Source organism: Eucalyptus grandis, chromosome 7, assembly GCF_016545825.1.
Source record: "Eucalyptus grandis isolate ANBG69807.140 chromosome 7, ASM1654582v1, whole genome shotgun sequence".
NCBI lineage: Eukaryota > Viridiplantae > Streptophyta > Magnoliopsida > Myrtales > Myrtaceae > Eucalyptus > Eucalyptus grandis.
In genome coordinates this window covers 21,285,069-21,341,191 of record NC_052618.1, presented here as the reverse complement: position 1 = coordinate 21,341,191, position 56,123 = coordinate 21,285,069, and the positions used below count along the sequence as shown (strand labels likewise).

The window sequence follows — 56,123 nt, the reverse complement described above, 5'->3', positions numbered from 1 at the left end:
TTAATAATTAATCAATTTCCTTAAAAAATAACAATAATAACATAATCCTTATATGTACAAATGGAATCCCTAGTATATACATATCACATAGCAGCTTTAGGGCATATATCTAACAATTTCGGAGTTGATAATGGCCTTTTATGAAAAAGTCGTTGAATTTTTCATCAACGGTTCTACAAGTCAACCCCATATTTATGTTTGCAAATTTTAATTAGTGTCTTTCCCAACAGAAGTTAAAACCATCATGTAAAGTCAAAAGTTTTTAAACAAATCGACATGCCAATATTCATATATTCTGCAAGGTTTTAGTAATTTGAGTTAAACAAAAGTCAAAAGTACATATATCGCGATGGTTTTTAAAAAAGTAAAAGGAAGATGTATACTTTAGATGACTGCAAAATAAGTGTCATTAGCATTAGAGCATTCATGAGGGAACTTATCTAGTGATTTAGTCAATTGATCCTGGCAATTGATCGATCCTCCAACTTGAATTGTAATTTACAGTCGCTTCATACCTACACTGATGAGAATTTGGGAGGTCAATCATGCTCACACACGAGAAGTCGAGAGTCCTCTCCACAATCTATTGCCGATTGTCTATGAAGTTCGGCTCCAGATAAATGTAACGTCAAAAAACGACATATTCTTCTTGAAGCATTTTCATAGCTTTCATTGAACTCGCGAGATGTGCTACCTTAGCTTATTCATGGTCTAGACTCTAGAATGCGCAATGTGCTACCTCAGTTCTTCGATTATACAACTTTAGTTAAGGATTTAAACGAGACACAAAACTATTTTATTACATGATCTCTTTAGGGTTTTCTCAAGGAGCACATGAATTTGATTGGCAATGATAGATCCATTAGCAGCAACTTGGATTTTTTGGAAAGGCTTTTGGTGTCAAACCCCAAATCCTACAGAAAAAAGGGTAATGACACAACCATAATTCTTTTAACCTAAAGGACAAGGACGTAGTCTCAAAATTTAAACAACATATCAGAGTTTTTATTATCCATCAAAGAATATATATATATATTTCCAAAAGAAGAAGCTAACCTCAGTGCATAGCAATTCGAACATATCCAACAATCTATATTCATATCCATAATTCAATCACCGAAAGTTTCTCGTAGATATTGTTCTCGTACTACTCATTACTAATTGAAAAACTTGAAAGAGTTTGAGACGAATGATGCGAGCAACTACAATATGATTAAACATTCACTATGCACTTTAACAAAATAATATCAAAGCTCACTTATCTCAAATCTAGTATATACTACTTGGACAAGATAATAATGAGTTACATCGCTTTGCTCGACTTCACTTGAACCATTTAAAGAAGGAAAGAAAGAGGATGGGCTAAGTTTTGAGAACTCGGGCTGGGCTTGCATTAACTGGGCCTATGATTACATTTGGGGAAAGCTCTGAACCTTCTTTCAAGTTCATTTTTAACTTGGGACAATCGCTAGGGGCAGGAAGATTGGATGCTTTGATCTGACCAATCTTGCTCCGTATGAGTTTCCATCTGCACGTCTGGATCGTTCATCAGCCATCCCCTGCAGATTCTTTTGGACCTTATGCTTTGATTCGGATGTTCCTTTTGTCGGCATGACGGTCATGCTTACACTAAAATTAAGTGCACATAAAAGAATCGAATCCAAAAGAATCGAATCCTTGATGCCGCTTGGACTGCAAGAGAAGGGGAAAATATATAAATATTGATAGCGAGCACCAGCATGGGACCATTTTACCGAATCAGGAGAAAGACTTATCAAAGATTAGGTAAGATCTACATTGAGTCTGACTAAAAGGATGAACTTCTACGTCATTCCGGCATTTGATTGGTTTTATTTTATTGGCTATATCACCGAGCTGTTCTAATGTGGCATGTTGAAAAAGGCTGCTCAATGTTAAACCAGACATGACTTTGCTCTCCGGTGATCTTTGTTGGCTTTGATGCCACCTCACCGGTGGAAGGTAATAGGAATTGAAATGTGCCACGGAGTGAAATCTTAATAATGCATGAAGTGCAAGGTAAAGAAAAACTCAGTTTTATCTATATATATTTAACAGGCAAGCTTCCTTACATCTAGCAAAAAAGTCGTAACCTAGAAAACTCAAAAGTTGGCATGATAATTAAGTGCAAAATAATATCATCTATAATACTAAATAATATATAAAATCCTACGGATAAAGAAGTAAATCAAGTAAAACAAAACCGAGTCGTATACAAAACTAAAAAAGGCATAAAAAAAAAGCAACAATATATTCCATATCAAATTCCAATGATGTCTTGATTACAACCCACACCAGAATTTCAGATATAGAATTCTTTATCATAACTTCCTTAACTAAATAGATGCAAAGGGAAAATCATAAATACAAAGAAATCCCTATGTTATGTCTTCTTTTAATCTGCACCCACATGGAGGTCGACGAACTTCGAGATCTGGAGTCTTGGTCGCGAGCTCGCTGCTCAGCATTTCAAAATCTACTGCTCAGCCACCAGAATGAGATAGTGGGTGGACGCAGAGGTTGGCCAACGCGTCTTCCGCTCGTTTCTTTTTCCCTCAAGCCTTTTAAGGACTGCTCAAATCCAATGTCAGTATGTAATAGTACAAAAGAAATTGTTAAAACAACAACTAGTTTTTTTTTTTTTGGCTAAAAACATTGACTAGTCAAACACCGACTAGTACTATGAATCAATATGACAAATGACGGCTGAACATACGGACTGCGACTATTAACATCTTCTGGTTGAGCTTTTGAATAAGACCCCATAAGTAAGCTAGAAAGAGCATTATCAACAACGGCAAATACAAGAGAAAAAAGGAGAGACCTTGGAACAACTGTAACGTGAGGAAAGCTACAGAGAGAAAGGAAAAGACCTTGAGAAAGAAAAAGATGCAGGCGCCACAAGCAATACTCAAGACTGGCAGACAAAAAATAAGTGGAAGGGACAAAAAAAAAATAAAGAAGAAGCGTGAAAATAATAAGAAAGATAGTGAAGGAGTGGGTATCAAATAGAGAATCCAGTGTCCCTATGTTTCAGGACAACAGAGTTGACTAGAATTGGAACAATGAATGTGACAATGGCGTCGATATTGTATCGCTGATTTGGCAAGAAATTTGGCATTTTTGAATGCGGGGACAGATGAGGGAGAAACAAAGGAAGAGAGACAAAGCTGCAAGAGCAGGACGAATGTGCAAAAGAGACTGGGGAAGTGTATCGAATGATTCTTATAGGACGAATGTGCAAAAGAGACTGGGGGAGTGTATCGAATGATGGTCGGTTGTGAGGATGCCTGAAGGATGGAGGGGGTTTATATATGCTTAGACCCCTAATGTTCCAATTTCATTGGTGAAGATTTAAATGCCAATCATGGGATAAGAAAGTCTTCATCAGAAAGTGTACATTTCCACTGTTCTATGTCCCTCTCGGTCTCTGCACAGTCACTGCACGGTCTCCGCACGATAGACTTGGCGACTCCGTTGGGGATCGAACCCATAATCTCTGGTTCAACTAAGCAAAGTCTCACTATCCTTCATATACTTTCATGGAAAAAGCAAACAAGCCGCAAAAAAGAGAGGGGATCTTAGAGAACAACCCAACGTACGATTTTGAGATCTTCTGCATTGAGCAATGCTGTGAACGGACATTCTGTGATCTGTATACACATTTCTCCCCAGCCTATGACCACAGTATATTTGTGCTTCTTGGGTCATCAGAATTCTACTTTCACCTACATCTTTACCACCCATCGGCAACAATTCTCAAGGGACAGCTTGGTCACTTCTTGTCCCAGTGCTCCGTAATTCTTGCTTGAAGGATGGAGGGATCAAACGGCTATAGGAGGTGGAGAAGTAAACTCCATGTGCAAATATTGAACTTTATCTGATAGAGACATGTATATTCGTCGGTGGAGAAGTAAACTGGCAGAGACTTTACACAGAAGCAATGAACTTTTTCTGATAGAGACATACTTTGTCTGATTCTACATGTCTCTATCAGACGAAGTTACATGTCTCCATCAGATAAAGTTCAGCACAGACCTTATCTGATTATAATTAAAGATCAGATACTCAAGTCAAGATTCCGAACAGAGACTTAAAAGTCCAATGTGAACAACAAAAACCTCAGGATTCGGAACAGAGACTTTAATGTCCCGTGTGTACAACAAAAACCACACTTCTTCGTATCTTCCGAAAGTTCCATTTTCCTTTGTTCTTCGTTTGAAGCCCGGACGAATACGGATGGTCAGCGGTCCTAACACGCGTAGAATAATGCAATTATTATTTTTTTCTTTCTATCGGAATGCACTATGCTAATTTCCTTAACGAATACGGATAGTCGAGCACTGTTTTATTTGTTTAAAAATTAATAATTTTTAAAATATTTTTAAAAAAATCCTCTGTAGGGTTACATTTTCTTTAGAGAGCAGGAGTTTTGTCCTCGAGCTTCGGTTTCATTCTTTTAATTGTTCTATTCGACTTCAAATAAATTTGACTGGAGGTATATTTGAAATAGACACATAACAATCAAAATTTCAGGAAGTTCACGTCACTTCCAGCTCCATCATGGGGTTTATACCTAGCATCCAATTAAATAGACACTTAAAGATGGTATTGCGTATGTTCATCAACTTGTAGAACACTCTGTACCAATTTGAGTTGCTGTATTCTCAAAAGTTGGGCATGTTGGTGAATATTCTTCGACATTGTTAAACATTGAAGTGGGACAATCGGGGGAAACTCCTTGTTCAATGCATCAGCATGCGATATAAATTCACCTGTGCAGCTATGACAAATAACATAGGGACTGCTCAGCAATTCATTTCGGTAGTATATTTCGATGTCACATTTGATGTTGACCCGGATCAAATTCTCGTGCTCTCGCACGCAGTATATTTTAGGAACCATTCTACTTTTTTTTTATACTCGCATGGCTGGGGTAAATTGCAAAAAGTTGAAAACTCGAGGGGAATTTTGCAACAACATGAAAAACTTGGGGAGCAAAACGTGCAATTTGCCTAATTATTACCCCCAACAGCCTTTCCCACCATATCTGCAAATTTCGAGAAAATATCTGCAAATTTCTCTCTCTCCTCACTTGAATGGGCGGGTTCTCTCTCCTCTGAAAGAACCAAGAATGCTCAGAGCCTTCCTTTCCTTCTCCGAGCATCCCACCTCTCTCCGCCTCCGCCTCCGCCTCGGTTCCGTTCCTTCTCCGTGCATCCCACCTCTCTCCGCCTCCGCCTCCGGACCTCCGCCTCTGCCTCGGTCGCTGGTCCTCTGCCTCTGGCATCTCGGTCTCGTTCCCGAGCGGCACCAGGCTCCCCGCCGCTGACCGGGCGCTGTCCTGTCGCTGGCCGCTCGGTCGCGAGGGAGATCTCGGCGGATTTGGGCGGGGTCGACGGCGCGGCGAAGAAGGAGAGGCCTGCTGCATTTTCTCTCTCTTTCTCGGTGATTTCAGGCTCGACGTCGAAGCAGAGAAGGAGGAAGAACAAGAAGGAGAAGATGGGTCCTTGCTTTTCTGCTTCTGGGTTTATCTCTTGAAGTCCGCCACTTTCCCTTTTTCCATCTTTTTTTCGTCCCTTTTTGGTTCGTTGGTTTTTGATGGGAGGGACGGTGTTCGTTTCTCAATTCTGTGACTTTTTTTTTTTTTTTTTTTTTTTATGTTCGGAGAGGTTGGGTGTTATGAGTTGCTTGTTTGGCGGTTGTTTTAGCGATTGATCACTCACCGGTTGTTGGATTTTGTGATTTGGAGGGATGCTTTGCGTTGGTTTGGATCGATCACCGTTGCTCGGCTCTCGGGTTGTGTCTGTCCGTCTGATTACGATGAGTTTGAATCATTGTGGAATTTTCCCAAGAGTGTCTTTTCACGTTCACTGAAGTCTATTGCTGTGTTGTTCCCGTTAGATGGTATACTGAGTGTCAATGCCTGTTGGTGGAACCAAAGCTTATTGATTTTTGTGGATTTGTCTGGGATCACTCCTTTGTAATGCGTCAAGTTTTGTTTTTTTTTTATATTTTTTTCCGTCCCCTATGGCGATCTATCTTGGTTTGTGACGCAAGGGACTAGTCGAAAATGGTGATTAAGGGATGATGTATACCATAATCACAATTAGTGTTGCCTGTCACTTCTCTTTTCAGCTCAAAGTTGTATGGTTAATGGGGTTAAAAATATTCTTTCACACAGGTGAACTCAGATGTCAAGGGTGGTTTTCCAATTCTCGTTTTGAATGGAGATAAGAGACTCACGCTTCTGCCATCGCTTCCTCCACAAAAAGAATCTCCTATCCCGAGCCCTCTCACTCACCCCAAGCGCCCCCCCTCTCTCTGTATCCAGCCCTCTCACTCACCCTAAGCCTTCCCTCCTCGCCTCTGTCCTCGTCACCGTCATCGACTTTCCAGCCGTGGCTACAGAAATCGCCGGCTGCCGACTGGCCTCTCGACCTTCTTTGTCTTCTACTCCTTATTCGGTCCCGATTTCAGGCTCGAGTACGTAGCCAAGGATTTTGAAGCATAAGAGGTTTGCGAGGCTATATTGGTGGCGGTGCTAAGTTTTGGGGTTTCGGCGACGCCGTGACGGCCGCGAGGGATATTGTGGTGGAGGAGAGAGAGGCGTATGGGTACTATGAGACCTCTCTTTCTCCTTTGGCTTTTTTTTCTTTTCTATTGCCTCTGTTTCAAGAAGCATGGAGGCTTGGTGATAGTGGCTGCTTTGGCTTCTAGGTCGAGGCAGAGTTGGATAGCTTATCAGGAGGCTGAGGGGGAGAGTTCTTCATGGGCCCTTTTGACTCCTGAAGCGAGTCGCGTCCCGCCATTCCCACCGGAGTATGTTCTACCGTCATCTTTCTTATCATTAATCTAAGTGGAAAGTTCTAGTGTGGAGGGTTAAGCTTCTTATACTGCTATCTCTTCAATAGTTTGTGAGTTTATTAATTCTGTCCAATAATTTTCATCTGGATGATCGTCTCCGGATGGAAGACGGTAAATACAGGTTATGTTTGATCAAAACTTGATGGCTAAGGGTTGAAATTCTCCTTTTCGTTTTGTTTTACATGGGTAGACTCTCAACTCAGTTAGATTGAAAGGCACGCTAGCTGTGTAATTCCTTTTGTTTTTTTTTAAGCTTTTGCTTGGAAACTTGAATAAGGTCATTATTTCGGTGGTGGTACTGAAGCTATGAATATGAGAAGTCCAAGATATTTGAGTGTTGTGACAGACCACTATTATTATTATAGCTTCTTATTGCATATTCCTTCCATGTGCATAAGTTATTAACACTTACGTAGTTTTTCAATCCTGTGACATCCTGTTTAGAAGTAAGTTGAAGCTATAAATTTGAATCAAACTTGGTCGCTTCACCCATAAGTTGGGAATTATGGTCGAATCTTCAAATTTGTTATATCATTAGTTGTCTAGGAAACCTGTACTAAACTGGCCATTCTTTTGATAGCCTGCCCAGGTATCTCCCTCTGCATATCTTAAGTTAGTTTTAGACTTGGTTCTCGCTAGAAGTGAAAACGAAAATTGTGCATCATGGTTGCTTGACATGCTGTGTTTTGATACTGCTAAAAACCAATTTTATGTATGTAAAATCAAGTAGCTGGAAGGTGTTGACCATGTTCTGATGGCATCCAAATTCTTCCTCTTCATAATCCTGCAATGTCACATAGGATATAGCTACTCAAGATCATTTGTTTATAGCACGGGTTATCCAAAACTTTTGGCTGGAGTAGTCCACGTGGATGCATGCAAACAGCCATGTCCATGTGCATGAGGGTACATAGACTTTTATTACATTGGCATGGATGAGAACTACTTTTGCTGGAGGAATTAAGAGAGTTGTGATTATATAACCATGGGCAATATGGTGTTCCTTTGCACGATTTTAAGGCAACAGAATCATTGAAGTTAACTATTAGTTTGGTCACAGGACCATCCAGAATCGTAGACATAAAATGCACTTAACAAAAGCAGATGGACACATAGCAGAAACGTTTCTTGTTTCTTCTCTCTCTCTCTCTCTCTCTCAATCTGAATGCCCCAAGCGTCACTCACACATTTCTCTACTGGAGCGTCTGACCACCATGCCATAATTAGGATATTTTTCAGTTCTTTTGGAAATTGGTCTAGGCAACAGAGAATTCTGTATTTTTCCCCTCTCATAAGTAGGTCTTTCTGTTAGAGGACAAGCTAGGTTGATTTGTCATGGAATAAACTCTCTGCAAAAGTAAGGGGTAAGGATAAGTACATCTAACCATCCCTAGAACCTACAACTTCAGAGCCTTGTGCACGGGGACATCTTAATTTTCCTCTTAAAATAAGTAGGCCTTCTGTTGTGTCGGTCCAATTTTTTTAACGGGTTAACCCTTTAATTTTTCCCGCAGGACTACAATGAAGGTGGGAAGCTCTCATTCTCCGAATTTTCTGACTTGATGAATGCTTTTGGAAATCAATTGGCTGCTGACAAGGTTAGAGTCAGTTGTCGAACTGCATCAATATTGGCAACTTTTTTCTGTGTTTCATTTGTAGGACTCATAACTTAAATTGTTTTCTGTGTCAGAATTATGTTTGGGACGGCAATTGATGTAAGGGTACTTATTGTGCACTAGCATACATACATATGTACTTGCATGCATATTTGTCTGGTTGCATATATAAATGCATATACATGATGTGCACATAAGAGCAAAATGTGTGATGCAGCACACAAGCATGCATACATGAAAGAAATTGATGGACATATGCAGCGACAACAAAAAAGTTACTTGTTTTAGTCTATGCAACCATCCATGAGGATAACAAGGCTCGGCTTCCGTCAAGAAAAAATAATTATCCTAAGTTTAAAACAAGTAACAGGGAATATTCTACATCAATATATGTATATAATTTTCATAGATTTGAGGTGTTTAGTATTAAAAGTCAAATCATGAGCTCCACAAGCAATAACCATTGTAGACACGCCCTATAGAATATCTCTCACATTCTTAATCTAAAACCCATTTAGAACTGATCAGAGGCTGCATATTAGTATCTGATAGCTTGGTCAAATGTAATCAGTGCTTGTGCAGAGATATCTATGTTGGAAATCTGCCTACTAGATGAATCCACACAGAATGATTGTTCTGTAACTATAAGTAAGGAGAAAATATGGGCCTCCATGTTTCAAGATTCTTGCTCTTAATGCTTTTTATGATCACTTGTTTTTTATGATCACTTCTGTGTGGCTGTTTTTTTCCCTCCACCGCTAGCGTTGGGAATTGTGATTTATCGTTTATTGTTTCTAGTTTTAACATAATCTTTGTTAATCAGTTGAAGCATGGACATCTGTAGGATAGCTGGTTTAAGCATTAAAATGGTATGTTTTAAGTTGAGAAGCATGTGTCTCTTTGTTCTCAAGTTTTGAGAGTCTAGAACTGTGCCTGTGGCTTTGTGAAATAATTTTCCCAGTCATGATGATTATAAGTTCTATAGTAGTGTGATTACTAGGGTGTCTGGATGCTAATCATTGTCACGTTAATGCAGATGCTTGGCTTCTTTCAACATTTCAAATTCGCTCTTCATTTCCAATCTCCACACTTTTGGTTGGTAAGCAATTATTTTATTGATCATTTGACGTCGTGGTAAGATCTCGAATTCTTTGTATTTAATTGAAGTGTACTTGACAGTTCTTTGCAATTATAGGCACTGATGAGAGATTTATTGTCAAAGGCTAAGGTGCTCATGTGGTTTTGACAGAGTAGGTTCCATGGCCTTTCTATTGTTGTTGCACATCACCTAAATCCAAAATAAATAAATAAATCCAACACCTTTTTGATTTCTTTTCTGGTTGAGCATTTTCTTTAGGGCAAGCTTCCAGATGTCTTGGGTCAAACTCCATTTTGGTGCATGTATTTTATAATTAGGAGAATCCTGTTTAGTGGCTTTTTAAAGTCATTATTGCTAATGAGGCTTAGTCAATTTGTTAGTCTTGCATGGAAAAGTTATTGCTTGTGATGTTTAACAAAATAACTTGGGAAACTGGATGTCTTCATCTATATGTCACCTTGATGGTGCACTTGGATGAAGTTATGTCAAAATTAATCTTTTCGGTTGTTTGCTTAAGTGTAATTTTGGCACCTTCAATTTTGCAGATATTGCATTGATCACTGTTTTTCCCATCATGAATATAGGGTGTTGCCATAACATAAGAGAACTCGTTGTTGGACAACACTGCGCGGATTGAGGGCTGGTTGGCTAGATTTCCAATGTTTGACTGGGTGGGTGGCATAACATCTGAAATGTCTGCAGTTGGTCTACTTCCAGCAGCCCTTCAAGTTTGTAAGCTTAACTTCCAATCATCGTGGTTATATTCTGATTTGACTCGAAGAGCATATTCATTAGCGACTCCAACTTCAGGGGATCGATATCAGACAAATGCTTGCTGGCGCATCCTTCATGGATGGGGCAACTAGGACGAAAGTGGTAAGATTGCTGTCGACTGATGTTATTTGGTGTTTCTTCGGAATGTTTTGTTGTTACCCAAGTCCAGTAAAGGAATTAGTTTCAGTACCAGTGGGGCAACTTATGGTGTAAAATCTTGCTCAGTGAGTAGTGCTTAGGATTCTGCATGTGCACTTTTATGATGTAAGAAGCTGGGTCGCCCGAATGAACTAAGTATGGTCGAGATATGAGTCTTGATTATAGATAGCTAATCAGCCATTCAAGGATGTCAGCTAACTAGTTGAACGGTTGTCTTTGATAGTATGCACTGTGATGTATGCAAGAGTAACTTGTGAACTTATATGCAGGAGAATTGTCACTTGTTTCCCGTCATTATGCACTGAGAATATTTTGTAGTATATGTGCTAGAGGATGTCATACGGTATAATTCACTGTAAAATAGAATGCAGAGTATCCATTAGATCCATTTAAGCTCAGGACTGGCAATTGCTATTGTTGTCGCTTAGTTGCTTCAAGGCATATTTATTTCTAGTTGCTAATGCACTCTACAGTGAATCAAAGTATAGCCTTTTGGTTTCATGCATTTTGATTTGTGCCTTCTCTTGTTGCCTGCTTGTAGTATCAATTTTGCCGGCAATTCAAATCCTGGTTCAAGATGCAGAGTAAATCTGCAATGCAAGTCGGAGAGATGATCCTATTTCCTTTGTCCAGGATATCCATTACTGTAGGTTGTCTGAAAAAGAACCATAGATACGTTCATTTAAGAACTGATAGCATATCCACACTGTTTGCATTCCTAGATTGTAATTCCTTTCTCTGCTTGCAGTATTAAATCTAGCAGCAAATAAAATTCTCTTTAAGGATACAGTCCCATGTAAATCTGGGAATTAATTATGTTTTCTTGTCCAAGATAGTGCTAACTTGTATGTTGTGTCAGAAGATCCACAGAAACATTGATGTAGGGACTGTAGATTAACTTAGCATATCCACACTGTATGTGCTTCCTAGATTGTAAATCCTTTGGCAAGTAACTTATCATTGTACTACTTTTGTCAAATAATCACAAACATAAATGTCAAGGCCTGTTTCGGGTCGCTGTGAGTTTCAGCTTGCCTTTCTGGTTTTAGCTGTGGGTTTGAGTTTTTGGCTTTAGCTTTAACTTTAAAGAAATGAAGTTGGTAGAAGACATAACTTCTAACTTGAAAGTGACTGGCTCATTTTGAGAATTTAATAGTACTGAACACTGAACCTTAATTCATAGATGTTTGGATTCTTGGATAATTTTACTTCTAAAATGAAGCATATAATAACTTTTAGTGACCAAAAGCCATAATACCTGATGTGCAGTCCCTATCATCCCCCCCTCGGTGCAAAAAACAAAAACGAAAAAAAAAAAAAAAAAAAAACGCACACACAAAAGAAGAAGTCACAACATAAGAACTATCGGTAGTTTGCCGTAGCTGTCTGAGTGGCTTCTCTACTGACACTTATCAAAGGATGGTTCTTGCCTTTTGTAGTCCTGTTTCAGCGGAAATAACTTTTTTCTTTTCCAGGTGAAGAACAACCCTGCTGCATTGCTTGCTTTATGTTGGTATTGGGCTTCTGATGGTGTAGCATCTAAGGTATTTATATTTGAATGAGAGTGTCTTCTGAATTGTTGTTTTTTTCCCTTTCAGTTTGCAGTCATTGACAATTCTTTCACTTTTTAAATTGCTGCTGTCAGGACATGATAATTCTTCCTTACAAAGACAGCCTTCTATTATTCAGTTGTATCTGCAACAATTTGATTTGGATGGCTATCGGGTACGTATTTTTTCGTTAAAATAGGGCGTTCCGTCTCCATCTCTAGTTTCCAAAATGTTAAGTCTCAAATTGTTCATTTCACAGGTCAATCAATGGGTTACTGTTTATGGGAATAAAGGAAGCACAGACCAGCATGCGTAAGTTATGTTTTGATAAAGTAATGCACTATTACTTTTACATGCTGGTGACATGATTATTCCTGATGCATGTTATTGTCTAATTTCCATATAGCTACAAACAACAGCTGAGAGAGGGTGTGCACAACTTCTTCGTAACATTCATTGAAGTGCTTTGTGAGAGACCACCTGGTCATGATTGGGAGCTTGAACCTAGTGTTACCTGTGGTGACTATCTGTTTGGAATGCTTCAAGTTAGTTTACAATAAGAGCTACTAATATTTACCTTTAAGAAGATTCTAGCAATAGTCGAAGTTCTTATGTCTATTGTTTCTGAAGTTTAAGATGTCACACTTCTCTTGGAAAGGAGACATGAGTTTACTTATAGTCGGTTGTTTTCTGCAATTGATCTCTTTTAGATATGGTGAAGCTCTGTAGGGACAGGCTATGCTCTATATGCCAATGATCGTGAGTCTATAACAGTCACTGTTGAAGAAGTGACCCCTATATCAGTGGGGGCTCTTATAGCATTGTATGAGCGAGCAGTTGAGATATATGCCTCATTAGTTAATATTAATGCCTATCATCAACCTGGTAAATAGTTTACCTTATAATTCTTATTTAAATTATATGATTGCTATATGTTTTGGGCTTATTGCTGTTGAGAATATGTGTGGCCTCTCCGAGTCAAGAAATCAAATCAATTCATCCAACTGGCTGTCTTTTTTCGTGGCCCCGATGTGCGACTGAAATTCTTAGGTGTCGAAGCTGGGAAAAAGGCAGCAGCAGAAGTATTTGCTCGTCAGAAACGGGTTCTGGCTTTACTCAATGAGGCCAGGTATCTTACTAGAACAAGCTTGTCTAAGATGGAAACTATCAGCTCTTAAGGAACGGGGAACACTTAAAGAAACTGTCGAGTGGGGTGGTAGGCATTGGAGATGATGGACAGAAAGAGGTCCGCATTGAAAGGACAGATGAATTTGGCCGAATAGTAAGTTTTCAACGAAAAAAGATATTAATCATAAAGCCTTATAATACTAAATGTCCATTATAATTTCTTTTGCATCTGACAAAGAAACGCCAATTCATTACTTTGATGTTTTTATGCCAATCTTCTTGTTTTGAATGTTTTGCAAGAGTTAACCCCAAAGGAAGCTTTCCGATTGCTTTCCCATAAATTTCATGGAAAAGGGCCTGGCAAAATGAAGCAAGAGAAGCGCATGAAGCAATGCCAGGAAGAATTGAAGTTGAAGCAGATGAAGAATTCAGACGCGCCTTCTTTGTCTGCAGAGAGGATGAGGGAAGCTCAAGCTCAAATGAAGACACCTTATCTTGTGCTTAGTGGTCATGTTAAGCCTGGGTATGTTTTCCTGTGTTAAAAAATCAAGTTACTAGTTCTTTATTCATTGGCATTTAAGCACATAGCATTTTAGATTAATCTGACTTTATAAGATGTCAATGTGGAGTGTCTTGTTCCATGACCAAAGCGCTTGACTGTCTTTTCGCTTTGCTGCTTCAAATTTTCTATTTATCCCAAATCCCTCACAGCCTGGGCTCTGCTGAGGAGATGTTTCTGTTTGCTAATGTACAGCTCCATGGATCACTGCCTGGATGACTTTCCAGATTATATTTCCTTTGAGGGGAATCTCCAGTTTCAAGACTCGTGAATTTGTTAACTTAAAAACCATAGCCTATGACTATGCATTATAGATCAACCTATAGATTTCTCCATCTTTATGCTTAGAAAGGCGGCACCTTAATAGAAATTTGAGTGGTCTGACTTGATTGATGATTAAAAATCTATATCTGAGAAGACAATCAGACACCATCTAATAAGTGTAAGCTGGACTTCATGCAATGTCTATTTACCATGGTAATTGAATGATAAAATAATGATTAAATTTTTGTTACTTTGTGCCTGTTTATTTAATTGTTTTTTTTTTCTTTTTTCTTCTGGGGTGTTTCCAGTCAAAACAGTGATCCAAGAAGTGGCTGATTGAAATAATCCACAAAGCAATGAAAAGGGAAAATTAATCTAAGCATTAATTACTATCTTATCACAATATTATGATGTTACTTAATCCAAACATTCATCATCCATTTTACTAACAATCGATCACTCTGCAGATCCCTGCATATGACGATAAGCACGTAGATTTCATTAAAAAATGCACCTTTTGTTTCCTCTCCAACCTTTCCCCCTTCCTACAATTTTTCTTATATTCTCAGGAACACTGTTCATCGACGAGCATTAAGGAAAAGATGAATCCGAACTAAACCAGTTCTCCATCTCACCTAGTTTTGACCACTTTCTTTTCACTGGATTGAACCAGACCAAGCATGCAAAGTGTTCTCAATTGAAGAAGCCACTCTCGTCTAGCTTTTGAAACAATCCTTAAGATGTAAAGCCGAAAAAAAAGTTTCCATTCATTTCTCATATGCATATATCTCACAATCAATGTCCTTGTCCTCAAAAGTTGGAGAGTTCCTAAAAGTAGTCTCAAATCTGTTCATCACTTGAGATATGCCCTTGTTTACTTGTCTTCATGGTATTAGGGTTCATTAAATAGTCTGTAAAGTAATATTTTAACAGTGATGTTTGTTGGGGAGGAAGACAATCCAGGACATGAAGTTGCTAAAGCAGGTAAATAAATTTGTTGTTGCACAATTATGATTAATCAGTGCCCCGTGACACTAAAGCGTTGGATATCTCATTGCAGTGAAGATTAGAGATATCCTTGACATTGAAGCAATTAAGATCTGCAAAGAGGACTTCTGGCCCTGGCCGTTCATAATATCATATCTGATATTCTTATGTCTAAGAAGGAATTGCAACCTTGTTGGGCAATTCAAATGCAGCAGGATCTTGTTCGATGGTACATGAACTTACATGCATGTGTTATGTACAGATGATCAGAAGGGAGAATGAGGTCCACAATCAACGCAGGAAAACGAATGCTTGGAAAGGCCAAGACCATGGAGAAAAAGTTCTGATGGACTACTTACCACAAATGCCATCATTTACTCTCGAAGAAAATATAATGACAGGAACATGTCCTGCATTCCAACAATAAAATTTTCCATTTGGGCATGCTGATGTTCCTGCATTATCGAGTCAGAGAAAGTGAAGTTAAAGTACGTAGCTCTAGTGGTGGACACTACAAGAAATCTGCAGACATACACGAGATGTTCTAAAGAAGGAAACAAAGCCGGGTGAAAGTAACAGTGGCATTTAGAATAGTCTAAACGTCAAAGCAGGTCCAGATATGGACACTACTAGGTGTTTCCACACATACTATGTTCTATAAGAAGAAATAAAACCTAGGATTAGTAACAGTCTTTTTTGGATAAGTAATATCTAAAACCAGTACAAGCCTAACAAAAAGAAACCCATGGTTTGTGATAAGCACAATACAACTGAACTAACATGAGTCCAGCTGAGCTTCTTGATGAACCATCATTACTAATATATGAATGGAGAGCATCGCTCAACTATGCCAGTTTATGGGAGTTGGCCAGACCATCCCATATAAACTGAATACACTTCTTTGCTCTTCAAAAGCATTTATATCAAATAAAGCAATCCGCAGTTTTGCTGATCTATGATGCAAAACCAATTATTCATGACAATTACCAAGGAAAATATTATGTCCTCATGATATACCCGCCAAGTTCATAATATCTGGTGAAATTGCTTAAGGTAACAATTCGTCTGCTTCGTTCGGCAAGAAAGAAAACTGGGAGTTCTGAAAGAGGCACCTCTTCGTTCCAAAGGAAAAGGAAAGTTGAACCAGTAAATGAATTCATATGTGCCCCGTTGTCCAACTCTTCTGTGGCTCATAATTTGGGACAGTGGACTCACCAGGTGCTTCGTAATTGGACACACATGCTCGACCACATGAATGTACAAAAGCGAAATATTACCTTTGATATCAGATAGCTATACTTGTGAACTAGCATGGCTTTCAGATTGTTTTATCTCCTCATACAACATGGCTTTATGTATCATTCTGTCCCCTTCACAAATTTTACATGTTTCCTTTCCACTATCTCACAGTGTAATAGTAACTTAATAGCTAAATGTTGATGTGGCATTTCTGCCACTTAGACTGAGGAGAAATATCAGTTCTCTTGACAGGCAAAGCATCTCACAAAAACTGAGAATCTACTCCATTTTTTTTTTTTTTTTTGCTTAATTCCAAGTATCTACTCCTTAATCAGTACAAACATAGCCACTATCCACTTTTTACTTTTGTTCGACAAAAGTACCCTTCATCATGGAATAAAGAAAGAAAGCTATAGCCTCAATCGTCATTAAATATAGACTGCATGCATCAAAAGCAATCTTTCAAAAATATATAGATGTAACCATCTTTCTAAAAAGGGCTAGTAGCTCACCAGCACATCCAAACACGCTTCCCCTATCATATTAGCAATACCCTGCTCACAATCTCAGGATGGAAACCAGTGTAAAATGATGATCAGCCGTACCTTAAAATCACTACGGATGTTAGAGTTGCATTCGTCATCCAGCTGCTGAAAGGAATAATCAGCCTTTCCCAATCTAACCCTTTTTGATGATGAACTAGGTTTTGCTTCACGTACAGTATTATGCTCGAGTTCTGGCGATTCATATTTGGAAGATAGAGTACACTTAACTGGTAAAATGCCAGATGCCGGCCTCTTCCAAATTATCAGAGATGTTCTAGCATTGCGGTTGCGAGGAATACAGCGGATGGGATTCGAAAAAGCCTCTAGGAAAGGATAATTTCCAGCCTGTGGTATGTTGAACCTCACGTGGAACAACCTGTTATCACACTTGGATGAAAGCTGAAAAAGGAAAAAAAAGAGCCTAAGTTTCAGGGACGAGAAAATTTTCTTTCCATGTAAGCTGTATGATTGTCTTCAATAAAAAACATCATTAAATGAGGCAATTGTCTTCAATATATATATAAAATCATAAAATGAGGCAATGGCAAATCAAAGACTATTATCCTGGTGGTGGCAAACTAGAAAACCAATAAGGCACTAAACTTGCCACGCCGATAATTTAGTAAATGTAGTTCATGCTAATGCAGAGGAGAACACACATACAAGCAGAAATGTCACATATAAAAGTTTGAATCAATAATAGGTCATTACAGCTACTCTTAGGCATGTATTATTATATTCTTTTTTACTAGGAATTGAATTCAAAAAATGTTTTGGAATTGATTCAAGTTGATCAACTATATTAAGTATGAACACCTCATGTATGCCCAAACGTATTTATATGAAAGAGGAAAAATCGGTCCAAGTTCTTGCAGTTCTACTGTAAGTTTTTCTTGAAGAGGTGATCTAACCATTATAGCTAACAATGTTTAAGAAAATATTCAACCAAAGAAAAATTTAATCTACAACCTACACACATGATTACTCTGCCCAGCTAGTGATAATTTTTTTCCTAATTTACTTGGATTAGGCAATCTCCAGAGCATGCTATTACTGCTCAACATATTAATGAGATGCTACTAGCAATTACCCCATGCCATCTACTTTTTGTGTATACAGTCCTACTCAAATATTTGGAAACAATGCAGGCCACTAATGCAATCTTTAATTCAGATGACAAGCTATCATTAGCATAATACAAATCACCCAACCGACATCTACCTGAGATATCTTGAGATTAAAAGAAGCACGGCCATTCAATAATTTGCTAGGTTTCTCATAGGAATCGAATTCGATTCCATCATAGCTTGTCAACAGCGGGGCTTCAGCATCGCTGGTTTTCTCCACCAGTGACCCACTGTTAGCATACAAAAGTGAAGCAACAACCTACCAAAAAAAAAAAAACGCAAAAAAAGTCAATTATTAACAGCACCTTATCTATGATTTTTTCCGTTTTCCTTTTTTTCTCTTATGATAGTTGTTTTTAGGTGGGGTTGGTGAAAAGCGAGAGAGAGAGACAGCCACAGTAAGAAGCAAGAAGAAGCAAACTTCCATTTCCTTATTCACAATCTGGCCAAAGGCATCTAGCAAGACAACATCCAACGCAAAGTTCCTCCGACACGATGCCTGCAATTCAGTAAACCAATTGTCACTGCATATTGGAAGAAGGCCGTAGCTAGAGTGGCACCTGACTTTTAAGGAGCAAATTGAACATTACATATAAGGAGCCTATTGGGTTTCAAAGAAGGAAGAACAGACTCACACAACCACGCTGAATGTAAAGCACCATTGAGTAAGCTTTCTCCGCCCATCTCATTTCCCAGACACACTTGGAAGGAAAGCTATGACCCAGTCGGTCAATCATTAATATAAATTCATTTTGGATAGACAATTACAAGGAATCTCCACGCAATCTTGCTTTGGAAGCACAACGGGAAACAATTGGAAAAGCTGAAATTGCAAATACTTAAGCCATATCAGAAATTGATACTTTTTCCAAAGAGGCAAGCTTTAGAGCCAACTTTTTTCTATTGAAAGAAAAACAACGAAAAAAGTCGGAAGCTATTAACATAGAAATTCGCTTCCTGACGTCACAGAAAAAAGATTCAACTTCGTCAAGGCAGTTCAACGACAATGCTTAACACTGGAGGTGACACTCAATTAGATTTTGTCAAAAAAAAAAATGTAGTGGTGATAGGATTAAAAGGAAGATACAACTACTTACCTATCCACCCACGATACTCCAGATACCATCACTACCTTCTTCTATGTCAGAAGGAGATGACTTGTCAATAGCTAAGTGTACGGGTGAGCCCTGGCATTACAGGAAAATATTCATTAAAGAAAGCATATCCACATGAATAAGGTCAAACAAACTTGACATAAGGTACCTTATAATGATCCTCAATGGATGAAGAAGGGTGCAAGACCTTTGGACTATATAAATAACCTTCTATACCATCATTAGTTCCACGGGTACTAACCAAACTTATTTTCCTTAAAAGGGCTAGATTCTCCATCTTTTGAGGCACTTAGGGGCTTCTCATCCACCGCTTCCCCGTCAATGTGAAGCCGTAAAAGTTGAGACCTGCCATGAAGATAGAACTTTGAGCAATTTACAAAGGGAAAAAGGCCCTAATAGTAAGAAACCTAGGAAATACAATGACATCATAAGATTGACAAGAGACTTTCGGTCGAGCACCATTTATGCAATCTAAAATTCTACTTTATCTCTTTCATCAGACCGACAATGAGACATAGACTTACATGAACTTTTGCAGATAACAATTCTTGTCCAAGATCCTCCAGATAATGCATGCAATTAGTTAATCACAGGCACTCCAATGAATATGAATAGAATCATACTCCATGTATGTACTCTATAAAAACTTGTTCTTTTCAGTCACATTGAAAGTGCAACAGTTCTACGTGCTATATGAGTGTCCATCCAATACGCCTTACTTTTATATATTTGAAGATCATGCACCATTCATACAATTCCAATTACATCTGAAAATGATTGGTTAAAGGTAAAACAGACAGATAAAATGTTCGGTAACAACTTGCTTCAGCTCGACAAAGACGAACCAATAAGTGGTAAACATGACAGCATTAATGTGCTCAGCTATAGCCATAAAAATTTCAGCAGTTATCAACTCAAAAGGAACGAGCAGTTTAAAAACCATGTGTAGAAAGAGTAATTCAGACACTTGATATACATACCCGACAGCCAACATGGACCCATTTTCCAAATGGAAACTCGCTATCTGAAGAAGCCAACATCGACCCATTTTCCCTGCAGGTTTAAGATTAGTTCCACAACTAGCTAATGAGGTTTCATAAAATTCTACATGAACGTACTCTATGAGAAGTGAGAAAATTTGTGGCAACATCAAAAGAGGTTCTCAGAATCTGCATGTTACCACGCATGCTGAGGGGGAGAGCATGGACATATAACAATCGCAAAGTCCTAAGAGAAAGTTCCTCATTTTGAGTAAAACGAGAAGGTATAATCCTTTCGTAGACCCACATGCTATTACATCTATCCAACACAACACAATTAATCATAATGCAATGGATCAAGGCATGGAAAATATAAGGAAAAATATCCATAATCCTTTGGCAAAAAAAGAAGAAAAAAAAAAGGAGATCAAAACCTGCTATCACCACATGTACTGGAAATGTTGCGTTGCTGTACTAGTGGAACAACACTTGAATTAAAATTGCCAATGCCATCACTAATAGAGCTGACACCAATAAACTATATCCGTGCTTTGGGGAAAAAATCCCAGCTACAGAATAAGCACAAAAAATTCTATTCATTAAAAGGCTTCAGAATTTTATAGAATAATAAAATACGGGCTCGTCATACAAGTGCAGAGAGATAGAGATAAATGCATGCAGTTCGAACATATTGGTCAATCTTACTTCATCTCTATATCACACTGGTTTTCAGAATGTTCTTTCTAAACCATCGGACTATGCAGTTCTTATCAGGAAAGGGAAAAAGAAGAAAAAAGAACAATCAGAAGATGTAGGGGCAAGTGACACCATAGATGGAGTCATTTGGCACCTCGATGTTGACTCGTCTCATCCGGGGATAATATAGATCACTTTTTGGGCTCATTATCAACTAAAAGGCCAACCCATTATCCCTCACTGCCTCAGTCTGAATCTAGATTATCAACTGCAATTACAACCTGTCAAGGAAGGCCCTTATCAAAATTAAACCAGCCACCTCGCATCTAGCAATCACTAAACACTATCATAACAATGTTTTCCATGATTTCAATTAACAAGTCAAGGACGGGCCAACGGGCTTAGAGCAAGACATAGCCTGCATATCATGTCCTAGGAGAGATGCCTTATTCAAATTAAAAAGTCTAAGCGACCCTCAGCATGTCCTGGCTGAATAATATTAGAAACAAAGAGAACTCATGAGACATAGTAAAACAAAAAGAAAACAAACCTCTTGTCTAAAGGAGTTTATCAATTCTTCTGAATATTCTTGCATCGAGAATACCTTCACCGCCACATCCTGCAATTGGATTAAATGCAGAGAAAGTTAAAATCCAAAAAAAAAAAAAAAAAAAAAAAAAAAAAAATCATCATCAGGAGATCGCATAGGTCTATACCAAACAGTGAGATAAAGTAAGAAGCCAAATGCATTGCACTAAATCTCCTCTTTCATTTAGCAAAATAAGTAAACATTTCTCCTGCGTTTCATGTCGGCAACACGAGTAAAATTCACTCCACCACTATGCATTACATATTATAAAGAGAACTTGAAGTCCGTAAGTGAATAGCATAAGAGATAGCCAAACGCTATTAGAGGAGTGAGATAAGTAGTACGCATACCATGAAGTGAGGTACGTGCATTTTACATCATGACAGCATGCATCACTCTGTTAAACTAAATTTAACAGAGCGTGATAGACAGTTCCACGAGAACCTGAGAGAGGAGGAACGGCAGACTAAATATCAGAATGAACACTAAGAGAGTAGAGTTTATTACCATAAGCATCGCAAACACACGGAAACAAATATGACCAAATGATCTCAGAAGCACGAACCACTGAATATTTTCTCGCAAATTTCAGTTGAACTCTCCCTCTGTTGCTCTCTCACCATCACAAGAAAAATAAAGAAATGGGCTTTGAAGCTTTGAAGCTGTCATCATCACTCTCATCCTCCACCAGGTCCATCCTCTCCAGCGCCACCACCAGCCCCTTCTCTCTCCTCGCTCCGCGCTCTTTACGCTCCTCCCCTGAAGACCCACCTCGCGTTCCGCCCGATAAAGCCGCCTCCGCCGCCGTCTCGTCCCGTCGCCGCCGCCGCTCCGTGCGGTGGTTTCGGCTCGCCGGGCCGTTCGAGGAGGAGCTTCCGCGGCGGGGTAGTTGCCATGGCCGCGCCCGGGTCGGTCCGGAAGTCGGAGGAGGAGTGGCAAGCGGTCCTGTCGCCCGAGCAGTTCCGTATCCTGAGGCAGAAGGGCACCGAGTCAGTAGTTCCTTGGATTTCTTTTTTTTTTGGGTCTCTGTTTTACTGCTAGCTTATCTTGATTATGGGTTTTGCCATTCTTGGTTTTTGGTTCCTTCCTGGTCTTGTTGATGCGTCGCTTTCCGTACTGGGTTGGGGTTTGTTGAATTCGGTTGGTTTCGTTTGAACGTGATTGCCATGCGGTCTCCTTGAAGCTCGGGAACACCGAGCAGCGAGCTTTGAAACACATTCTGTTGAAAGACGCTGTCTCGGGCCGTCAAATTATGGGATGGAGGAAAATTTTTCACAAGTTTATGCTGCAATGTAATGGGTTGAATCAGAAATGGGGTTTGAGTTTTGATTCGGCACATTGCAACAGATTCCAGTGCATCGAGTGAAGTGTGTTGGAGGTGGATTCTTTGTGAATTGCGTTTTAATAGGAGAATCCATTGAGGTAATGCAGGTTAGGATGTTCTCAGTGTTTTTTAAGCTGCTGGGGAGGGTTATAGTTTTCTGGTTTTTCACGGGAATGAGCAGTTTTAGCTATTACTGAGTTCTCTGGAACCATCCTGTGTTTGGAAAGACTTAGTTTTTATTTGGAAACTTCGGCCCTTTTAGGTTCCTTTTGGGTGCTCAGGATTTGTTACTGCATGAATACCGACATCTTGGTTACTTATGAAGTCTTACGCTTTCACTTTTCATCAAAACAAACGTGGAAAGGTGTTGAAATCATCCTAAAGTGTGAATTGTAGGGTTATCACGTACAGTTGGTGCGAATCTTTGTGCTTTGAGAGCTCTTTTTTCCCCCTAAATTCTTGTTTCTCGAAACAACTTCTATCTGTTGTGAGGGAGTGTGATCTCCATTCTGACTCATCTAATGCTTTTGCATTGTCCTTGTAATGCCCTTTCTTTACACTCTGTATCTTGTTTGTACTCATTTTACTTTGATTGTTCCAAGGGTCTCTTAATCTGTTAAAATATGAAAGTGATGCAGAGCCAGTAGTCAAGCTCCTCAACTACTAGCTCTTAGGCTCAATACATTATACACATGTGCAGGATATAGGAGGGATCAAAGGACTATGTTCCTATCCTTTTTTTGAGAGAATCTCAGAACTAAGAATAATATCCCCTCGTTACTGCTGTGGCATTTTACAAAATGATTCATTTGTCGTTCTCATGATTGTGCTGTTACCATCGATTACCTGCTAAGGCTGATCACGATATCTTAAGCTCTTATCAACCCTCTCTGTGGGGCTTTCCTGCTTTAGTAATCAATCCATCGATGGACCTCATGCACCTGATGGACTGCAGTTTTGGTACTATGCGTTGCTTGGGCAAATATTGACTAGAAAACAAGAAAAGAAACGCATGATATGGATAAATCAAATGACATTGGGAGCACAATGGTTGATTTTTTTGAAATGCTGTGTAAGAAGATACATTCTGATTAGTTATGTTAGTATGTGCTGCGACATAGGTATACACCCACTAGTAAAGAAAGCTGTTAAAATAGGTGGATGATCTCCTCATATCATGCTTTGGGGAAAGAATCCTATTCCTGTGGTCTTGTGTAGTATTAAATTGTTGAGGTGTTATACACACAAACAATCCTCTTCAAATATTTAATGGCTTGGAAGTGATCTGAGAGGACTTAAATGTTGCCGAGCCTGATGCAAGTAGTTGAAGACTCATGTATATTCTTTTTGAATGCAATCTCATCCTTTTTTCTAATTCAAGTATCAAACCAATGGAGAACAAACGAGCATAACTGAATGCTTTTCGATGCCTCCTCTACTATGTTTATGTACAAGAAGCAACTCTTTTCTCTGGTTTGATGTTGGGTATCGTGTGCGGTAAATCCTTGGACATATATATTCATGTATTCTCTTCGAACAAAAAAGTGTCATCTTGATCTGTCTCATCTGTTGCTGTTTCTCTCACATGTAGATATCCAGGCACAGGTGAATACGACAAGTTTTCTGAAGAGGGGGTGTACAATTGTGCAGGATGTGGGACTCCTCTTTACCGGTCTACAACTAAATTTAACTCCGGCTGCGGTTGGCCTGCTTTCTACGAGGGCCTTCCCGGAGCTATAACCAGCACTGTGAGTCTCTCTTTTTATCAAATAAACGTGTGGTCACAGGTAACTAAGACGGTTCTGATTGAAGTCAATTTCTATTAGGGCTTGCTATAGATGACATCTTCCACTTTGTGTTTGTCAAGCTTTCTAAACTGTGAAAACGACGAAAAATACAAAATGAATCGGGCGTGTTCTGCTTCAAATCATTGATGGGTTTGCCTTGCTTTTTTTTCTCAGCCGGATCCAGATGGTATGAGGACGGAAATCACTTGCACCGCATGTGGTGGCCATCTGGGTCACGTGTTCAAGGGCGAAGGGTTCTCGACACCGACCGATGAGCGGCATTGCGTCAATAGTATTTCACTGAAGTTCGTTCCTGCCAACTCTTATCCTTCCCAGTGAACTTCTGCAGCTAGACTGGTCGGTCGATCACCGGACGCGGCCTTCAACTGCTGCTGTTATCTGAGATTATTTGCTTATGATTTCCACGCTATGTACAATAAAACCTTCCCATAAATCTTCCCGATCTGGATCGAACTCAGATATTTGCTGCCGTCTCTTGAGTAAATAAAAATCGAAATCTTTTTTCTTGTCTCTCGAGTAATAAAAACCGAAATCTTTTTTCTTGTTATCCATCTCGCAGATGTTTCTTGCCGAGCTGTTCTGATGTGGCATGTTGAAAAAGGCTGCTCCGGTGATCTTTGTTGGCTTTGATGCCACCTCACTGGTGGAAGGTAATAGGAATTGAAATGTGCCACGGAGTGAAATCTTAATAATGCATGAAGTGCAAGGTAAAGAAAAACTCAGTTTTATCTATATATATTTAACAGGCAAGCTTCATTACATCTATAAGCAAAAAAGTCGTAACCTAGAAAACTCGAAAAGTTGGCATGATAATTAAGTGCAAAATAATATCATCTATAATACTAAATAATATATAAAATCCTATGGATAAATAAGTAAATCAAGTAAAACAAAACTGAATCGTATACAAAACTAAAAAATGCATAAAAAAAAAAAAAGCAACAATATATTTCATATAAAATTCCGATGATGTCTTGATTACAACCCACACCAGAATTTTAGATATAGAATTCTTTATCATAACTTCCCTTAACTAAATAGATGCAAAGGGAAAATCATAAATACAAAGACATCCCTATGTTATGTCTTCTTTTAATCTGCACCCACGCGGAGGTTGACGAGCTTGGAGATCTGGAGTCTTGGCCGCGAGCTCGCTGCTCGGCGTTTCTAAATCTGCAGCTCAGCCGCCGGAATGAGAGAGTGGGTGGACGCAGAGGTTGGCCAACTCGTCTCCCGCTCGTTTCTTCTTCCCTCAAGCCTTTAAGGACTACTCAAATCCAATGTCAGTATGTAATAGGACATAAGAAATTGTTAAGCAACAACTAGTTTTTTTTTTTTTTGGGCTAAAACATTGACTAGTCAAACACCGACTGGTACTATGAATCAATATGGCAGAAGAGCTCCTCCTCGGCAGCCGAACATACGGACCGCGACTACTAACAACTTCTCCTTGAGCTTTTGAATAAGACCCCATAAGTAAGCTCGAAAGAGCATTATCAACAATGGCAAATACAGGAAAAAAAAGGAGAGACCTCGGAACAATAGCAATGTGAGGAAAGCTACGGAGAGAAAGGAAAAGACCTTGAGAAAGAAAAAGATGCGGGCACCACGAGCAGTATTAAAGATCGGTAGAAGAAAAATAAGTGGAAGGGATGATGTTTCAGGATAACGAAGTTAACTAGAATTGGAACAATGAATGTGACAATGGCGTCATTAGTGTCTCGCTGATTCGGCAAGAAATTTGGCATTTTTGAATGCGGGGACAGATGAGGGAGAAATAAAAGGAAGAGAGACAAAGCTGTAAGAGTAGGCCAAATGTGCAATAGATCGAGGAAGTGTATCGAATGTTGGTCGGCTGTGAGGAGTGCCTGAAGGATGGAGGGGGGTTTATATATGCTTAAACCCTTGATGTTTCAATTTCATTGGTGAAGATCTAAATACCAATCATGGGTGGAAATGTACACTTCGGATGGAGACTTTCTTGTCCCATGATCGGCATTTAGATCTTCACCAACGAAATTGGAACAGGGTCTAAGCATATATAAATCCCCCTCCATTCTTCAAGCACTCCTCACAGCCGGCCATCATTTGATACACTTCCCCAGTCATTTGCACATTTGCCTTGCTCTTGCAGCTTTGTCTCTCTTCCTTTGTTTATCCCTCATCTCTCCTCGCATTCAAAAATGCCAAATTTCTTGCCGAATTAGCGCGACAATATTGACGCCATTGTCACATTCATTGTTCCAATTCTAGTTAACTTCGTTGTCCTGAAACATCGGCATTGTCACACACAAGCCTAGCTGGCCCACTAACAAGTCAACACGTGTCCATTGACGTGGATTAAAAAAATAAATTGAAAGCCTGTTTTTTCACAATCCTCTGCTCTAGCGCCTGCTGCATTTTCTCTCCTTTTTTCAACGAAACGCGCTTCTTCTTCCCGCTTGTGCCTCTCTCTTCCTCAAGCACTCCTCTCCTCATGTTGGGAAAAAAAAAGAAAACAATATTTGCGGAGAAGGCCCAAATAATTTTTCCCGCTACTATTTCTGTGAAAATTAAATAGGATGAAAGCAATAAAGATGAATAGTAAATAACACCAGAATTTTAACATGGAAAATCCTCCAAGGTGAAGGGAAAAACCACGGACCGTAGTCCACCTCAAACTTCCACTATGATAAATAACGAGATACAACTTCACCCAAAGGTAGATCTCACAACTTTAGCCAAAGTGGATCTCGCCAAAGTGGATCTCTCGCTGCTCTAAAAGACAACTCTTTTTTGGAAGAAGAAAGTTGTTTCTTCCATATTCTTGCTTTTGTGGGTTCTTCTCCGTTGGGGAGCACTCCTATTTATGGGAGCAAAGGCAATCCCAATTGGAATTGTACGATATGAAAATCACGTAAATTTATTTCCTAATCTCTCGTGATTTTGTAGATCTGAGAAGATCACTTTGATTTCTTTTCCAATCTCCCTTGAATTTCTGGATGTGGAAGATCACGTTGATTTATCTCCTGATCTCTTTTGATATTTACTTTTTTTTTCTTTTTTTTTACACACTCACTACCATACATATTCTCACTCACCCTAAGTGCTTCCCTCCTTGCCTCTGTCCTTGTCACCGTCATCGACTTTCCAGCCGCAGCTCCTCGCCGGCCTCATGCACCTGATGGACTGCAGTTTTGGTACTATGCGTTGCTTGGGCAAATATTGACTAGAAAACAAGAAAAGAAACGCATGATATGGATAAATCAAATGACATTGGGAGCACAATGGTTGATTTTTCTTGAAATGCTGTGTAAGAAGATACATTCTGATTAGTTATGTTAGTATGTGCTGCGACATAGGTATACAACCACTAGTAAAGAAAGCTGTTAAAATAGGTGGATGATCTCCTCATATCATGCTTTGGGGAAAGAAGGAAAGATCCTATTCCTGTGGTCTTGTGTAGTATTAAATTGTTGAGGTGTTATACACACAAACAATCCTCTTCAAATATTTAATGGCTTGGAAGTGATCTGAGAGGACTTAAATGTTGCCGAGCCTGATGCAAGTAGTTGAAGACTCATGTATATTCTTTTTGAATGCAATCTCATCCTTTTTTCTAATTCAAGTATCAAACCAATGGAGAACAAAGGAACATAACTGAATACTTTTCGATGCCTCCTCTACTATGTTTTTGTACAAGAAGCAACTCTTTCCTCTGGTTTGATATTGGGTATCGTGTGCGGTAAATCAATACATATATTCGTGTATTATCTTCAAACAAAAAAGTGTCATCTTGATCTGTCTCATCTGTTGCTGTTTCTCTCACATGTAGATATCCAGGCACAGGTGAATACGACAGTTTTCTGAAGAGGGGGTGTACAATTGTGCAGGATGTGGGACTCCTCTTTACCGGTCTACAACTAAATTTAAGTCCGGCTGCGGCTGGCCTGCTTTCTACGAGGGCCTTCCCGGAGCTATAACCAGCACTGTGAGTCTCTCTTTTTATCAAATAAACGTGTGGTCACAGGTAACTAAGACGGTTCTGATTGAAGTCGATTTCTATTATGGCTTGCTATAGATGACATCTTCCACTCTGTGTTTGTCAAGCTTTCTAAACTGTGAAAACGACGAAAAATGCAAAATGAATCGGGCGTGTTCTGCTTCAAATCATTGATGGGTTTGCCTTACTTTTTTTATCTCAGCCGGATCCAGATGGGATGAGGACGGAAATCACTTGCACCGCATGTGGTGGCCATCTGGGTCACGTGTTCAAGGGCGAAGGGTTCCCGACACCGACCGATGAGCGGCATTGCGTCAATAGTATTTCACTGAAGTTCGTTCCTGCCAACTCTTATCCTTCCCAGCGAACTTCTGCAGCTAGACTGGTCGGTCGATCACCGGACGCGGCCTTCAACTGCTGCTGTTATTTGAGATTATTTGCTTCTCATTTCCACGCTATGTACAATAAGCCCTTCCCATAAATCTTCCTGATCTGGATCGAACTCAGATATTTGCTGCCGTCTCTTGAGTAAATAAAAATCGAAATCTTTTTTCTTGTCTCTCGAGTAATAAAAACCGAAATCTTTTTCTTGTTATCCATCTCGCAGATGTTTCTTGCCGAGCTGTTTTGATGTGGCATGTTGAAAAAGGCTGCTCAATGTTTTGCTCTCCGGTGATCTTTGTTGGCTTTGATGCCACCTCACTGGTGGAAGGTAATAGGAATTGAAATGTGCCACGGAGTGAAATCTTAATAATGCATGAAGTGCAAGGTAAAGAAAAACTCAGTTTTATCTATATATATATATTTAACAGGCAAGCTTCATTACATCTATAAGCAAAAAAGTCGTAACATAGAAAACTCGAAAAGTTGGCATGATAATTAAGTGCAAAATAATATCATCTATAATACTAAATAATATATAAAATCCTATGGATAAAGAAGTAAATCAAGTAAAACAAAACTGAATTGTATACAAAACTAAAATAGGCATAAAAAAAAAAAAAAGCAACAATATATTCCATATAAAATTCCGATGATGTCTTTGATTACAACCGACACCAGAATTTTAGATATAGAATTCTTTATCATAACTTCCCTTAACTAAATAGATGCAAAGGGAAAATCATAAATACAAAGAAATCCCTATGTTATGTCTTCTTTAATCTCGCACCCACGCGGAGGTTGACGAGCTTGAGATCTGGAGTCTTGGCCGCGAGCTCGCTGCTCGGCGTTTCTAAATCTGCAGCTCAGCCGTCGGAACGAGAGAGTGGGTGGACGCAGAGGTTGGCCAACGCGTCTCCCGCTCGTTTCTTCTTCCCTCAAGCCTTTAAGGACTACTCAAATCCAATGTCAGTATGTAATAGGACATAAGAAATTGTTAAGCAGCAAGTAGTTTTTTTTTTTTTTTTGGGCTAAAACATTGACTAGTCAAACACCGAGTAGTACTATGAATCAATATGGCAAAAGAGCTCCTCCTCGGCAGCCGAACATACGGACTGCGACTACTAACATCTTCTGCTTGAGCTTTTGAATAAGACCCCATAAGTAAGCTGGAAAGAGCATTATCAACAATGGCAAATACAAGAAAAAAAGGAGAGATCTCGGAACAACATCAATGTGAGGAAAGCTACGAAGAGAAAGGAAAAGACCTTGAGAAAGAAAAAGATGCAGGCACCACGAGCAGTATTAAAGACCGGTAGAAGAAAAATAAGTGGAAGGGATGATGTTTCAGGATAACGAAGTTAACTAGAATTGGAACAATGAATGTGACAATGGCGTCATTATTGTCTCGCTGATTCGGCAAGAAATTTGGCATTTTTGAATGCGGGGACAGATGAGGGAGAAATAAAGGAAGAGAGACAAAGCTGTAAGAGGAGGGCGAATGTGCAAAAGACAGAGGAAGTGTATCGAATGTTGGTTGGCTGTGAGGAGTGCCTGAAGGATGGAGGGGGGTTTATATATGCTTAAACCCCTGATGTTCCAATTTTGTTGGTGAAGATCTAAATACCGATCATGGGTGGAAATGTACACTTCGGATGGAGACTTTCTTGTCCCATGATCGGCATTTAGATCTTCACCAACGAAATTGAAACAGGTCTAAGCATATATAAACCCCCCTCCATTCTTTAGGCACTTCTCACAATCGACCATCATTCGATACACTTTCCCAGTCGTTTGCACATTCGCCTTGCTCTTGCAGCTTTGTCTCTCTTCCTTTGTTTCTCCCTCATCTCTCCCCGCATTCAAAAATGCCAAATTTCTTGCCGAATCAGCGAGACAATATTGACGCTATTGTCACATTTATTGTTCCAATTCTAGTTAACTTTGTTGTCTTGAAACATCGGCATTGTCGCACACAAGCCTAGCTGGCCCACTAACAAGAAAAAATAAATTGAAAGCCTGTTTTTTCACAATCCTCTACTCTACCGCCTGCTGCATTTTCTCTCCTTTTTTCAACGAAACGTGCTTCTTCTTCCCGCTTGTGCCTCTCTCTTCCTCAAGCACTCCTCTCCTTATGTTGGGAAAAAAAAGAAAATAATATTTGTGGAGAAGGCCCATATAATTTTTCCTGCTACTATTTCTGTGAAAATTAAATAGGATGAAAGCAATAAAGATGAATAGTAAATAACACCATAATTTTAACATGAAAGTAAAGGGAAAAACCGCGGACCGTAGTCCACCTCAAACTTCCACTATGATAAATAATGAGATACAACTTTGCCCAAAGGTAGATCTCACAACTTCACCCAAAGGTGGATCTCTCGCTGCTCTCAAAGATAACTCTCTTCTTTGGAAGAAGAAAGTTGTTTCTTCCATATTCTTGCTTTTCTGGGTTCTTCTCCGTTGGGGAGCACTCCTATTTATAGGAGCAAAGGCAATCCCAATTGGAATTGTACGATATGAAAATCACGTAAATTTATTTCCTAATCTCTTGTGATTTTGTAGATTTGAGAAGATCACTTTGATTTCTTTTCCAATCTCTCTTGATTTTATGGATGTGGAAGATCACGTTGATTTATCTCCTGATCTCTTCTGATGTTTGCTTTTTCTTTTCCTTTTTCTTTTACACACTCACTACCATACATATTCTCACTCACCCTAAGTGCTTCCCTCCTCGCCTCTGTCCTTGTCACCGTCATCGACTTTCCAGCCGCAGCTCCTCGCCGGCCGCCGACTGGCCTCTTGAGCTTCTTTGTCTTCTACTCCTTATTCGGACCCAATTTCGGGCTCGAACGCGTAGCCAAGGATGTTGAAGCAAAAGAGGTTTGCGAGGCTAGATATATTGGTGGCGGTGCTAAGTTTTGGGATTTCGGCAATGCTGTGACAGCCGCAAGGATATTGTGGCGGAGGAGAGAGGCGTATGGGTATCGTGAGACCTCTCTTTCTCCTTTCCTTTTTTTTCTTTTCTATCGCCTCTGTTTCGGGAGGCATGGAGGCTTGGTGATAGTGGCTGCTTTGTCTTGTTGGTCAAGCCGGAGTCAGAGAGCTTATCAGGAGGCTGTCGTTTCCACCAGAGTATTTGTCATCGTGACCTTTGGTTTGAAAGTTTTAACCTTATTATTGTTGCTGTGAGGAAGATCGCATGAGTAATAATTGTCCATGGTTTGAGCTTGCTCCAATGAAGAGGCAGGAGGGATAACTTAAAGCAAGAAAAGTATTACTGTTTTGGGACTAAGTAAGTCCATTTATAGGCCCTTCTTTTGGGCTTCGACTGAGTGCAAATATTCTAATACTTTTCTTGCTTTCAGATTTTATAGAGGGCTTCCACGGAGCGCGCTGAGGGAGAGAATGATTTGCTCGGTTCAGTGAAGGTGAGGTATTTTGCTTAATTGCTTGAGTTTTGAACACCTTTACGTGGATGTTTCGCTGGTTGCAACTTTATGAACTGATTTTTTTATGTATCTCTTTCATGCAAAAGTAATGACCGGTAAATTAACATTATGCCAGGTCAGTCTGGAAGTCGGAGGAGGAGTGGCAAGCGGTCCTGTCGCCCGAGCAGTTCCGTATCCTGAGGCAGAAGGGGACTGAGTTAGTAATTCCTTTGAATTCTCTTGTTTTTTTTTTTTTTTTTTTTTTGGGTCTCTGTTTTATTGCTAGCTTACCTTGATCGTGGGTTTGTCATTCTTGATTGTGGTTCTTGCTCTTCTTGATGCTTCGCTTTCTGTATTGGGTTGGGGTTTGTTGAATTTGGTTGGTTTCGTTTAGACGTGATTACCATGCTGTCTCCTTGAAGCTCGGGAACACCGAGGTTTAAGACACATTCTGTTCGATGAGGCTTACTCGGGCTGTCTATTTATGTGACGTGCGAAAAATTTAAACAAGTTTATGCTGCAATGTGATAGGTTGAATCAGAATTGGGTTTTGAGTTTTGATTCAGCACGGCACAACACATTTCTAGTGTGTCAAGCGGTGTGCGTTGGAGGTGGATTCTTTGTGAAGTACGTTTTAATAGGAGAAACCACTGAGGAAATGCAGGTTAGGATGTTCTCTGTGTTTTTCGAGGTTGCTGGGGAGGGTTATATTGTTCTGGGTTTTTGTTGGAATGAGCAGTTTTAGCTATAACTGAAGTTCTCTGGAGCTGTCCTGTTTTTGGAAAGACTTAGTTTTTATTTGGAAATGTCGGCCCTTTTAGGTTCTTGTTGGGTGCTAAGGATTTGTTACTGCATGAGTACTGGCATCTTGGTTACTTATGAAGTCTTATACTTCTCACTTTTCATCAAAACAGAGTTGAAAAGGTGTCAAAATCATCCTGAAGTGTGACTCATATAATTATCACGCACAGTTGGTGCGAATCTTTGTGCTTTGAAGAGTTTTTTGTTTAAAATTCTTATTTCTCGAAACAACTTCTGTCTATCTGTTTTGAGGGAGTGTGGTCTCAATTTTGACTTAACTGATGCTTTGGCATCATCCTTGTAATGCTCTTTCTTTACACTCTGTATCTTGTTTGTATTCATTTTATTTGGCATCATCCTTGTAATGCTCTTTCTTTACACTCTGTATCTTGTTTGTATTCATTTTACTTTGATTGTTCGAAGGGTCTCTTAATCCGTTAAAATATGAAAGCGATGCAGAGCCAGTAGTCAAGCTCCTTAACTACTAGCTCTAAGGCTCAATACATTATACGCATGTGCAGGATATAGGAGGGATCAAAGGACTATGTCCCTATCCTTTTTTTGAGAGAATCTCAGAACTAAGAATAATATCCCCTTGTTACTGCTGTGGCATTTTACAAAATGATTCATTTGTCGTTCTCATGATTGTGCTGTTACCATCGATTATCTGCTAAGGCTGATCACGATATCTTAAGCTCTTATCAACCCTCTTTGTGGGGCTTTCCTGCTTTAGTAATCAATCAATCGATGGACCTCATGCACGTGGTGCACTACAGTTTTGGTACATTGTGTTGCTTGGGCAAATATTTGACTAGAAAACAAGAAAGAAAACGCATGATATGGATAAATCAAATGACATTGGGAGCACAATGGTTGATTTTTTTGAAATGCTGTGTAAGAAGATAGATTCTGATTAGTTATGTGAGTATGTGCTACGACATAGGTATACAGCCACTAGTAAAGAAAACTGTTAAAATAGGTGGATGATCGCCTCATATCATGCTTTAGGGAAAGAATCCTATTCCTGTGGTTATGCATGGTATTTACTCGTTGAGGTGTTATACACAAACAATCCTCTTCAACTATCCTTAATGGCTCGGAAGTGGTCTGAGAGGACTTAAATGTTGCCGAGCCTGATGCAAGTAGTTGAAGACTCATGTATATTCTTTTTGAATGCAATCTCCTCCTTTTTTCTAATTCAAGTATCAAACCAATGGAGAACAAAGGAGCACAACTGAATACTTTTTGATGCCTCCTCTACTATGTTTATGTACAAGAAGCAACTCTTTCCTCTGGTTTGATATTGGGTATCATCTGTGATAAATCCTTGGACATATATATTCGTGTATTATCTTTGAACAAAAAAGGGTCATCTTGATCTGTCTCATCTATTGCTGTTTCTCTAACATGTAGATATCCAGGCACGGGTGAATACGACAAGTTTTTTGATCTGTCTCATTTGTGCAGGATGTGGGACTCCTCTTTACCGGTCTACAACTAAATTTAACTTCGGCTGCGGCTGGCCTGCTTTCTACGAGGGCCTCCCCGGAGCTATAACTTGCTGTGAGTCTCTCTCTTTGTATCAATTAAACGTGTGGCCACAAGTAACTATTTGATTCAGGTCGTTTTTGTTACGGCTTGCTCTAGATGACGTCTTCCACTTTGTGTTTGTCGAGCTTTCTGAACTGTGAAAATGACGAGAAATGCAAAATGAATCGGGTATGTTCTGCTTCAAATCGTTGATGAGCTTGCCTTGCTTTGTGATCTCAGCCAGATCCAGATGGGATGAGGACGGAAATCACTTGCACTGCATGTGGCGGCCATCTTGGTCACGTGTTCAAGGGCAAAGGGTTCCTAACACCAAGTGATGAGCGGCATTGCCTCAATAGTATTTCACTCAAGTTTGTTCCTGCGAACTCTTATCCTTCCCAATGAACCTCTGTAGCAAGACAGGTTGGTCGATCACTGGACATGACCTTCGACTGCTGCTGTTATTTATGTACAATAAGCCCTTCCCATAAATCTTCTCCATCTGGATTGAACTCGGATATTTGCTGCCATCTCTCGAGTAAATAAAAGTTGAAATCTTTGTTCTTGTTATCATCTTGCAGATGCTTCTTGCCAAACTGTTATAATGTGACATGGTGAAAAAGTTTGCTTAAATGTAATCAATCACTATGTACATGAAATGAACTGAACTTCTTACATGAAAGTAAACTTCATTTGTTATAACCTTTTTGTGGCGCTCGTGTAAATAATTTATTTTGATGATGTAAAAATAAATAGTTATTTTTCCTTTTCAAGCAAGTGATAATTTTCTATGAGAAAAAAGTAATTGCCAACCCAAGAGTTTTGCGTGTGGTTATTAATCTTTTGCATAAAAATTATGTTAGAATACATCACCTGTCACAATATGTAACTTTTTAACGTGGCATATAACTTATCAAACTACCTATTTATTTACCGATGACTCAAGGTCATTTCTCTTTATTGAAGTTATTTTTCTAAGGAAAAAGCGACAAAAAACCCTAAATTTTACTCATTGTAACACATTTATGGTGAATTTTTTTTTCTATGACATCAAAGATCTGACTCAATTAATCACCTCTTTTTTGGCTATCGGGTTACTTCGGGAGTTGCCTCCTTTTGGGCGACTAGGTGTGGTATTCCTTGGAGGAACAATCCGTGGGAGGAAACAATTAACTGGGTCTCGGCCTTGATATCCGGCAAGGACTTCCATAATTGCATCGCTCGCTTTTTCTTTGGTGCTTTATGCCACATTTTGTGGAAGAACAGAAATGACATACTCTTTCAGGGGGTGCGCAGATTTCTACTTCTCGTGCTATGAAGATGCATCTCATGAAGGTGGTCAAAGACAAAGCTTGCACCTTAAAAAATGTGGAGGATTCCCTAGAAACAAAAGATTACAACGCTCCTGGGATTTGGACCCTACTATCTTCACAGTTTGATGTGTAGCCTGGGTTCGTGGTCTTAGCGTGTGTTGTTTGTTTTTTGTTGTCTTTTGGCCGCTTGGCCTTTGCCTGGCTTCCTTTCACTCTTTTGAGACTATTCTTTTGAGTGCGAGTCTTTGAAGCCGGTTCTTTGTATTTTTTGCCCCTCTTTTATATTTATATTACTACTTACTTACCAAAAAAAAAAAGATCTGAAATTTGTATCTATGTGATGTATTTATCCTAAAATTTTTCCCGTGATATTAAAAATCCTAAACTTTTACTTATATGATTTATCTCAAAAAGTGACATGTGGTGGATACAAATTTTAGGTTTTTAGTGTTATAAGAAATTTGAGGTATTTTTTTACATCACAAAATATAATTTTAGGTAAATGTATCATAGCAATTATAATTCAGAGTTTTTTTTTTTTTTTTTTTTTTTTTTTGTAACTTTTACCCTTTTTTCTGATCACTTAAGTCTCCAATGTACAAAATCAAAATCGTATTTACCCCATTGGCTAATTTTGTAAATTGGAATTGATCCAACGGCCTACATTATTTTACAATTTTTTTTTTTTTTTAGCGAATCATTTATTAAGAAAAATTGAGAAGGTCGTGAGCTTTTCCAGTATGGCATGGGTTACTACATTAGCGCCTGGTACTCGTTGGCTCGGGGCATTTTTAATATAAATAATTAATATATACATGTTCTCTAATGTAAGACATAAAGTAGCGAATTTGGCTGATCTCAAGACAGTGTTTGAGCAGAACACGGCTTGAAGATGAATCCGTAAAATGTGCATTTGGCGTAACAGCAGGAAACTTGATGAAATTACACACAATACCGTAAAGTCATTGATTCAAATCAATACAAGGGCGTCGGCGTAAATTACACAATAAACCATAAAATCCATGATTCAAATCTATACGAGGGCGTTACCGTAATTTCAGTAACCACGTCATCGTCCAGTGTAATAATCCACGTCAGCCCGCCGGCAGTGAAAACGTGATCCGCACAAGAAGTGCAAGAATCCAAGAATCTCCTCCCCCCACGGGCGCTCGCGGCATAAATTACTTTGCTCTTTTTGTGAGTACCTACGCCGTTTATTGGCATCCTCATCTGGGCATACTGAGTCTCCAACATATCTGACAAGAAGTCTAGATAGATGATGCATTCCTTTTGCTACCATTCTTTTCCCATTCATTCCAGTGATCTAGTGAATATGAAGAATTATAGATTGTTTTCTGTGTACTCTTACATTTTACATGTAGGAATTAGATATGGCACAGTGATAGCTTAAGTAGCCATTTCAATTGTTGCAGGATATTGCATGCTTTTGAAATTGGATTGAATTGATCTTGGTCAGTGTTCCTTTACCGATATTTTTGCTGCCATGAAGCTTTGATGACACCACAGCCACAACCCATTTTTGGTTCCCCTCGGGTTGGCTTAGTGTGGATTAATCTTCTTATCTCATATCTGGACGAGCATTTGCTAGGAACGATGTGGCTTTTGATTTTGTGTGCTTGTGTGTTCACACATCAGCAATCAACAAGCATGCCTAAGCTTGTAAGAGAAGTAGAAGCCGAAGAGAAAGAAGCAGAACAGGGACAGCAACTTGAGATGCAATCACTGGCAAGTTAAACTGCGACAATGATGAATGATGAGTAGAGAATCAAACGTTCCCATGAAAGGAGAATTGTTCCATATGTATGTTTTCTCATTTTCTTGTCTGCAGGATATTTCAACAGATTGTAATGGTAGTTAGCAACCTCATCTGTGGGTTGTACCAGGCCTCCGTCACATCTGGTGACAAATCTAGAAAGGTGTTGTACTCAATTGCAACCATTGTTTGCTTCGTTTGTTGATATATCTCAGATGTAGTTGTCACTATTGTAATAAGCTCAAGCGATCCTGATGCAAGAAATTGTATGATTTTGAATTTTGATCCCATTGATCTTGGTCATAAATTTTTCACTGATTTTGATTTTTTTGCACGTTGTCATGGTAAGTGTTACCTTGATAAGTGCCACTGTAGGGGCTAGGAAAAGCTTCTCTGCTCAACTCTGCTCTTTCAAGGCCATGACAACATTCTAGTCATATGCTAAACTAGATTGCATCACCAGTAAGATTTTCACACAGAATGGTACGAATGTCGCCGCAATTTTATTTCTGAAGTCGTAGTGTTGGCACAATCTTGTAACGGCAATAATATCCTCTAATCAGGATTGAGGGAGACTCCCTTCAGCCACGTGTCTGAAAGTGGGTCACGAGAAATGGACATTCCAATAATCAAACAAAAACAAAATCAAATGCAGTCGATGCGACCTAATTGGAGAGAAGTTTTATATTACACCGCAACAGCCATGAAATAGCAAACGCATTCTACAATGTTTCATAACTTTCAACATCCACGAGAAGCACTCTTTTTATTGAACAAAGTCCATTGCTTTCAATTATTCAACAATTTGTACACAAACTTCAAATTCATGAGCAAAGAACTTATAAATTATTCAGTGATGCTCAGAAAACAGTCATGGAATATGAAATTGTTAATATACGATAGACACATGAGGCATTCCCCCCACATAAGATCATTGTTGCAAGTCGAATGGGCATACCACTTCGTGCCGTCAACATCCGGAGATGAAGTATAGTAGTTATAACCTCGATCAGACATATTTATCTCTAGATCATGGAGAACTCCAATTATGTTGCCCCCAAAGTTGTCATGCCAGGAACTTAAAAGCTGTTGCGGATCTGGTTCCATGTCGGGGTTGCCTTTCGCAATGTCGAAAATGAGAAAACATCCGAGCATGAATCCAAGTATTTGAGCAGCACCCACGATTTGTTCTCTCATCCTCATTTTCTCGTCTTTGATTGTCCTCCTCCTCTGATTCGGAGACCAGAGCTTATTTGACCATAATAAAGGCATATCAAAAGACAACAAATCTCTTTTGGTTTTTCCACCGGTATGTCAAGAAAGTATTCAAGCAGCTGTGGGTCAAGGCTCTGATTTCCCATGGAGGCAGTTTCAGCCTTTACTCTTTGGACTTGATAACCTTGGTTTGACTTTCCACTCCAAATTCCAGGCCTGAAGCAACCATTCATCACGAAGCACAAAAATAACAGTTTTAAGCGTTGGGTGGCTATTTCTTTTCAGCCTTCTTAATGACAATGAAGGTCACTTTTGGCACGTGAGTCCTAAGATCATAAAATACTAAGCTAACCTGAAAAATAAGTATTACTGTTACCTAACTCTGCAATCCTTCAACTCAAATTGAGCGCCGATACTTGGAAGACGCTCGTTCATTATGAGGTTGTCAGCGTGTGATAAACACACGTAGCAATCCTGCTCCGAAAGCTCATAATTGCAAGTGGCGTGGCCATAGCACTTGGTGCCGTCGGCATCCGGAGATGCATAATAGTAATTATAATCTTGACTGGGCGTATTTTGCTCTAGCTCGTAGAAAACCTGGATTATGTTGGCCCCAAAGCTGTCGCACGCTGGGTAATAAAGGTGCTGCAGAGTTGGGTCACCACAGTTAAGTCCAGATCGCCTTTTGTGACGTCGAAAACGAGGGAAAATCCGACAATAAATGCCAATATTTGAACGGCAGCCGTGATTTGCATCTTCATCTTCATGTTTGCGGTTGTCCTTCTCTAATTCAGAAACCGAGCTCATTTGACTATACAAAGGCATGTCTCTTTAGGTTCCTCCGCCTCCATGTCATGTATTCATGCATTTGGTAGCTGTCTCTTTTCAACTTTTGCTCTTTGGACTCGGTCAACTTTCTTTGCTTTCCACTCCAATTCCAATGAAGCAATCATTAATCACAATGTACAAAATGTAACACTTCCCCTCTTCTTTTTTCTATGAATCAAGGTCACTTTTGGAACATGAGGTGCTAAGTTCGTGAAATACCTTGTTAGCTTTGCACATTGGACAAGGGCTAAGTCCAGATCCGAAATACTCAATGCAAATGTGCATATGTTTGCAATCCGTTGACTTTGATAATCAATTTGGTATGTACGCCTGATTCACATACAATCCGTTCTTTAATCACGAGACCAATCCATAATTCGTTCTCCCTCTAAATGAAAGATTTGACCTTTCAGCTGTTATTAACGCTAGGAAACCTACCTTTCCAGTAGTATTTTGTGTGAAACTGTCTGGGCTATGTGGGAACAGTGATGTCTCTTCTTGCTCTTTCCTACAATATCCATTGATTCTTTTCGTTGGTTTGATGTCTCTTTGTTCTGTCATATCCAATTTGAAAGATTTTAGTAATTTGAGTCAAACAAAAGTCAAAAGTACATATATCGCGATGGTTTTTAAAAGAGCAAAAGGAAGATGTAGACAGCACTTGGCAATAGCAGTGGTTATTTTAGTGAGATGACTGCAAAATAAGTGTCATTAGCATTAGAGCATTCATGAGGGAACTTATCTAGTGATTTAGTTAATTGATCCTGGCAATTGATCGATCCTCCAACTTGAATTGTAATTTAACAGTCGCTTCATACCTACACTGATGAGAATTTGGGAGCTCAATCATGCTCATTACTCATGCACGAGAAGTCGAGAATCCTCTCCACAATCTATTGCCGATTGTCCACGAAGTTCGGCTCCAGATAAATATAACGTCAAAAAACGACGTATTCTTCTTGAAGCATTTTCATAGCTTTCATCGAACTCGTGAGATGTTCTACCTTAGCTTACCCATGGTCTAGAATGCGCAATGTGCTACCTTAGTTCTTCGATTATACAACGTTAGTTAAGGATTTAAACGGGACACAAAACTATTTTATTACATGATCTCTTTAGGGTTTTCTCAAAGAGCACATGAATTTGATTGGCAATGATAGATCCATCAGTAGCAACTTAGATCTTTTGGAAAGGCTTTTGGTGTCAAACCCCGAATCCTACATAAAAAAAGGGTAATGATATGGCCATCTTCTTTTAACTTGACGAACGTAGTCTCCAATTTAAAACAATATATCAGAATTTTTATCATCCATCAAATAATATATTTATATTTTCCAAAAGAAGTGGCTAAACCTCAACGTATAGCAATTCGAACATATCCAACAATCTATATTCATACCCATAATTCAATCACCAAGAGTTTCCCATAGATATTGCTCTCGTATTACTCATTATTAATTGAAAAACCTGAAAAAGTTTGAAACGAAAGAGATGAGCAATTACAGTTTGGTGAGCAATACATATCTTTTAAGCTGATTGAACATTTGCAATGTACTTTTAGTCAAAACTCACTTATCTCAAATTCAGTATATAATACTCGAATGAGTTATATCGCTTGGCTTCACGTGAATTATTTGAACAAGGAAAGAAAGAGGATGGGCTGAGTTTTGAGAACTTGGGCTGGGCTTGCATTAACTGGGCCTATTATTACATTTGGTGAAAGCCCTGAACCTTCTTTCAAGTTCATTTTTAACTCGGGACAATCGCTAGGGGCAGGAAGATTGGATGCTTTGATCATCTGACCAATCTTGCTCCATATGAGTTTCCATCTGCACGTCTGGTTCTTTCATCAGCCATCCCCTGCAGACTCTTTTGGACCTTATGCTTTGATTCGGATGTTCTTTTTGTCAGCATGACGGTCATGCTTACACTAAGATTAAGTGCACATAAAAGAATCGAATCCTAGATGCCGCTTGGATTCCAGGAGAAGGGGAAAATATGTATTGATAGCGAGCACTAGCATGGGACCATTTTACCGAATCAGGAGAAAGACTTATCAAAGATTAGGTAAGATCTACATTGAGTTTGACTAAAAGGATGAACTTCTACGTCATTCCGGCATTTGATTGGTTTTATTTTATTGGCTATATCACCTATAGCATAAGGAAAAGTTATTGGATAACGTATGTGATATGTAGTATAAAAATTTGCACCGCCTAATTCAACGGGTTCATGTAAATCGCATAGAACCATTCATTTTTCATGATTAAAATTCACTTTATGGAAAGAAAATGAGATTTTTTTTTTGTAGGTAAAAGGGCAGGAAGATATGATCACTGCTAACGACCCGTTTGAGCATCATTAGAAAAGTCTCGCTGAGAAGGCACCCTTACTTCTAAAGTTATAGGGCTATTTTGCCAAGTTTCTTAGAGAGGGCTTCAATGGGCTCATGTAAATCGCATAGAACTATTGATTTTTCCTGATCGAGATTCACTTTAGTGGAAAGAAAATGATATATATATTTGTAAGATAAAAGGGCGGGGAGAGACAACCACCACTAATGACCCATTTGAGCATAATTGGAAGAAGTCTCATTGAGGAGGCACCCCACTCCTAAAGTTACAGGGCTATTTTGCCGAGTTTCTAAGAGAGGGCTGTTTCGCATCTCTAGGTATTTTGTATTCACTTCCCTGTGTCGGCTTCGGATATAGATTCCCTTTTGTAGAAGGCCATTCGATTTTTTCTTGAGAGTATGTCATGAATTACTTTAAAGATTGATTAGAATGGCGAGTTTTGTAAATGCAGTTTTCTCCATCCCTGATCAAAATACTAAGTGTCAAAAGGTCTAGATCAGGCACACACGAGAACCACAAGATCACCATGTCAAATCCAAATCGTCACCTCTTGGAAGATAATTGATCTCTACTAGATGACCAGGACGCAAAAAAGACCAAGACCTCAGCCCGACCCGAAATTTCTCCACGAAGCAAGTAGACAAAAACCTCAGCAGATCACGTCCAACGAACGAAGGGAGCAAGAGGATTCCCTCGGTCTCGGTCGTTGGATGTCTCCTTTGGCTGCTCCTCCTCACTCGCCAATCATATCAGTCCCAGCCCCAACTCACCACTGCGCCATCACCCTTTTCACCTCCATCTATCCTCCTTTTTCAGCAGCAGCATCACCCGCTACTTGGACCGCACATCGGTCCCTCCCGCTGCCTCTGTCGGTCCGCTGTTGCCGCCGCTCGTCTCCTTCCGGTGAGATACGTTCGCATTCGCAAATGGGTTCTTGATTCCGCGGTCTTCTTGCCCCGGATCTTTGCTGATCCGTGGCGTGTTGTGTGGTCTTTCTTGGTTTAGCTTTTTTTTTTTGGGTGTTTCGATTGGTTGATGGGTGAACTGGGAGGCTCTTGAATCTGCTTTTGTTCAGTTCTTTCGACCGGTAATAGTGGGCTCTCTTCTGTTTCATGTGGCATCTTGTTTTGGACGTATGTCTTTGTTGTTTGCAACTTAGCATGGCGTATACGAACTCTGTCATCGTTAGGAAGGAGCATCATCGGTTGGGTGGTACAAGTTGATTTTTTGGAAAGAATGGTGGGCTAATTAGCAGCTCAGGCTGGGATTGATTTATTTTTATGGGGGTGATTCTTTTAGCTTTGGAGCCGGGCTCTGACCCATTTGTGAGATGAAAGCAGAACATCTTCAAATTAGTGACTTTTCAGAAGCATTGATTCCTTGTCCTTGATGCAAAAGTAGTGCTGGTGGAGCTCTTGACAGTTGACATGATCTGATGCTTCGCAATGACTTTAACCATCCTCTTGTTTGCTTTTAGTTGATGTCATACTTTAGTGGGCTTTTTCTTCAACTTCCCTGCTTTTTTTCATCTCGGAATTGCTCCTACTTGGGGCACAACTTTGGAGGGCATATTCTCTCCTTATAACTTCATATTGTACTGTTAATGCAGCCGCTTGCTTGTTATTGTTATCTACATAGTTGTTGCTTCCTTTGCATGTAAACAATCCATGGCAGATATGGAGGGAGCTTCAGGACCTAGTTTGTTTCCTTTGCATCGCTGCAAGACTCTTCATCTGGTCAGTGTCAATTTCATCTGTTTAAGGATATATTGTGTCAGTTCTGGATTTGAAGTTGCAACTCCTGGTGAAGGATGTCATTGTATTCCTCTTAGCGGATTTCTTGCAATGCATTGAAGAGAATATGATGTTATGAGACTTCATATCCAGGTTAGGCATGGACAGGGGATTCACAATGTAGAGGGAGATAAGAACTACAAAGCTTACATGAACCCAGATTATTTTGATGCACAACTCACTCCATTAGGTTGGCAGCAGGTAATTTTGCTTTCAACAGTCTTATTTTTCAGTAAGAATCCTCCACATTTACATACATTTCATATTATTTCGGGCTGAATTGTCCATCTTAGAAAAACACGTGTTGTGCTTCGCTGTGCTGCTCAGGTCGATAATCTGAGGAAGCATGTTCAGGCATGTGGACTTTCCAAGAAGATTGATTTAGTCATAACATCTCCTTTGCTGAGGTACTGCTGCTAGTGCTTGTGTGCTTTTTGACTGATTTATGAATTCCTCTGTATGCTGGAACTGATAATAATGCTATTACTGCTTGCTGTGGATTCTGAATTGTGATCTGTTAGGTAGGGAGAAAGTGTTCATCACTGAAGTAGAATAGTTGTGCTAATCATTTCCTTGAAAAGGTCAACATAAAAAATAGGTGATCATCCCTATAAATAGAAGCCATGGACCTATAAGGGGAAGATTTGGAAAAATTGAATTTTAAGAGGTCTTCTATGAGGCCTATTTGGGATCAAAAGCCATGGGAAGTTGCGTCAGTATACTGAAGTGGGTCGTTCTTTTAGGAATTTCTTTTGAGTAGTGTCACATGGAATTTTGCCTCTTGAAACTTTGAGCAGGATTATAGATGGATTAACTGTGACTTCTGTCTAGGCACATTGACTAGAATAGGACTTTGCCTTGAAATGTCACGGGCTGCATAAAAGATTGAAGGAATTACATGGGCTTTCTGTTAGAGCTTTTGAAACCTGCTGCAGATAATTCTTTTAGTGACTTCAATAGCCAATGTATAGTGCTGTATCAGTTAACTTTGCCTATGGCTAAGTAAAGAATGTGATATCTGTTCATCATAAACTTGTGCAAGATAATATTCCATTTTCTTTGTAATGCTTTATTAGATGTTTGATTCTTGCAGTTCTTATTAACATGGCTTTGTAGGACTCTTCAAACAGCTGTTGGAGTATTTGGTGGCGAAGCCTACACAGATAGGTTGGATGTACTACCACTAATGGTTGCAAATGCAGGAAATAGTGCTCATGCTGCTATTTCGAGTGTAGACTCTCCACCAGTTGTAGCAGTAGAACTTTGTCGAGAACATTTGGTATGCGTTGTTTAAATGTGCTCTACGCAATGCTACACTTCATGCTTTTTAATGGGAATGTGGGACACCTAATATATATGTATGCATGTAAGTTTCTTTTAGACTTCTCAGCATATTGAAAGCTTTCAGATAATGGACATAAGAATGGATAAACCTCAAAGATTCCTCTTGCTGATTAATGGGCCTTTTCTGTTTGAGTTGGTCTTTGCATGTGCATAAGGTTGTGGGCAGTGCTATACGATGCTTGTAATTCGTGCTTTCCTGAAACAAGAGAGTTGCTCTAAGAAAATCTTGTCACATTCATTCCCTATAGTTATCTAGCTAAGCCTGAGGAATCTGGATAGTGCAAGTTCAATTGGTGAGGCCCTCAGTAGGTAAACCTGAGAATGACATCCATAGATTAAAAGTAAGTGGTTTAACATTGTGCATGGCTGGCTTAATGTTAGTAAGCTCCTCACTTAAGCAAAAGAAAGGAGATGGATAGACATGGTACAATTGAGAGTTAAAACTGCACCGACGATCTTAAGTAGGTTCTGTCAGTTAGGTAGTGCAATAAATATAGCCAATTTAGGTGCTGTCAAATGCTTTTGTAACCCTCTCCTCATTCGTTCTGAGTGTTTCATGTTGATTTCCTAGAAAATGATTAGATCCATGGCTCCTTAAGCTTTTCTGACTCTAGTTCCCTTCATTCATAGTCAAGGATGTCATTTGGTTATTTGATGCATCATGTCCTTGTGCCAACTTGTTGTAATAAGCAAGTTTGTCTTGCAAGTACTAGAGAACTTCAGTGTCTTCATCTAACTAGTTTAGGCACTTTCTCTTTTCCATTTGTTTTCCTTTTGGTTACCTGAGTAGATTAATGCAATCCTTAGCATTGGCATTTTGTTATGCATGGATTCTAAACTCTTTTCTCCTTTCCTGATTGCAGGGAGTTCATCCTTGTGATAAGAGAAGATGTATTACTGATTACCAATTTCTTTTTCCAGGAGTTGATTTCTCACTGGAAAGTACTTGACTTAGTATATACTAAAATAAATCAGTATATTTCTGTTATATATAACACTAGAACGTCTTTGATGCTTCAAAGTGCTAAGTTAATCTGCTTTATGTGCTCTTCTTTCGATCTTTCTAATTTGTGGCAGCTTGGTCATTATGTCTCATTATGTGCAGATCGAGAGTGATGAGGATGTATTGTGGAAGGCTGATGTTAGAGAGACAAAACAAGAACTTGCAGATAGGGGACTGAAATTCCTAAACTGGTCAGTGTTTGCTTAACTACTTTTTAGGCGTTGACATGCTGCTAAACCACTCACTTTTTGGTGAGCAGGATTACAGCAGCAAAACTAACTCACATTTGTATGGAATTCAGTTTTATTTGTAAGCTCTGTCCTATCATATACTGTACAATATAATGAAACTGCAATTTCAATAGTTTCATTAGCCTATGGTTTTCTCTTGTAATCATATTATGCCACATTCTTTTTCTCCCCCTATAAAACATAGATATCCATTAATGAACTAAGAGCAGATTATCAAGCAAACCAGCAAAAACAGCGTAAAACAGCACCATAGGTAGTCAAAATACTAAGAGCCCACCCTGCTATCAGGCTTATTTCCTAATACATTTCTACCATCACATAAGCTACTTGAAGCTTGCATTTCGCCCATTTCAATGGTTAAGGAAGCTACATCCAAGTCCACAGTAATAAGTCTAGTAGCAAGGAGGCTTTTTAAGTCTTGTTTGGCCAAAAATGTGTGTTCATCCTGGCTTTGGTTCCAAAGTTGGTGTCTTTGATTTGTTGTCCTTCCCATTTCAATTAGCACATCAGCAACTTGATTTGCCTCCCTGGTTGAGGAGCATCCTGCAATCCATTATTAGAGGCATTAGTTCAGAAGATTTGACAACAGATAGTTTAAGATTTCATTGGCCTCCAATTCAACTTGCATTTGTGCAGCTTGGTTGAATTAATACTTTTAAACCTTCCCTAAGTGCCCCAAGTTCAGCTTCAAAACTGGATGTGGTCAAACTAGTGGATATGCTTTGTCAGCTCTATGGATAATTCTCTACTCTCTATAGGCAAGCATGATAAGTGGCAAGAGATAGACAACAGAAGATGCAACTGGGATCTTCAATACATAGGATTATTCTTGCTTTACTTTATGCTGGTCCAGTTTGATGTAGCTCTATATATATGACAATCTTAGGCAGGATTTTTCAATTGCCTGAGTGCTTCTACCTTGTTGGATTTGCAGGACCCATGTAAACTTATAATAGGCCTTCTGTAACCAGACAACTTACAGTAGCTAACTGTAGCTAAGTACCGTATCATACTACTAATTTGAAAGTTTTGGTGATTTTAGTGTGATGACAATTGACAAGTTACTTTGATGCCATATTTTTAATTTTCCCAATATAGAAAAGCCACTTAACACTCTATAAAGAATAAAAAGACAAAGGGGTTTCATGTAATTATACTACTAATAATAATACTATGGTGTTTTCTGTTTTCCAAATTTTGATAAACTAATTGAAAGAAAAAAGATGTATTATGTGTGATCTACATGTATTCATCTAGGATAAACAAAGAACCCTGAATTTGTGATAATATAACATAGAAAATTACTAATGTATAGTAATCATGGAAAAGAAACGACATTAAAATAAAATTGCATTCAAAGTTCTTTAATGAATCGTATTGTAAATTTTATTATTGTATATCCATTGTGAGATTTTTATTGTCTCCACGAATACTATAAAAAATTTATAGCCTCATTCTTTCGCTGAATTACACGTGTAGTTGGATTTAGTATTACTTTACTTCTTCCACACTTTAACTACCTGAAGGTGACTGTGTACATTATTTGTCATATTATTAAATATACTCCCTTTGAGGATTAGCTGACTTCTGAAATCTATATCATTATGTCTATAAGAAATTAACAGTAGAAAATTAGGGAATTTCAGAAACAATGCTTAGTTGATGGCAAAAGGAAAATAAATGGGAAGATTATTTAATTCGAAAGATACAGATAACATGATTTTATATATATATAGGTGGAAAACAACATAAATAACATTTCAATGTGGACAACATTCTGAAAATCAGATTCATGCTAATAATAATTGAAATTTCATGAATTTGTTTATCTTTCAATTTGATATCCCATGCATTGCCTGGGTTTTTATGCTAGTAGCTAAGTATAGCCAAGTATTATGTGGATATTGTGGATATGTAAGCTTGGCGAAATGTACTGTATTATTTCATGGACGGCCAACAGCTGTATCTAGTGATAGAGAGTGCTCATAAAATGAATAGGGTCAATAATTAACAGCTGCTTGCCCCCTCTTTTGGCAGCCAGGAGTCTGTGCAAACTATCTTCTGGTTCGGCTGAACAATAAAAATTGGCTTTAATGGCCCTCTTTGCTTCTGCAGGTTGTGGACACGGAAAGAAAAGGAGATAGCAGTTGTTACACATAGTGGTTTCTTGTTTCACACATTAGCTTCTTTTGGAGGAGATTGTCACCCTTTGGTGAAAACTGAAATATGTAGACAGTGAGTATCTGTTTTGCCTGTTCATTAATTCTTAGATTTTGTCCTTGGCAGAAACGTGAAAATTACTGAACTCTCTTGCTTTATGCTCCAGCGTCTGGACTCCAATAGGATTTAATTTCGGCCATCCTATTGTTATGCTTTAGACGAATGAGTGACTGCATGTATCCTTTTGGTTGGAAGTGTTGTTGAGCCATCTATGCTTCTCGTAGTGTAGTATAATCTTGCAATGAGATGACACGACATATAATATTTGGGCAGCTTTGCGAACTGTGAACTCCGGTCAATGGTTATCGTGGACAAAAGGTGAGCTTGTGGACTCTCGCTGCTCCTTTATTTCCTTCTATTTTGAATTGCTCACCCTTCCTGATCTTCATTGTCAGTAATCTTGGATCCGATCCCTCTGCCACGAATTTTCCTGGAAAGATTCCTCATGGACCTGACCACCCTAGTGACATTACAGAAAACAATGTGGAAGGAAAGAGTTCCAAGAATGAACAACCCTAAACCTGTTTCACAAATGATCAACTATTCTTCAGCCGCTGCAAGCTATAGTGCAGAAATTGTGTTCTTGTGGGTGAATGTCAACTTGCAGAAGCCATTGTTCCTCAATCCCTGCATCTGGATATGCAAAACCCGTCCTTTAATACATAAACAAATGGATGTTCTGTACTGTATGATCTCTTGTTCCACTCTTGGTAATTGCAAATCCTTTTCTAAGCTTTGCAGAATGGACTGTAGCATTTAGCCTCGAGTGCTTCTTAGAACAAGTAGAACTGGTGCAGGAACATGAATACTTGTCACTCCATATCGAATGGCAGGTTTTTACTTCTGATGGGGCCTTTCCCAGCTTGCGTCGTGATAGATTCTATTGTTGTGTCGAGTTCAAAATTTCTAGGTTATGGTTTACTTGTCTGAGTGGACTTGATATAGCTCGCAATTCAATTTACTCAAGATCAACCTTCTCATCAAACTATGAATCTTGTGTCAAGGTCATCTTAGGCTGGCACTTGAGCGTGGTTCAAGCTAGAGTGTTAATGTAGATTGGATGTTAGAGATTAAGAGTAACATAACATCCATGGCTTTTCATGTTCATAAGGATATAAATAGCGAAGTTAACCATTCAATTTTTGCTTGAACTGGAGGAGTCATGCATCATCAAGCTCCATTTTTTAGTATTTGATATTTGAGCTATATCCAAAGTAAAGCACAGAAATAAGCTACTTTTTGTCTCCGTAATTGTTGATCACCATTAATATCATATTTGAGGTATCATCTCTATTAGTGAAATAGCTGAATAAACGCAGATGTGTGATTTTCAAAAAAACTTTCATCTTCAATGCCTTCGTTGAATTCACGAGAAGATATTCGTTCTATTTAAGTATATTGTACTATACACTACCAACTCCCTAGTAAGATTCTCCTAGAATTTGGAATTGACATTGTCCATTGAGTTCTCTTGACACGAGACTCCTCTTGAGCCTTGTCTCCACTAGTAGCAATAACGATGACATCCGATTTCGACATTTTCGTGATCACTTGGTATGCACTACCAACTCTCAATCATGCTCTTTACAACTTGCTTTGATATCGCCTATCGTAGGCAATGCTTGAGATTGCAATCGTGCAACAACTAGACTCCAAATGACTCGATTATGTTTATTAGAAGTTACTTAAAGCTCAGCCTTCCCCTTGTCAATTGCTCGCTCGGTCACTTGGTGTACTTCTTATGGTAAAGAGGAACTCTTGAGAAAGAAGTGTTCGGAAGAGAATGTTTCATTGCTTCTTGATGTGTTGAATTTGATGTTACAAACGAGGGAAGATGGGACCTTTTAATATACGAGGGCCCCTTGAATGACAAGTATAATTGCCCCTCAATCTAATGGTGATGCTTCAATCTAATACTTACCCCATTAATTATTAGAATGCCGTAGGGTATAAAGCTATATATCTCATAATACTCTTAATAATTTTCTAAGTATCCTAAAATCCCTGGAAGTCTTTGGGCATTCCTAATTGCCTAGGTCATCTCTTCAACCAATTTTGTCATTAGGATCCTTCAATCTAATCTTGGACCCAAAATCAAACAAAATCAACCCAAAATCAACCAATTTGCTTCATTAATAGGCTCACGATTCGACTTTGATCGTTATGGACTGGTACCAAAATCGAGTCCTAGATGAGAGTTGGTTTGACTGTCCTAACTATGGCGGAATATTTCCGAGATGTTAATGAACAAGACGTACTTCTATTTATCGACAATATCTTCTGTTTCGTCCAAGCAGGATCTGAGGTATTCGCCTTATTGAGTAGAATGCCTTCTGTTGTGGGTTATCAACCTACCCTTAGTACCGAAATGGGTACTTTACAAGAAAGAATTACTTCTACCAAAGAGGGATCCATAACTTCTATTCAAGCAGTTTATGTACCTGCGGACGATTAACCGACCCCGCTCTTGGAGCTTCTATCTCTCTCGTTTATGTTAGAGTTCCTTCTCGCATCATGCTCGAGTCTTTCCCAATGTCTTTGATATACCCGGATGTCCTTCGCACTTCGCGTTCGTTTGAAACACCGTCGCTTCCTTCTCTTTTCACCATAAATGCTCCCTGTCTTTGTTTGATACCTTTGCATGCGAAGTTTCTCTCATCCCCTCCAGTCATCGCCATCTTCTTTCTCTTCCTACCCCTTTTCTTGTTACTGCTGACCTTCTCAATTCCACAAAAATCTGCAATTTCATGTATGCATGTTGGCGATCTGGAACATGCAACCCTTGAGAGTTTATTTTCTATACTATGTTCCTGCCAATTATCCATACTAGTGAATTACTGTAATTTTGGCTATGGATGAAAGCGACGATACCTCTCGCATTGCTTCATTATGTCATCGCCTGGGCCGTCTGTGTTCGGAACAGGAATTGGAGGTTTGGGATGACATACCTGCTTCGGAAAAATTGAAGGATTGTCGCATTATACTAGTGGGTAATATCTTCACAAATCCTATTGTCAATTTATCTGCTTTTCAAGTTGCGATGAAGAAAGCATGGCGAGTTGATTATGTAGAGATTTCTCCGGCTGATACCGGGCTGCATATCATTAAATTCAGATCTGAAATGGAAAAACGACGCATATTAGAGGGTAGCCCTTGGTTATTTTCAGGTCAATTGGTTAATCTACGTCTATGGCAACCCAATACTCCTTTACAATGCTATGACTTTTCCAAGTGCCTGTTCTGGGTGCATGTGATAGGCTTACCTTTGGAGTGGACTACTCCGCCAATCCTGCGAAGAGCCGTGCAACAGGTTGGTCGAGTTTTGGAAGTGAAACATGATACATCTGCAAGAATTCGAATATAATTAGACCTGAAAGCTCCTTTAAGGTCAGGAAAACTTATCAGCATTGAAGGAAAAACCCTATGGATAGACTTTAGGTATGAGCGACTATCCCATTACTGTTATTCATGTGGAAGGCTTGGCCATTATGTAGCTTCATGTCCAGAGTACCCTTATGACGAAGCACAATTTGAAGGCTGCAAGACGATGGTCTATGGACCTTGGCTAAGAGCAAAGGTTAAACAGTTTAGCCCTTATTGGGATGCTTTTTATCATCCTACAGTACCTATAGAGCAGATGGAAGAGACAGTACCTGAAACTCCATCTCCAATGCAGCCCGCTATCCCAGCTCTCCCTCCCATTCCTGCATCAGAGGCCCCTGCTTCCACCCCTGTTCTACCTCAAGGGACTTCTAAGCCTATGAATTCTATCAATCCAATTGCAATAACTACTGATTTAGTACCTGCAAAGGAAAAGATGAAGAGCATTCAACCCCCTCCATTGGACATTCCTCAACAGAAGAAACCCAAAATCCCTCGACTAATGCCAATTAGGGGATCAAGTAAGAAAACGAAACGCTACTCACCCTATGACATCAGACTTCCTTACTCTATAGATTTCGATGAAACTTTACTACTGGACACTCCGGTGTTGGAGGCAGACAATCCTGCTCCTTGGGCTTTGGCGGCTAGCCCTCAACAGCCACCGTGTTCCAAATGAAACTCCTGAGTTGGAATTGTCAGGGGGTTTGGCATCCCCTGACAATTCAAGCACTAAAGGCGATGTTAGCCTCTGAAAAGCCTGATATCGTGTTTTTAATGGAAACTAAAAATGCACAATCAATAGTGAATAGTTTACAGCGAAGATTTAAATTCCCTCACTCTTTTTTGAAGGACCCAGTTGGCTTCTCGGGTGGACTTGCTGTGTTCTGGAATGATTTCCTTGAAGTTACTATTGTACAATCGGATGATCATTTTGTTGATCTCATAGCCCTTGACCCTTTGACAGCTGCCTCGATGCATATCACGTGCCTGCACGCCCTTTCAACTTATCAGATACGCTAGGAATTTTGCGATACAATTCGGGTCATATATGCTGCAAATCACTTACCTTGGCTGTGTGTAGGTGATTTCAATGACTTCCTTTCCCCCTGGGAGAAAATGGGCAAGAGACCATCCATCACTTCGTGAATGACATCCTTTCGGAATGTAATCAATGACTGTGCTTTATTAGAACTGCATAGTAAAGGATGTGAATTTACCTGGTCAAATAATCGAGCAGGGGATGCTCTGGTAAAGGAGAAGCTCGATCGTGTTTTTTGTTCCACAGAATGGCTGATATCTTACCCTTCTGCAGAAGTGTTTGCCCTACCACCTGTCGGTTTGGATCATTGTCCTATATTGCTGCACACTTGTCCACCATCTGTCAAGCGAGCAAAGACCTTTCATTACGAAGCTTTCTAGAATCAAGATTAGGAATGTCAAGAGGTAGTCAAACAAGTATGGGAGAAAAGTAATACCTCGTTGGTCTCTAAATTACAGTCAGTTGCTACTCGGTTAACAAGCTAAAGCAAAGCACATTTTAGCAATTGCCATCAGCGAATCTCTCAATTGCAATATCAACTGCAGATAATTATCAACAGAGCATATTATTAGACTAGAGATAAGGAGCAAGCCACTGCTATTAGAAGTGAAATTCAAAAACTCTGGAATCAAGACGAACAGTTCTGGGCTATGCGTTCCCGTATTCAATGGTTGAAATGGGGAGATCACAATTCAAAATTCTTTCATGCCTACACTATGCAAAGAAGACAACGCAATAGAATTACTATGCTTAAGGATACTAACCAGAATGGACCGAGAGAACTGAAACGACTCAAAGCTATAACATTGGCCTTCTTTTCTCAATTGTATCAATCTGTGGGGTACCGGGATTTTCGTCCATTCTTAGAGCAATGTCCAGCAGTGGTAACACCTGAAATGAATCAACACTTGATGAGTAGGGTAACAGAGGAGGAGATTTACCAGGCTACCTTCCAGCTGGGGGCTTCGAAGGCTCCCGGACCTGACGGCCTTAATGGACTCTTCTATCAGCAACACTGGAATATCATCAAAACAACCATCATTAAAACAGTTCAAGATTTCTTCGCAATAGGTTGTATGCCTCATAGACTAAACATAACAATAATTGCCCTAGTTCCTAAAGTTCAACACCCAGAAAGCATTGAACAATACCGACCCATCAGTCTTTGCAATTTCGCTTATAAGATTATTTCAAAAATATTGGCCAACAGACTTAAGCCTTGGCTATCTAGTTTGATATCAAAAGAATAGGCAGCATTTATCAGTGACAGGCAGATACAAGACAATATCATGGTGGTGCAAGAAGTGCTTCATCAGTTTAAAGTGCGAACATGCAAGAAAAGATTCAACCTTATTCTCAAAACAGATATGCAAAAGGCTTACGATAAGGTTGAATGGGATTTCTTGGAAGCCTATTTGAAGCATTTGGGCTTTAATGATAGCTGGGTTACTATGGTTATGGCTTGCATTACTACGGTCTCTTTTAGTATTCGTTTTAATGGGGAACATCTCCCTTACTTTCAGCCTACTAGAGGCCTACGCCAAGGTGACCCCCTATTTCCATATATCTTCATTCTACTTGCCAATGCTCTGTCAATTACTATCAGTCAAGTTGTGGATATGGGACATATACAGGGGATTCAATTCAATAGAGCCTGTCCTAAGTTATCTCACTTGTTTTTTGCTGATGATTCAGTATTTTTCCTAAAAGCCACAGTTTATGAATGCCAAAACCTTGCCAATCTCCTAAATCAATATTGCCTCGCTACAGGCCAACTCATAAATCGAAACAAATCAGGTTTGTTCTTCAGCAAACACTGCCCTCTTACCTTACAACACAATTTAGCGCAAGAACTCAGAATACCTATTATCAGTAAATATGGAAAGTACCTGGGCATTCCCTCGGATTGGGGTCATTCCAAACGGGAGATGTTCTCCTGGATCCTGGCAAGAGTCAATGCTAAATTAGCTGGTTGGCAGGAAAAATTCTTATCGAAAAGTGGCAAGGAAATCTTACTTGAAATCGCAATTCGGCCTTACCTCGCATGCCATGTCAATTTTTAAGCTTCCCTTGTCGCTCTGCGATTAATAGAAAGAAAGATATTAGCATTCCGGTGGAGTAAACACAACAATCAATCTGAATTCATTGGAAAAATTGGACGAATTAAAGAACTCAAAAGCATCGGGGGATGGGATTCAGAGATTTCATTAACTTCAACAAAGCTATGCTTGGTAAGCAAGCTTGGCGTCTTCTTCAGAACCTAATGCTATATGGAGTCAGCTTTTCAAGGGATTATATTTCAGATATTCATCTTTTCAAACTGCTCAATCAGGCTATCGACCTTCTTGGGGGTGGCAAAGTTTGTTAAAAGGATGAGAAGCTATTACTCCTAAACTTCGTTGGTTAGTTGGGGATGGATCACAGATTCGAATAAGAGAAGATAACTGGTTACCAATTGGTCAGATAGGAGGATTAGCATAGGAGGGAGAACCTAAGGTAGTTGCTGATCTAATAGACTTACCAAAGTCTGAATGGAATACGTCTCTTGTTACCACCTTCTTTGATGCCCAGGTTAGGGAAGCAATTCTAACTACTCCTCTCAACCCTTCACTCCTGCAGGATCAATTAGTTTGGACTACTACGTCTTTAGGTACCTACACAGTGAAAAGCTGTTATCATTATCTCTCTTTGACACATCAAACCCCAATGAATGTAGCATCATCATCTTATACCAACCCTACCCAGTTATGGAGGAAACTCTGGCATATGCAAACTGCTCCAAAGCTTCGGGTGTTTCTCTGGTTAGCTTGTAAAAACGCCATCGCTACAAAAGATAATCTCTATCAACGCCATATTTCCCCTAATCCCTACTGTTCACTATGTAACCACAACATTCTAGAAACGATTGAGCATCTTTTCTTCTTCTGCCCTTGGACTAAAGACATTTGGAGTCATGAAGAAATTAGGGTCACGATTTTACCTACCTTAGTTCGGCGTTTTGATGCCTGGGTTGCAACCCGAGCTTCCACCCCACGA

At 39.3% G+C, this 56,123-nt stretch overlaps 3 protein-coding genes and 1 long non-coding RNA gene across 14 annotated transcripts; all 4 read left to right on the top strand.

Moving 5' to 3' along the window:
• Positions 1-5,068: 5,068 nt before the first annotated feature.
• On the top strand, positions 5,069-13,958 carry LOC108958075 (glucose-6-phosphate isomerase 1, chloroplastic-like). 9 transcript variants are annotated; one of them, XM_039318026.1, is made up of 14 exons: positions 5,081-5,560; positions 6,203-6,635; positions 6,739-6,840; positions 8,400-8,483; positions 9,538-9,600; positions 9,697-9,751; positions 10,185-10,328; positions 10,411-10,476; positions 11,075-11,179; positions 12,009-12,077; positions 12,179-12,258; positions 12,343-12,415; positions 13,134-13,365; positions 13,514-13,958. In XM_039318026.1, the coding sequence occupies exons 7-13, from the start codon at positions 10,260-10,262 to the stop codon at positions 13,314-13,316; spliced, it is 645 nt and encodes a 214-aa protein (XP_039173960.1). In that variant the 5' UTR covers positions 5,081-5,560; positions 6,203-6,635; positions 6,739-6,840; positions 8,400-8,483; positions 9,538-9,600; positions 9,697-9,751; positions 10,185-10,259; the 3' UTR covers positions 13,317-13,365; positions 13,514-13,958. The 9 variants fall into 9 exon arrangements, 2 of the variants coding, with proteins under 2 accessions (XP_039173961.1, XP_039173960.1); XM_039318027.1 differs by lacking the exons at positions 13,134-13,365; positions 13,514-13,958 and adding an exon at positions 12,490-12,871 and having other exon boundaries at positions 5,070-5,560; positions 12,343-12,395; XR_005553160.1 differs by lacking the exons at positions 11,075-11,179; positions 13,134-13,365; positions 13,514-13,958 and adding an exon at positions 9,325-9,370 and having other exon boundaries at positions 5,069-5,560; positions 10,185-10,332; positions 12,343-12,871.
• Positions 13,959-21,849: 7,891 nt separating this feature from the next.
• On the top strand, positions 21,850-24,954 carry LOC104452987 (peptide methionine sulfoxide reductase B3, chloroplastic). Its single transcript, XM_010067485.3, has 3 exons — positions 21,850-22,301; positions 24,228-24,384; positions 24,598-24,954. Exons 1-3 carry the CDS (start codon positions 22,207-22,209, stop codon positions 24,760-24,762), a joined length of 417 nt encoding a protein of 138 aa, XP_010065787.2. The 5' UTR covers positions 21,850-22,206; the 3' UTR covers positions 24,763-24,954.
• Positions 24,955-28,260: 3,306 nt separating this feature from the next.
• LOC108960872 lies at positions 28,261-28,985 on the top strand. The gene is made up of 2 exons (XR_005552732.1): positions 28,261-28,414; positions 28,629-28,985. It is a non-coding gene; the product is annotated as an uncharacterized LOC108960872 (long non-coding RNA).
• Positions 28,986-42,613: 13,628 nt separating this feature from the next.
• Positions 42,614-49,522, top strand: LOC104452984 (phosphoglycerate mutase-like protein 1). 3 transcript variants are annotated; one of them, XM_010067480.2, is made up of 10 exons: positions 42,614-42,956; positions 43,728-43,789; positions 43,940-44,047; positions 44,174-44,253; positions 44,963-45,125; positions 46,054-46,128; positions 46,296-46,384; positions 48,560-48,679; positions 48,938-48,982; positions 49,060-49,522. In XM_010067480.2, the coding sequence occupies exons 1-10, from the start codon at positions 42,629-42,631 to the stop codon at positions 49,181-49,183; spliced, it is 1,194 nt and encodes a 397-aa protein (XP_010065782.2). In that variant the 5' UTR covers positions 42,614-42,628; the 3' UTR covers positions 49,184-49,522. The 3 variants fall into 3 exon arrangements, with proteins under 3 accessions (XP_010065782.2, XP_010065784.3, XP_010065786.1); XM_010067484.2 differs by having other exon boundaries at positions 42,824-42,956; positions 43,663-43,789; XM_010067482.3 differs by lacking the exons at positions 48,938-48,982; positions 49,060-49,522 and adding an exon at positions 48,771-48,937.
• The last annotated feature ends 6,601 nt before the right edge of the window (positions 49,523-56,123 follow it).

Bases quoted from the DNA above. Each gene is read 5' to 3' on its own strand.
- LOC104452987 (XM_010067485.3), top strand. From the start codon at position 22,207: ATGGCCGCGCCCGGGTCGGTCCGGAAGTCGGAGGAGGAGTGGCAAGCG. The intron at 22,302-24,227 runs GTCAGTAGTTCC...TCTCACATGTAG, and splicing joins CTGAGGCAGAAGGGCACCGA to ATATCCAGGCACAGGTGAAT. The intron at 24,385-24,597 runs GTGAGTCTCTCT...TTTTTTTCTCAG, and splicing joins CCGGAGCTATAACCAGCACT to CCGGATCCAGATGGTATGAG.
- LOC104452984 (XM_010067480.2), top strand. From the start codon at position 42,629: ATGACCAGGACGCAAAAAAGACCAAGACCTCAGCCCGACCCGAAATTT. The intron at 44,048-44,173 runs GTAATTTTGCTT...TGTGCTGCTCAG, and splicing joins CTCCATTAGGTTGGCAGCAG to GTCGATAATCTGAGGAAGCA. The intron at 45,126-46,053 runs GTATGCGTTGTT...TCCTGATTGCAG, and splicing joins AACTTTGTCGAGAACATTTG to GGAGTTCATCCTTGTGATAA.
- LOC108958075 (XM_039318026.1), top strand. From the start codon at position 10,260: ATGTTTGACTGGGTGGGTGGCATAACATCTGAAATGTCTGCAGTTGGT. The intron at 10,329-10,410 runs GTTTGTAAGCTT...CTCCAACTTCAG, and splicing joins TACTTCCAGCAGCCCTTCAA to GGGATCGATATCAGACAAAT. The intron at 12,078-12,178 runs GTATTTATATTT...TGCTGCTGTCAG, and splicing joins CTGATGGTGTAGCATCTAAG to GACATGATAATTCTTCCTTA.